Here is a 72089-nt window from a genome sequence, read left to right on the forward strand (position 1 = left end):
TTAGTCTATGGCAACAAAACGGAGGACAATAGCTTGGAAGGCTCATGAACTATTCCGAGACCTTCAGAAGACAAATTTTAAGAGTTGATCTAAACTTTCACCGTACCCCGATGACTTTAGTGAAATGTCATATGATGAGCACCACTTTGCCCTACAACTCAAACTTGACAACAAGTTTATTAGGAGAAAAAATTACAAGTCCAGATTTAACCTGGCTGTATGGAGCATGCCGCATGAAATAACGGTAAGAGCAATTAACGGCCATTTGCTTTTCGAAGAAAAAATGTGCTTACCAAGAAGAGAATATTAATTTTCTAGATGATTTTGCACACTGAAAATGTCTATAAATTGTAAAATTTATTTTCTGTATATGCTGCGCCTTTACAAGGTGTCATACCAAAGCCATGTACGTAGAGTTTTCTCAAATATAAGATTTTCGTTCGATTACCTAGGAGGCCTATTGATGTACCTAAATTAAATAGATACTTGCTCACGGCATATCTAAAGCCCTTCACATATTCTATATAACTACGTCTAGCCGTCTACTGTCGTTCAATCTCTTTTCCCTACAGGCGCCACAACATCAACCATCATTAGCTCTATGCGAGTATCACTACTTCCGAGTGTCATAATAATTTTTTTCTCACCGTCTCATTTAAATTTCATCAATATTGTAGATGCAAATATTTCTTTAGTTTTTGGAACGCAATTAAACCCGGTAATCTCTCTCCCACTCCCTGCCTCTTCTCATCCATGCTTATATCGGCGTCGGCATTAGCGTGTAGTCTTGATGCAAACTGGGCTTGACGGCATCGTAGACTGGCCGAGTGCCATCATCAGGTAATGCATAAACATCAGGTGGCACACAAAGCGACTGCAATTTCGATATGTATGAGTCGAAGGGTTCATGGTGAGCATATCCAGCTGGATGATGTACTGTATAAGGATGATGTGGTGGCATTGCACCACTGTGTGGAGGTGGTGGTGGCGGTGGTGGTCCCAACATGCCAGGATGTGTGCCAGCCAAATGATGTGGTGGCGCTGCATACATAGATACAGCACCAGTAACAACATTCGTGGGAGCAATAGAAGCTGTGGGTAGTGGACTTGGAGGTATGAGCGTGGGATGTGGTGGATGTGGCGCGCCATAGGCACTAGTTAATTGTTGATTACTCAACACTTCAGCGGTGGCAGGTAGGCCAGCAATATTAGCAGATAAACTGTTGCCGATGGTGTCGGATGGATGCCCACCTATGCTGGTACTACTCACATTGTTAACTTCATTACCACCAGTGCCACCACCTAACGGGCTTGAGTTCATACTTGCGCCACTATTGCAGCCAGGAGGTGGTAAACGGACGTGCTCTAGTAGGGTGATAACGTTATTGCGCAAACTCTCGTAATAGGAACTCGATGTGGGTGCGCCACCGCTGCTGGGTGCTGAGGTGGTAGTACTGATGCTAATGCTGGGTGGTGGTGTTAAATAGCTGCCACTGTGACTGCCTATGGTGCCGGAGAGACTGCTGGGGAGGGTGTGTGAGAGATTGGTGCTGGAGAGGTGGTTGTTGCTGCTTCCGGTACCGTTGCCGCCGATGTTGATGTTACCGTTGCTGTTGGTGCTATTGGTGCCGTTGCCGTTGCCGCTGGCGCTGCCAATGTGGTTGTTGAGCGGGGATGCGGTTGAGGCGCTGGAGGAGACGCTACCAAGAGCTGTTGCTCCTCCAGCATTGATAGTCACCGCAGAGAGATCACGCTGTTGATGAGTACTCAGCGGAGAAGCCTCCTATTAACAGCGAGCAGAAAGAGAGGGAGAGAAAGAGAGAGAGAGGAAATATATTAATTGAATGCATTGGCAAAAGAGTGTTACAATTCTATTATACTTGATCACTTAAGATTAGAGGGCCCTAGAGTAGAATATACCAATGAATCAAGAAATGAGTATGACTTATTGACCAGAAATGCTAACATTCTAGCTGATTGTGAGCTTCCTTCTAAACACTTCAATAGTGGGTTTTGTATGGCGTAAAAATTTTCGAGATAAAACTGCTATAAATAGCCGCACTTCCGTAATATATTTTATAAATTAATTTAATAGATAGATAATATAACTGTTATAAAGATGATGACTTTCGAGTGTATAGTGGCGGTAGACATGTTGCCAGCAACATGCTGTGAAAGTTAATTCAAGTAGTGGGCAACATTTTTGACAGACGAAGTAATCCTATACACAATGTGTATAGCAACATGTATGTATATGCAACATGTATATACAATATTGGTGCCGTGACTAGCTGCTTTATATTATAATTTTACAAACTGCTTAGAATAGATTAAACTAGCGTTTTTCTGTTGATACGAAACCAAAATATTCCAAAGTATTAAATCAGGTAGAATAGTTAAAAATTTTGTTTAAATATTTCTTTGATTAATTTCAGTGTTTTTTTTTTTAAGCTTTTACCAGGTTAAAGCTTTCTGGAAAGGTTTCCACATAAAGTTTTAAAACTTTGTATTTATTTGAAGGGTAATAAATATTGTACCTTCAGACCATTAACTGTAATTAGTATTCGCGTAAAATTTATTATGAATTTAAAGAAATTTTTACAAATATTAAAAAACGTGGAGCATTTTTTTCTAAGTTGGTAGGTAGCTTAGATGGCAAGAGTACACGGATACACTACAAGTAGCACAAGAGTGCCGTTTTAATACCTCAATGTAGACCACTACTTGCGAAACATTACAAAACTTAAAGGAAGAAAAAACCATCTACCGCCATTCAGTGCTCTTGAAGTAGTTGATGAGAGAAAAGTGATCTAAGCTGGCAAATATCCCGAAAAGGCACACCAAGGAATTTCAAGTGCCTAGCCGCCGTACCTGGACATTTGCAAAGAAAATGTTCAACAGTCTCCCTCTCTGTAGGTTCGCCACAACTTTTGCAATGGGGGTTGTTTGAAAGTCCAAACTTCTCCGAAGTCCCAGGTCCGATCACCCAGCATCCGTTATGATTTTTGAAATAGAATGGTGGGGAATTCCCTGCACTTTAAGCGTCTACTGTACACTGAGGCCAAGCGCTTTTGAGATAGCATGCAATAAGATAGAGCCCCACCTGTCTTGCGCTTATTTAAAAAAGAAATTGTGCAATTTCCCTTTAACAGCGTTCACGGGGACACCGATGTCTGAGATTGGGACAATTGAAATCGGTTCTGTGGATCCCTTCCTGGCAAGCTCATCGACAATTTAATTTCCCCATATGTTCCTATGCCCTGGAATCCAGATGATGAAAATGTTTGCTGCACATTCGAGGTGTATGATCTACTCCTTACAGGAGTTGACTAGAAGAAAGCTGCAAGGTGGCGATGGCAGGGCTTTGATCGCAGCTTGACTATCGGAAAAGATATTTTTGTCTCCCTCCCAACAGCGATCTCTAAGCATTTTGTATGCCTGCAGGATCCCGAAGACATCTGTTTGATAAACACTACTAGTTCTCGGCACACAAGGGAATAGACGGGAGAGTAGTAAATGGCGGAATAGTTAGAAGGCCTGGTGGTGGGACAACACTCCATAGATCAGAGCTTAGAAGTGTAAGACAAGAAGTGTTGCGCGACAAGAGCAAATCATAGGAGTTCTGCCTGAAAATAAACTGTGAATGCTCACAGGCAGACATCGAAGCTCTCGGCACAGGCTCCGGATATGGTCTAATGACTCTTGCTGAATATACAAATCATCCCCAGAGACTACGATACACTTTTTCCCGAATGCATTTGGCATGGAGAGGAATAAGTAAACATCTCGGCTTGATACGAAAGAGAGGCACAATTTCACATCTCCAATTTCTTAAAAGAACTGGGTATGGATGAGGTTATATGAAGAGTATAGGATAAAATATACCTTACGGTTAAAGTGAATACTTATATTTATCCATTTTGTCCCTTCTTTCAATGACCTCAGACAAGAATATATACAATCGCCGACATGTCTACCGACCGTGAAACCACTGAGCCACTCTAGCTTTTTCGCACCGGAACTTGTTCTTTGCTTTGGATGAATGATTCTGATCAAAACCAATTTGACCTTTGGGATATTATATTTTGGGGGTAAGTTTATGATTCATAGAAGTGTTAAAAGTAGCTAGCATAAGTTAGGTTAGGTTACGGTGGTTCCACTGTCTGTTGTAATAATTCACTCTAACTCCCACTCCTCCTCGTTCCTGCAAATGCGACAGAAGTCAACTACTTATTTCAATCTACAAAATTTGAGGGAAATCCCATACGTTTCACCAGTGATGGTACTAACCACTGTACTATGCTCATTCCTTCTAGGCCAAACCTGTCTTCTTATCTTAAAAGCGGGCGCCGTGGTCCATCTACTGTTGGCTCGCGCGATATAGACTGACCTAATTGAAAACACTTGCTCGACAATATGTGCTACATTGGATTAAGTAGGCAATTGATTAGTAAAGTCCTCTCTCGACGAACCAAACTAACACTCTATAAGGCTCTCATCATGCACATCCTAACGTAAGGCGCAGAAGCTTGGATGATTACAAAGTCGGATGAAGCGTCACTTGGACTGTTTGAGAGAAAGATTCTGCGGAAGATTTTTGGAACTTTGGCGTTGGTGAATATCGCGAGCGATGGAACAATGAGCTGGAAGAGTTTTACGACGACATAGACATAGCGCAGCGAGATCCAAGCGGCTACCATGGCTGGGCTGGGATTCAAACGCTCCGGCTCTGAAAGTATTCGATGCTGTACCAGCTTCTTTATCGTGCTAATCGGCACCAGTTGGAAACATCAAGGGAAGCCAAGATCTTCTCCCCCTAATCTTTCCCTCGTAGAGAGGTCTTCCTCTTCCTCTGCTGGTACCGCATCAAATATTTTCAGAGCAAGTCAACACTTTACCTATATATAATCGGTAAGCTCATCCAAGAAACTCGGCCAATTTCCAGCACCCTCTGCTACATCCATACATGAAAAATCTATCTAAAGGGTTTTCCAATAACAGGTGCTACAGGTGAATGGATTGCGCTATCGAGAGATGATTAACGAATTTTTGTGCCACACAAGCAACGAAACCATTGATCTTTTACGGGAAAAGTTTCCGGACCGTGGGTGATCACAATTGGCCACCGAGGTCTTGTGATTTAACGCCTTGTGACTTTTTTCTTTGGGGCCACGTGAAAGAGAAGGTCTACGCTAACAGCCCAGGGTCGATTCAAGACCTGAAAGATGGAATTCGTGAGGCTATCGAGGACATAGGGCAGCCACTTTACAATTCGGTTATGGAAAATTTCATGAAAAGGATATTGTCCTGTAAGCGCGGTCTTGGTGGTCATTTGCCTGATGTTATTTTCCACTATTAACGGCATACCTTCCTCTTTATAATGAAATAAACATCTGATCATTTATATTAAAAAATAGCATTTTTCTTGGTATATCAAAATAACACGTCTTATTTAAAAACCCTAACAACTTTAGTCGGCGTAGGATACCCAAAAACCCCAGCCTATGTCAACACGTCGCACGATGATAAATGTGGCTCCACCAATTTCAGAGAAAAAGTTTGCTCACATTACGAAAATTAGAGTGCCATCTTTGCCTAAAATTGTTAAGACTCCATATTGTTTTTGTTATAATATTTTTAGCGCGTACGGACAGACATGAGGTCGAATCCTCACATCATTCTGAGTATTTTAGTATATACGTATATGTCTACATCTAGCTCGATTCCTTTATGCTGGGCAAACAACCGGTATGTGAACAAAATTATGATATCCTTGTGCACAAGTGCGTGGGTATAAAAATCGACAGACTTACACAACCACCTATCACCTTCTAACCCAGCCACTTCACCCTATTTCACTATGACGTCCCATTCAAAGCGAATAAAAATGAATTATCCGCATTAATTAGGGGACTTCATAATTCCATGCTGTCATTATTCTTCCACATCATTTAATAAAATCATCTAATTGAATTTAATTTAATTCAATTTTGTTCGGTTCGTTGATGCGCAATAACGACCCTTCAGAAAAGTGAGGCACCTACCAATGTTCCAAATAAAACCTAGTAAGTATTCCACCCAACAGTGAGAAAAATACTAACAACAAAAATGAACGTGTACAACAACGAAGAAGGTAGACATTTTTTCTAGACCATTAAGGCAGTGCGAGCGAAATGGCAAAATAGCATTTGAAACGCGAAAAAACCCGAAGAAAATTCTAAAAAAAGTACGCTGAGAAAAAGCAAAAGCAAAGTCCAAGAAAGACATAACAACAAGCGACGTAACAAGGAAAAAATCGACCAGTTTTTTGTACACAACAATAAACACTTACATGCTCACGAATAGTCAAGTGGCGCTAGGAAAGAAAGCAAGAAAAAATTGTTCTGCGACGCCCTCTTCTGCAGTAAGTACGTTTGAGAATGTATGCAAGAGCTAGCAGGCAGTTGGTCCACAATCGTGGTATTTTATTACTACACGATGCATTGGTGGTGGCTCCAACTGGTCGCGGGGGATGGCATACCTCCAACTTGTTTATGTTAGCGGTGATGGGAGTCCTGGAACGGTACTCTTGGATACATACCGAACAGCGTGTGGAAATGTTCGTACATATAAAATGCTGTGCTGTCGTTGGCTAAGCGCCAGCGCACTCCAATCACACGGCGCCTCCTTTTATTGTTGTAATTTTTTTCTCCCTACTAGAATGCATACTCGTACAAACATGCTTGTATGTGTGTAAAATATGTATTAGACGTGAATGTCTCTTTGGAGGCCAAAAGGTTGTGCAAAAGTTGAATGATTCTCATGTGACTCCCCTTTTGGGAATGTTTTTGTATGTATGCGTGTATGCGTGTATGAGTGTATGAGTGTATATGTGAATGCGTTTAGCACTCTCGTGCGAGTGGAGCGAGAGTGAGTTGTTGGTGGTGGAGTTGTTGGTGTACTTACCGTTATGAGGGCGACTGAATAGGAGCGAATCAAAATGAAACGCGATTTGTTGATTTGTTTACGAGTGAAAAGGGACGAATGTCTACAAATATATGCAAGCTACGAGTATCAACAATAACAACAAAATAGAAAGCTTCGTAGATTTCCGAAAGCAGGTGGGGTTTATGTACACATGTCCACTTATACATATACATACACGCCCGTACATACATAGGTGACCACTGGGAATAGGATCTGTTAGTTGGCTCCAGTGCAACGCTTTACGCGCATGTACACGCAACCTTTAGGGATTTGCATTGCTGCTCTCGCTCTGTTTATATACATACATTTTACAAATACACAGTACATACATATATGTATGTATGCATGTTGGCGAGGGATGTTGGCGCACTGGAATGCCTGCAGCAGTAACAGCCCTCGCATAGAAATGCATCCAAATTGCATTAAAGCTCACTCATTGGCCAAAATCGTTGTTGGTCTCCACTTGGCAGTCATCATTTGCTGTCATCAGAACGCCATTTTGTAATATATCTAGAGGAGACTACTCGGTTGATTGCCTGCCTCATTGAAAGTGTGTTTGCATGAATTGCTAATGCAATTCATCATCATTGCATTTACGAAATTTGTTTACTTCATTTGCTATTTCTAGGTAATTTGTATTTGGGCGTGAGTTTATCCTTCAGTGATTGCGAAAAGAAACATTTTCGTATACATATTTGCATATGTATGTTTGCATGCGGTATTTGAAGATTTATTTCCAAGGGTTACCAGCATGGAAGTGTGGAAAAAAGGCGAAGAAATGAATTGTGTATAGATCGTACATATTAAAACAAATATTAGGTGGTGTAGCTGAAGATTCTGATATGTACATACTTATGTAAATATCGTTTCTAAGAAAACTTGTACTAAACTTGCTAAATTTTTGTTTTGAATAAGAATACATTTAATTAATTCGTGCCTCAAATGTAACAGCTTTATGTGAGAAAAACTTTTTTGTAAATAAAATTTCACAATTTTTTTTTAGCATTCACTATTATTGTAAAATTATTTTAATAATTGTGCATGTAAAATATTAATCCCGACGAATTTTAAATAAATTAAAAGCTAAATTTTATATGCATCGCGTGTTATCAAAAGAAAATGCTTGAAAGCGGTGGCTAAGTAAAATAAAAGCAGACTAACAAAAACTCTGTAAACTCTAATTCGCCACTACAAACAACTTAAATACGCTTAAGCTAAAATTTGTATGGAGGAAAAACAGCGACACTACAAATTTGATGGGAAAACTCGACTGAGACCTATCTAAACTATTGATTTTAAAAATATTTATACACTCATATATATACATAAACCAAAGAAGACACTTATGTAGTAGAGCTTATGTTTTTTACTTGAGTATTCTGGTGGTACTTTGCATTGCACCCTCTTCATATAAAAAAAACTTCATTAAAAGAGTACAACCCGAAGAATTATGCCGAAAACTTCCTAAAGTAGCAATGAGAGAGTTTTCTCTCAATCATCTTTGAGGTGAGCGGTGACAATTTACTAGCACATATGGATCTGCAATACAGTTCTTTGTGGTATAGTCCTAGTTATGCCTCCATTTTTCTTTAAACCCGTCTGAGGAGTTAGCGAATCGGTCTTAATATGGCATTTAAATAGCGAAATTTACAATTTTCTCGATTCTTCAATCATACAGCGAACTTTCTGTTATGAGATGAATGTATCAGTTTGGAAAACGGAAAAGAGTGAAACGTTTTTCAAAAACTGTATACATATGTATAAAAATATTGTTTTAACTTATCTGAAATCAAAAATATATGTAGCTTTGGAGATTAAGATATCTCAATCCTTACACGAGTTTTCTCTTGAATGCCCAAATGAGTGACGTTGGCTGGGTCATGTCGTCCGAATGGATACAAACGTTCCGGCTCTGAAAGTGTTCGATGCGGGGTACGGTACACTAGACAGGGCTAGTTTACAGGGCTAGCTGTACCAGCTGGGGGTAGCAGAGGAAGTGGAAGGCCTCATCTGCGTTGGACAGATCAGATGAAGAAGAACTTGGCTTCACTTGGTGTGTCCGATTGGCGCCGGTTAGCATAAGAAAGAAACGACTGGCGCGCATTGTTAAACTAGCGTAAGCGGTTATCGCGTCAATGAAGAAGAAGAAGACGATAATTGATAACCTTGAAATTATGCATACTAAGATTAAATGCCATGTAAGTACAAAGTTGCTCGTAAAGGGCTTTCAGAGGACTTGTTAAGCCAGGTTAAGTTAGGATGGTAAGTATTCCCTACTATCCGATCAACTCTTTTAGCCAGACTGTACCTAAACTTTACATATATCCAAAGAAGTGTTTCTCTAGAGGTTTGAAATGCATTAATCTAAAGGCGGGAGGCAGAGATAAATGAACTATAGCTATAGAAACTTCATTGTCTTCCAGAAACTACTTAAAACTACTTGTTCAAAATACGTCATTGGACAGGGACAGATTTAAGAGTTTTGTTGTAGCCCTATGCTTCACTATGGAGTAAAAGGAATAAATATATATATATATTCACAGAGGAAGCGTTGAATTGATTGTACCTCTTTTTTATCTCAACGGCTTCTACAAAAATCTTTATGCTCCAAACCTGGTAGTTATATGACAAAATATTCTAATTAGTTTCAACACCCTCAGTAAGGTCTGCGTTCTCTTTCCATCGGGTGTTGGTCAAGTTGAACACGAGGTGCCCAGACTAGTTCACTTACTGTTAGTAGCTGCTTCAACTTGATCTTCATTTTATGAAAATAGGCAACCCCGTAAAAGTTGCATACGATTAACTAAAGTCTGTAGACTAAGACTATATCCCGGCACATTTGTCTGTTTCCCCATTTCCCGAAACACTTGTACGTCTAGTACCCAGTTTGACGCTGTGCTATCAAAAAGATCGACATTAATGAGCATGTTTTGAATTGGGGCTATCGACCATGAACGTAGTTTGCCTATCTACAAGAGAGGGGAGTTTTGAATTAACAAAATCTGTTCTGTTTACAAGTTTTGTTGCATTTGCATTGCCTTGGAGATACACTAATTTCCTTAAAAGTCGGAGGAGGCACATCCATATTCAGGGTAGTTTAGCCACAAAGTTATTTTTAGAATAGAAGGTTTTGAGATCGGAATGAAATTTGGCACAAGGTCTATAGGAAATGGTTGTCTCCTGGTGATGTTTGTTCGAAAATGCGATATTTGTCATGGATAATCCTCCAGCCTTAAGGCCGTTCTCGCAACTAATCTCTGACGTTTTAGATCACTTTATAGCGACGGTAAACGTATTTTCGTTCTCCGAAGCACTTATGAAAATCTCGGTTCGATATATTTAAAGGTCGGTTGATATTCCGAAATTGTGTAGCCAAGTTTAAGGTGCTTGAGTTCGAATTGTAATTTTTACATAAATTACTTGCTGCGTAATTGACATATTTTAGTTGACGGATTGCTGAGAGAGCGAAGAGAGTCAAAGGACACTTTAAAGTGAGAACAAAGTTATAGACAAATTGGGCCAGCGATCCCCCGAGGTTCTTCAAAATGTATTGAAAAAAAGAAAATCTACTTCACAAAATTAAATTTTCCGCTAAATGGCATGCAAGCAGAACTCAATACTTTCCAAACAACTTGACCCAGAAGTGGGACTTTGATATATAGTACATAAGCTATTAATAACTTTACGCCAAAACTTTAATACGATGACGAATGCAAAACTTTGGTTGTTAGACTATAAACTTTTCTGCTCCAAATTTTCCAAACCGAAACAGCTCAGACACAAACTCGTGGCTAGCGCCGACGTTGGCTTTGGCGTAGGCGGCGGCGTTGGCGGCAACGGTGCGAGTACATTAACCGCAGCGACTTAGCGCGTGACTTAAGCGTGTGAAAGTGTTTAAAGCAAGACGGCAGCGCAACGTGTCGCGGAAGTTTGGAGAAAAGTGCAAGAACTTTTCATAAAAATTAATTGATAAACTTTGATAAAAGCGCAAAAGTTGAGCTAAGTAGAGAGTACCAAAGCAGCGCGTGGAGGAGACAGTGGGCGCAGAACTGGCAGTAATGGAATCTGAAAATATGAGTCATTGCCAAGCTAGACAGGAGCACAGGAATTTCCAAGCACTTTTCGGAGACCGACTGCCGCTGTGTGTCCGTTCATCTAACTGCCTGTCTGTCTATTGAGTGTGAATACGTATATGCCTTTGTACTTTGGTAATAATTTAAATAACAAAAGTTGCAAGCAAGAAAAAATTAGAACTTTATGTTTGGTGTTTGGGTTAAGCGCCGACGCCGGCATCGCAGCTGGCGTAGTTACTAGGCAAAAGCAAAAGTTAGCGGTCGCCGAGCAAAAGTTGGAAAACTCCAAGTTTTGAGTTTTGGTGTGAAAGTTGTTGCGCCTTTTGCCAGCCGCCGAGAAAGCCATATTTTTTTTTTGCTTTTATAATTTTTGCTACCTATCTCTTTTGCTCACACTGTTGTTTGCCAGTGTTTAGCGTATGGCTGTCTGTCTGTCTATTTGTCTGTCGACTTTCTATGTCCTGTTTCCGGCTTGAGTTCGTTTGTTGTAGTAGAAGCTATGCACTTTTGTTTTAGAAAATTCGGCGACGTCCTTGAAAACTGTAATAAGAAGTTTATAAACAAAGTAATACACAAATTCACAGATACAGGCAAACAAATTTAAACAAACAAATACTATGACATACTTATATGTGATTAATAAACCTATGGAAGAATGCTTATTTGGTTGGATATGGAAGCGTAAGCAATTAAAGCGTAGACACGGCATCCTAAATAGGCTTTCAGAGTAGAGCAGGGATCGATGGGTTAGAACTCATTGGGTTAGTTATTTTGCTTCTCTTCTAAAACAGTTTTCTGCTAAATTTCCTACCTTTAATTTAAACTTCTTTTAAAAAGCGATCTGTATTCGGGGCATGTATGAGGTATGGGGGTTTCGATTATGACAATAATAGAAAAAAATCGTACATACTTATAATTGTTACTTATATTTGTTTGCCTCAACGAACCTGAGTCTACGTACCCTATCGCTGGTGTTCAACTGTGATTCCATGGCATTAATGTCTGACTTGAGACGCATCATTTGTGATTCGACGCGTGCATTTTCCCGTTGCAATTCCGATATCTCCGCTTCGAGTGTGTTCAAGTCCTCGCCAACACCGCTGCCATTACCGCCATTTGTTGAGGGCACGTTGTTGTTGATATTGTTATTGTTCGCTGTGTTATTTGGATTGTTACTGTTGTTGTTGGAAGTATTGTTGCCTTGCAGACTATCTGGCAGTGTAGCTGTGCCGGCGACGGACGAAGAGACATTGCCCAGAGCAGCAGTGGAACTAACGACCGAGGCGTTGTTGTTGCTGCCGTTGCTTATATTACTAGATATGGAAGCAGAAGAGGAGACTGCGGAGCCAACACCGCCCATCATCATTTCGATGCCTAAGGGTAGAGCGGAAGTAAAAGTTTGGACATAAAATAAATAAATTTTCAACATTATTTTTTATTTAGTGTATTAGTGTAATTTGCAATTTTTAGAATGTTAGAAAAAACAATAATAATTATGTGCGCGTGTGCTAAAATCTAAGCATACCAAAGTAAAAAGTATACTTGACGGCTGAGTTTAAGCCATTTTTTGAAAGTGTTGAATTAACGTAGAGAGAAAGCAATTGAATTTGTTTATTTAGAAAAGGGACAAAATTGGTGTTATTTTTTCTTCTAAGCTGGGTTTTTCGTTGACTAATTCGCTTATCCTAATGCGTCTTAGTTTATTGTGATTTATTTATCTCTATACGCATGGAACGTTTTATACTGATCTATTTATTTATTATATATTGGGTGTGGGAATCAGTTTCCGCCCTCGTAAAAGAGGTGTCGCTGCTGATACTATTATGGAATTCGCTCTAGAAATATACTGGTGATTTTAAGGTGTATATGTGATACTCAATATTTTTTGATTTATTTATTGTACATGTAGTATTTTATTACATTAGAACTTTGCGCTAATTTTTCTAAGTAAAAGAAAAAATAATTAAAAAAAAATTTATTATAAGCGTAAAACAGGACAAATTTAACTATTATTTATTATGAACATTATTATATTTATAAAGTAATACTTTTACTAAAAATTAGTTAAATTAATATACCGAAAGGCATTGTTCTAAAAATATACTAAACTGCATTCTTCTAAAAATGCAGTGAAATTTTAAATGTATGAGTTGGTATGCAACATTTTTAGCAAAAGTATTATTTCAAAATATGCCTAAAGACGTTATTCTAAAATTGTATTGTACTAAAATTCATTGTTCTAAAAATGTACTAAAACTTGAAATTAATGACTTAGTGCAAAATTTTTAGTTAAAGTACTCCTTAAAATGAAGCCAAAAGACGTTATTCTAAAATTGTACTAAAATGCATTGTTCTAAAAATGTACTAAAACTTCAAATTAATGACTTGGCATGCAAAATTTTTAGTTAAAGTACTCTTAAAAAATATGCCAAAAGCCACTGTTCGGGAAATATATGTACTAAAATGTATTGTTCTAAAAATGTACCAAATTTTATAATTTACTAAAATTTGAAATGTATCACTTGGTATGCAACATTTTTAGTAAAAGTATTGTTTTAAAAATATTTCAAAAGGCGTTGTTCTAAAATTATACTAAAATGCATTGTTCTAAAAATGTACTAAAACTTCAAATTAATGACTTAGTATGAAAATTTTAGTTAAAGTACTTTTTTATAAAAATATGCCAAACGACATTGGTCGGAAAATATACTAAAATGTATTGCTCTAAAAATGTACTAAAATTTGAAATGTTTGACTTAGTATGAAAATATTTTAGTAAAAGTATTATTTAGCAAACATTCCAAAAGGCGTTGTTCTAAAATGCAAAATGCACCAAAATTTAAAATGTAAACAAAATGTACTAGAAATTAATTCATATGAAGTGATTGTACTAATTATCTTCTAAAATGATAATAATAATAATAAAACTACTACAAAACGCAGTTGCGCTACTACTAAACAAAATTGCATTACAAGGATAACACTAAACTGGTTTGATAAGAGGCTTATATGAGTATTCGACTATTTTGTGGTCTCAATACAATCTTTTGAAAATAGAAATTCTGATTTAAAAGTGTGCATGTTTGTGAATTTTCACCAAAATAATTTATTCGACTTTAATAGCTTTGCTCCCGCTCTTTAAAGAAAAATTATACATACAGGTATATTACTACACCATTTTTTAAGTCAGCATTTAAGCACTTGCGGCCAAGTCGAGATATGTTGTTTTGTCAATAGCGCCCATATATGAACTAAAAGTGTGGTAAATGTTTGGTTATGGTGAAAAAAAAAATATTATTTTATTAAAAAGCTCTACTGAGGGATTTAACTTAGTTTACAATCAAAATTTAAAACTCTTAATACTGTTAGTGTATTACCTAAAATACCATTGCACAATATTTTTGCTGGATTGTATTAGTTTTATGTTTAAATTTTAGTAAATAGAGAGATCAATCTGAATCGTCCTTTCCGTATTAGATTTCAGACAAATTAGAGAGTAAAAATTTTTGCATATACAATATATTATTAATTTATTGGAAGATTTATAATTTTTGCAAATGGCATGCAACAGGTTAGCTTAAAGTGATAGTTGGTTTACCGCTTTAAGAACCCATGAACAATTCACAAGCAGTATTTTAAAAATCTGTGTTTTCCATTAAAATTATTTCTTTCCTGAATTCTTTAGCATAATTAAATTCTCCCTACTTCTTTTCTCTAGAAACAGCTAAAGTCCCTACTTCGTTGTTGCTTGAACATCCAGTGATTGGACATGTGTGTGAATATGAGTGATATAAATGGGCAGAATTATGATGCCAAGCCCCCAGTGATGTGTCAGCCGTAGTTACTCTCACCATTTTCTTTGGATAGCTGAACGTGGAGATCTATCATTCTGCATGGAGTTACTGTTGTGTAACGCACTCAGGCATTTCTCTTTCAACAACAAAAAAATACAGTGCTGTGAGAACCGAAAGAGAGAGACCACAAGAGAGAAATTAATCGTTGCAATGCAAATGTCACAACCTTCGCGCTAAAGAAGCTGCGTTTGAAAAATAACTTATTTCATCTTCATCCATTTACCTATTCAAAAGTGGTTTCAGAATACTATTTCGCGTTTTAAAACACGAATAAATATTTAATGTGCATAGCTTAAAACAAAATATTTCCACAAAATTTTGTTACACTTTGTAACATAGCAAAAAAGTATGAATGTAAGCATATAAAAATAACAAAAAAATGGGGCTGCGCATAAGAGCTTACCTTGTTCTTCATGTCATTCAATCGGTGGGTAGGTGATTCAATATGGTTCGGTTTTTTTTTTCGGAAAAATGTTGTTAGATAAGGTACTGTGTGTAATATTTGTATGCAAAAGTTTTTCAAATGCAAATTTTCATTTCAGAACAGAATGTATATTTGAAAAATCTTGTGCTACGTAGCTTGTCTTTTGTTACATAGTACTATACATAGTATTAGTTTAGTTTTGCTAATCAAAATTTTCATTCTATAGCAGATATTCGGCACCGATACAAAACGTCGCATAATCTAAACACAAATTATCCACATGAAACGAAACGAATAAGAAAAAGAAAGAAAATGAGAGAATAATTAGAAATGAATATTAGAATTTTTTTTTTGTATGTTTGATTAGAACAATAGTGGAGAAGGTCATACAATAACTGGAATTGCTATGTCTGTTGTAGGCTTGTAATAACGAGTTAATTGCTTATAAGAAAATTAAAATAAAATTAAGTACATAAATAAAGTCACAACTACTTTTTACGAAGTAAAAGAAATAATTTTTTTTCATAAATTAAAATTCATAAAAACTTAAATATCTTTAAATTTGTTAGCACACGCACACATATATGAAACCGAAACTATAAAGTGATTTTATGTACTTTTTAATAGGTGTTCGAAATTAAAAAGAAATATTTACAAAAAGTTACTAAGTGTGTTTGTGGTTTGCCTACCTGTATAGCCTTTCGGATAGACCATTGTAACATCATCGAACTTCGGTTTCTTCATACTCTGACTAGCAGCACTGCCGCAACCTTTAGGTGAAATGAGAGAAACAAGCAACAACGAAAGCAAAACAAATGTCGAGGGTTAGTTCTGTGTGCCGCTGTTGTTAAGTTGGTTTGTAAGACATTACCAAAATGTTGAGCATACGCACCGTCAAACTTCATTGCAGTCGCTGCAGCGACGGCGGCTTTATGTTGTTCTACGGTGCCGCCGGCTTCGAGTACGCGCATTTTATTACGATTCGCGATGGGACAGCCAGAAGCGCTGCAAAGACATAGAGAAGATAAATAAAGAGATAAATATTATATGTATGTAAGGAAATAGTTGAAGGGGCATGACTTCTAGTAGGTTTTGTAAGTATAGTGCTTACCTTCTGTGCGACAAGAATTTGCCAGTAGAGTGACCAGAACCATCGCAGCCAGGAATGGGACATCTGAAATGGAACGCAAGTTTTGTGTTAAGACCAAGGATTATTTGGAGAACAAACACATATATAAGGCGTTCCATAATTCTAGCATAGGGATTTAATGAGAAGATTTGGCAACTTATTTGCTTCTTATTTAATTTTAATAATTTTATTCAAAGTAACTTTTATTATTAATTTCATTTTTTCAGAAAATTTAGTTTATTCTCGAAGTTTTAAACTATGTTCAAACTAAAAGAAAAAATCAAAAAAATTTAATTTTAATTTTAAAATTGCAAACTGTTCAATCAGAATTTTCACAAAAATTTAAATGTTTCGAGAGCTGTACTAAACACTGGCACGAGTGGTTGCACTTGAAGGCGATGACATCACTTTTGAGGAATAAATTTATATTTTGAGTTTTCTGAATATATTCCGCGAACCTTTTGATCATGGTGGTATTGTACGAGAATGGCTTTATACAAATGTACGATGCGCGAAAACAGCTGATAACACCGCTCCAATCACCGGATAAACTCAACAGAACAATTAAGGGAAGCTTACGCAAACATTCAATACGAAATGAAGCACAATTAAGAAATGTTCTTCAAGAAGAGTAGAATACTCGTAAAATAACGTGAGCTGTAAGTGAAAACTACGATAAATCAATACTTTAACTGCGTAAATAAGTCCAATGGTAATCCAATCAAATGGTAGGATTTTATTTTAAGAATGTTTTTTATTTGCTTTTGTAATATATTTTTAAATTTTAAGATGCAATAATTCTTTTTTTTTACTTCTGCAAATTTCTGTATTGAAGTTGGGTTTTATGTTCCTTTCGTGTGAATAAAACACCATTTTATTATAATTTGCTTACTTCAAAGCATCAATAGCGAGAGCATTACAGATAAGTGTGTACCTACTTAAGGGACTAATTGTATAAATGTATATACTGTATATACGGGTGATTTTTTAGCTATTATCTTTTTAAACAGTTGGTTTAAACAGCTGCCGCACGTTTCGTGTTTTGTTTCACTGTCAAACATCTTCAGTTTGGTCTATAATTTAACCATGAATCGTCTTACAAACGAACAACGCTTGCAAATCACTGATTTTTATTATAAAAATGCGTGTTTTGTTCAGAAAGCTTATTGCGCGCTTCTTCCATTTTATGGTTAGTTTAATCGACCCACTGAAGCGGATATTCGAGCTATTGTGACTAAATTTAGAACCAAATTTACATTATTGGACATCAAACCACCCATACGCTTACGTAGAGTGCGAACTGAAGAAAATATCGCAGCTGTATCGGCCAGTGTTAATGATGGCCATCAATTATCGATTCGTCGCCGCAGCAATTGGGTCTCTGTTACTCAACAACGTGGACAATTTTGCGAAAGGATTTAGGTGTGAAGCCTTTCAAAATACAGCTGGTGCAAGAATCGAAGCCGAACGACCTATCGCAACGCAGAATTTTTGGTGAATGGGTTCTTGGAAAGTTGGCCGAAGATCCACTTTTTTATCGAAAAATTGTGTTCAGCGACGAAGCTCATTTTTGGATCAATGGGTACGTAAATAAGCAGAATTGTCGATTTTGGTGTGAAGCAAGAAAAGGTCACAGTTTGGTGCGGTTTATGGGCTGGAGGCATCATTGGACCGTACTTCTTCAAAGATGCTGTGAATCGTAACGTAACTGTGAATGGTGAGCGCTACCGTGAAATGATATCCTACTTTTTTTTGCCCAAAATGCAAGAGATTGACTTGCATGACATGTGGTATCAGTAAGACGGTGCCACATGCCACACAGCACGCGTAACAATGGACTTGTTGAGAGGCCAGTTCAGTGAACATTTTATTTCATATTCGGGACCTGTCAATTGGCCACCCAGATCGTGCCATATAACGCCTTTAGATTATTTTTTGAGGGGCTATGCTAAAGCTCATGTCTATTCACATAAGCCTGGTTCAATTAACGCATTGGAAGATAACATTAAAGCATTTATATGTGAGATACCGGCCGAAACATTGGAGTATGCCAAAATTGGACTAAGCAGATGGACCATTTGAAGCGCAGTCGCGCTCAGCATTTGCATGATATAATCTTCAAACACTAAATTATATGGACTGTACTATCGCTTTAAATAAAAATGAATGATTCTGAATTTTACGTGTGTTTTTTTGAAACACTTTCCTATAGCTTTTAAAAAATCTCCCCTTATATATATATTGCTAAGGGGTGAAACAGGTTTTTAGAATTTATATCTGCCTATTTACTTTAGCCATTTAATTGGGTGTTTATGACTTACTGTAGCTATGGTGCAGAAGATTGAAAAACAATCTACTTAAAATTAGCTAGAATTTTCAAATATTTTTAATAGAATAAATAGAAAACTAAATACTAGAAAAAGTATGTTCATAGAACTTATAAACTTATAAAATGAAGAGTCTTTCAAAACTGACGCTTAGATATCTGTAGTGAATAATTGCTAGACGGTACCTGTTTTTATGTCATCTTTGACATTTATAAAGTAGACAGATGTACAATTTTACATGTTACAACAACCCTTTAAAGTTATTGAAACATATTATGAAAATGGTCGAATTTTAAGAGCAACGTATCGCAAAATTTGTGAATTTTTCGGACGAAATAATCGGCCGAGTGAGTCGACAAATCAAAGGTTGGTGAAAGACTTTGAAGAAACTGGCTCTGTTGAGAATAGAAAAAGGACAGGCAGACCCAAAACTAGATATTCAATATTCAAATATTGCTGCGGTAGCGCCCAGAATTGCTGAATAACCTCCATTATCGATATTTTGACATTCTCAACAATTAGGCAGTTATGAATCGACTGTTTGGCTGATTCTACCTGTAGACGTGCTCATGGTGAACCTTTATATGATTTAATTTTTCACATATATTTGTTAAGAGCCGTATTGAATAAAAATAGTGAAACCCGAAAAAATCTAAATTTGTACATATTTTATTTTATAAGAACATCTAGGCGCGCCTTTTGGAAGACCATTTATTTCTGCTTAGTTTCATTAAGATATCGCATCTTTTAGCTGAGTCATTCGTTTCACATACCGTCGGACGGACGAAATTGAAACTTTAATTACATATATCGAACTGAGCGCAGTTGTTGTTCTATTTCATTTCGACTTTGCTCATTTTCAAAGCTCATTTTCTTGTGCACCAACGGACAGACGTACTAACAGATATTCTTAAATCTATTTCATATGCCATTTTGAGCATTTTGGCATATATTTATGTGGCGCAAAAGTAATCACTCTATCGGAAGATTTATAATATTTGCAAATGGCATCGTACGTCAATTGTAATGGACAATTGCGTACTGAGCAGCTGCGGTAAACCGACAAGTAATGGAGCGCGTGAAGGTCTAAATAAATATTTCCATTACTCAAAACAATTCTTTTATTTAGTAAGTATAGAAAGTAAAAGTATAAAATAAAATTCAAAAACAATATTGATGATTCATTTTGAATACTTTTTAAATTTTTATAATTAATATTTGTGCTTTGAAGATGCAAAAAATTGTCAAAAATCAACGGCATTTGCATAACTAAAAATTCTGATTAGTAGTAGCAGTAATAGTATTTATTGCAGATAAAAGTAAAATATACAAAATTTGAAATGGTTGTCAAAAAAGTCTTGCGGTATTTCCGCAAGCTTGTCTTTGCAAGCGCGTAGTTCTAGTTGTATTCGTCGCATCGGTTCACGCTAGAGCTTTTTGGAAAGCTCTTTTCACGTGCTAACACGTGTTTGATTAATTTTTGTTTGTTTTTAGTCGTTCGTGAGTTATAGCGTCGCAAACATGGAGCAAAATAAAGAGAAAATACGGCATATTTTACAGTACTACTACGATAAAGGCAAAAATGCATCTCATGCTGCCAATAAAATTTGTGCAGTTTATGGAGCCGATACAGTTTCCATTTCCACCGCACAACGATGGTTTCAACGTTTTCGTTCTGGTGCAGAGGTGATCGAAGATGCGCCACGGTCCGGAAGGCCTGTCGTCGAAAATTGCGATAAAATCGCTGAATTGATCGAAAGAGACCGGCATAGTAGCAGCCGTAGCATCGGCCAAGAGATGGGCATGAATCATCAAACCGTTATAAGCCATTTGAAGAAGCTTGGATTCAAAAAGAAGCTCGATGTATGGGTGCCACACGACTTGACGCAAAAAAACATTTTTGCCCGTATGGATGCATGCGAATCGCTTCTGAATCGCAACAAAATCGACCCGTTTTTGAAGCGGATGGTGACTGGCGATGAAAAGTGGGTCACTTACGGCAACGTGAAGCGCAAACGGTCGGGGTCGAAAAGCGGTGAAGCTGCCCAGACGGTGGCCAAGCTTGGATTGACGGCCAGGAAGGTTCTTCTGTGTGTTTGGTGGGATTGGCAGGGAATCATCCACTATGAGATGCTCCCCTATGGCCAAACGCTCAATTCGGACCTGTACTGCCAACAACTGGACCGCTTGAATGCAGCACTCATGCAGAAGAGGCCATCTTTGATCAACAGAGGCCGAAATGTCTTCCATCAGGACAACGCCAGGCCACACACATCTTTGGTGACGCTCCGGGAGCTCGGATGGGAGGTTCTTTTGCATCCACCGTATAGTCTGGATCTCGCACCAAGTGATTACCACCTATTTCTGTCCATGGCGAACGAGCTTGGTAGTCGGAAGTTGTCCACAAGAGAGTCCTGTGAAAATTGGGTCTCCGAGTTTTTTGACAATAGGGAAGCGAGCTACTATAAGAGGGGCATTATGAAATAGGCATCTCGTTGGGAACTCGTCATCGAACAAAACGGCGCATATTTGACTTAAATCGCATTATTATAACCAATTTTATGAACAATTGAAAATTCAATAAAAATACCGCAAGACTTTTTTGACAACCTTTATTAAGAAATAAAAATATTTACAATAATTTAACGATAATGGGATGAGTCGTCTCTCGTGCAAAACAATCATTCGGTCTATGGTTTCTAAAACCAGTTAAACTCTCTTATTAAGTAATCTCTGTATCTAAAGGCTAATTAATAAAACACAAAAATTTATCTCAATGGTCATTTTCCCTATTGAGAATCTCAATCAGTTGGGAATCATTTAAATAATTTGCATAACTATTATTACTTTTTTTTTAAGTTTTAAAAAACAAGTTATATCGTTTTTGTTGTAATACAATGAGTTATATTTAAATATTCGGTCCTATTTTAATGATGGTTGTAATTTTTTTCGTCAAAGGCTTAAGAAATAGTTACCATTGACTAGACTGAGCTTTACTTTTTAAAAATATTTTTGTGTTATTTTTAAACGAAATTAGCCGCTTACAATTTGTGTCACTACAATCGAAGATTATTATTCCCTAGCCATGAATCATTAGCATTTGGTTTTAGGTACCTTTATACTTATACATCTACAGTTATATGGATCTAGCGAAATTCTGACTCATAGTTAGATACGCGTCGATTACCAAAACCTCTTCACTAAAAATAAGTTAGTTATTACGTAATTCTCACCTTAGCGGCTCCGAGTCTTGCCCATCTCGTGGCTTACTCTTTGGCTTATTGGCGCGCGGGCATCCCGATAGACTGCGATGGGATGAATAGTTACCGGTCACATGACCTGAACCGTCACAGCCTGGCGTGGGGCATTTCAGTTCTTGCGAGTGTGGCTGCAGATGATTGCGGTCGCTACGCGTGCAGCCCGTCAAACTGTTGAGAAGAGTTTAGAAATATTACAAAAAACAATCCATTTTAACTCATACAGCAGATGAAAAATAGAGCAGCAAAGCAAGCAGGCATGCAATGAAAACTGTAAACTAACCAATCCCACCGCACTTCGTGCTCTCTCGAAGGCACATAACCCAGGCACAATGACAATTGATGGGTGAAATTAATCGGTAATAGCAAATAAGTTTTCTTCTAAAGTTGAGTATTGAAAGTATGCTTTGGTTTGATAAATTTATCTAGCAAATTGCAAACTTATCATTGGCAACAGCATGAGCAGACCGCACTTGAAGAAAAGGAGAGTCAGTGTAGAAAGTAAAGCTGATAAACCCGTTTATCCAACTATCAATTCGTCAGCATACACTTGGGTGCGCACTTAAAAGTTTAAGCAAACCGACTGCCGTTCATATTGCCGCGCGCAATTCGAATAGAGACAAAAGCAACTGCAATACGAGTATGTATTGAATCATTCGAAAAGTTAACTATCAAATTGGATCTCAATTGCTATCGAACAAACGACCAATGCGGGTGGTCCGCAGCTGCCAGTAACTTTTGCTCATAATCTCTAAGTTGACTAACATCAAAACAGCTTTACCAAATCGTCAAAGCATTCAGTCGCTTTAAAGTAGTTGCGTTGCTAAAGGACTACATTTTGTCATTGGCATAATCAACTCACATATACTTGTTTCAACAAACAATCTTCTCTTGCATCTGACGTGCCCTCAGTTTTCATCTAGCGCCACCTGTCCGGCATGTGCGCGCTCGTTTGTTAGTAATTTCAATTTATTGCCACTCTGCCATTTGGGGGCCACACATCTTTATAAATATTAAAATCTACCAGAAAGGACGCAATTCACCGGCGATTCTTCATTCTCAACAGCTTCCATCATCACTCGTTTTCATTATCGTTGCCGACATTCGACAACGTCACAGCACACAATGGCCCTTTGTGAATGCAAAACTCGTCTGATAAGTGTCATTATTGCATATTTTAATATTTTCCATAATGCTCGTGTATGTAAGTTTCCATTTCAACGTCCTCCTACCCGAACGGGTGCACATACATCGTTGGCAAGGACACTTGCCTGTGCTCTTTTCATTATCTTAATAACGAGACTAGTGTCCTTTCCGGTGATCGCTGTGTCCTGTGCCAATACCAGTCGTCCAAAGGGATTGGTCGAACTATTTGCAGTGAATGGAAATCTTGCATGCAATACCACTTATACATACATAGAAGATACATATGCACACATGTGTGTGTATATTCAAAGTGTTAGTAAAAATGGTTGTAAGTAGCTGCTAAGCATAGTAGTAATAAAGTAGCTGTTAGTAGTAAAGTGATTTGACTTGCCATTCGACTAACCTATCCTTTGTCTTCTCATGTTGCGGTATGTGTTGTGGTGGAGGCATGGAGTAACACGACGCTGGGCTGGGTGAGTAGCCGCCCGACACTGGTGTCGGATATCCGCCGGGACCGACAGCAGTCGCATAAGGATTGCTACATTGATATGCGGCTGGACCGTAGCCATGATAGCCGGCTGGGGGATAATCAGACTGTACAACCATACCATAGCCAGGATGAGGTGAATAGCCTAGTTGACCAATACGTAAGTGGAGGAAGAAAAAACATCATACATTTTTGAAAGAAAATTAGTACTTAGCAAGTAAAAGGGGAGGGGGGGACGTTAACCTTACATTAAACCAAAAAGTCTTTAAATCTCTTTGATACTTACCACTAGGATCACGATAACTATCGATATAATGGGAGCCACCACTGTCCGGTGTTGACTCACGACTGTATGGCCGTGGACCGCCGATATGTCCGACCAGCCCGAAGCCAAGAGGTCGGGGTGGCCCGCTGAAATCGACTGGTTCCATTTGTGGTGAACGTGGCGCGCCGTTAGCACCTGTCGGTGGCACACCTGGGCCAAAACCTTGTGGATGTCCAACAACTAGACCGTCGGGATGTGCGCCATATTGAGGACTTGTAATAATACTGAAAAGAGAACAAAAGTTGTGAAAATTTTGGTAAGTACTTGGTTGGCCACAATATGTATTTATTTTTATGATGAAGGAAAGTGTTTTGAGGAATGTGTTTCAAGGATTGAAGCGTGTGTGTTAAGTGTTTCAGCTCCCGGCAATACAGTAGAATAAATATCAGTATTTCTAAAGCGCGAATCAAACCAATCCACCGCTCACCCAGTGTGTTTTGGAACATTCCTGGCTTGACGGAGGAGATTGTTTGGCTTTCGCTTTGAAAGTATTGGTTTCCCGAATTTCGTTTTACAGAGATAGGAGGGTAAGAAGTTAGTGTAATTTCTTGTGGAGTTTGCGGGTCAACATATCCTACTTTCAACTGCACTCACTCAAATCAGTCAAGCGCAGGCCAGTAAAGAGGTCAGCTTAGCTTTCTAATTTACGAATTGAGAATCCTCAAATTTCAATGAAAGTCCCAAATAGTGCGGAGATTTGTCAGAAATTGTCTCATTTTCCCTATTTTCTCTAACCCAAAATATATATTCGAGTATGTATGTACGCTCCCATTTACCTGTGTGGTAGACGGGTGACGCTCAGGTCCAACGTCTGTCCCTGAGGACTTGGCACTTGAGGACTGGCAATGTTTGGGCTCGCACCAGGTTGTGGACTACCGGCGCCCATACGCTGACTGTACTGGTTGTGCGATGCTGGTGAGTTGAAACCATGCGGACTGGATGAGGTAACCGAGGCTGAGGCCGACAAATCCACGACCGGTGCGCCAGGCGGCGACGGCGACCCACTCTGTTTCGGTTGCTGCTGATGTTGTTGTTGTTGCTGTTGCTGATGCTGTTGATTTTGATAGGCTGCCGCAGCTGCTGCTGCTTGAGCCGCTGCCATTTTCACCGACAAATTTATAGCTGAGAAGCCCGGTGGTAAAGGACCCATACTCGGATCGTAGTGGTACATGGGACGTGGATATATCGGACCACCATTGGCAAGCTCTTCATGCTCTGCCTTTGCCATTAACATTTGTTGTTCCTGCAAGTATTTCTGCTGCTGTACCTGCAAATCGTCCGCGGATTGCGGTAGGTAGTGATACATATTCGCTGGCGGGCCCTGACGCTGACCATTGCAGATGGGATCGTACCGTTCGAAAGCGGTGGGCATTCCCGCTACACTAGATACACTCGCGGCATCGGCGTAAGCGGCAGCGGCAGCTGCGGACGATAGTGATGTGGGCGGATTCGTGTCATAGCCGCGTGCATCAGGCGATAGGGCATTGGTAGGAGCGCCATTGGCTGTGAGCATTTCTTGCCCATAAGCGGATGTTGGGGGCTTGCTGCCAACAAGGTTGCCATCGCCACCGTTCACCATGTGTTGCGTATAGCGCATATGCTCGTAGTGCTGTTGATGTTGTTGGTGTTGCGTATCGTCATGATGTACGTCGGTGCGGTACGCATCGGCACCATTTACGGAAGTTCCATTGCCAGCGGACATCATTAACGATGATGAGCCTTCGATGAATGGTCCTCGTTGCTGGTGCAGTGTTTGTTGTTGCTGTTGATGGGGATTATGTGGACTTTGTTGTTGCGCCTGTTGTTGCTGATGTTGTTGCTGATGCTGGTCGGCCATTGTATGTGGCGGTGGTGGCTGCTGCTGCGTCGATTGTTGCTGCTGTTGCTGTTGCTGCTGTATGCTCACGTAACCGGACGCTTGAAGTGTTCCGGTCGCACTTCGGACGCCACTCAAATGCGGCGCGTGCAAATTGTCTGAATTTGTGGTGGACACTGAGCCTGTGTTTGACGCATTACCGTTGGAGGAACGGTCTGTTTGTCCAATGCCACTGCCACCAATACTACCGCCACCTCCACCGGCAGTGGTATCTGCGTTGGTCATGTATGGGTGCATGGGACTTTTATTGTATTCGGACTTGACGCTGGCGACCGGACTGAATTCCGTTTTGATAATTGGCATTGCGCTACTAGCCGTACTTGAGTTTGTCGTGGAGTTCGAGTTGAGGCTGTTGAGTGTGCTGTTATTGGCGGAAGTATTGCTGATGTTACTGCTGCCGCTATTATTATTGATGCAGCTGATGCTGTTGTTATTCAAGTATTGATTCGAGGTGATTTTCAACTTTTCCAAATGATGCAGTTCCTTCGGTTCAGACTTGAATGTGTCTACCACAGCTGTGAGTGAGAGATAGAGAGTTTGAGAGCAACAGGGTTTGGTTATTGGATATGGAAGGCGTATGCCAAAGTTTTTAAATGATTTAAAAATGGTGAGAACCATAAACAATTTTCAAGAATTTTTTTTACAAAACAAGTTCAAAACTTATTCAACTCATAGGGGTAGAGATTATTTATTGTAGATATTTTTTCACATAATTACAGTAAACGAAAGCCTTTCATAGCGGCGACAAACCTTTGGCCTCTTCTTCAAATTCCAGTCGCAAGGGTTTCAATACAGAATGCGGCTCTCTTCGTGCATTAAAGTCATCAAATTTATTGTCTACCGTAGACTGAATAAGAGAAGTAGTTGTCTTGCATATCGGCGGTTGTTTCTCCGTGCTGGCCACTTTTTTGCCGCCCACACGTTTTACAGCCTTAGGACAACCGGATAGACTGCGATGAACACTACGATGTGCCTGCACATGACCTCGTCCATTGCAACCCGGTGTGGGACACTTCAGAATTTGCTCATGTAAAGCCAACACTACGAAATGTGGTGGTGGTGGTGGAAAGAGAAGCACCAAATTGGGGGGATATTAGGAATGAAAAATAATTTTGTATTAATTGGTTGAAGATTTTTCGCAAATAATTTATAGACGATCAACAACAGCGTTTTACTACGAGCACTACCACGAATATTAGGCATTCCACACATTTCAGAGACAGATATAGCGGCAATAGTTAGCCGGCGGGTAGCGTTGGTCTAATTCTTAGTTAGTCGAGAGTGATAGTAGGCATTGGATAGTTGATTAATAATTTAATGAAGCGTTTAGAATAGAGAAAGGGATAGTCAAATAGAGAAGTAGAGTTGCTAGCGTGTTTTTTTTATTGTTTTGTGATAGTACGAGTAAGTAAAGCAAGAGGAGATATACCACCCATTAGAGTCAGTTTACATACGTTAACGGAGAGAGATTCCTGAGAGGAGAGGTTTAAAAGTAAAGCGCACACAATTACTTAATGGCATATCTCTATGTCTTTTCATTGTTTGATTAACTCTTTTTTAAATATTTGTTTTTTTTCAATTAATCATAATTTTTGGGAAATTTTTAATCTCTACCCCGTGTAAAAGAAAATAAAACAATACTAAAATATTGATCATAAAATATAATGTCCAAAATTGAAAAAAAAGGATCAAAAAATAAAAGTAAAAAAAATGTAAGATTAAAAAGAAAAAATAATATGCATATATATTGAAATGTTTGGAGGTTATTCATCATCTTCATGCAACAACAGACACATACATACATACTATATACCATGCCTCATACACATATGTACATACATAGCTCATTACAAATTTATAAATTATTTTTCAACTTACATTCCGAAGTGACTTTATCACGTTTTGGACAACCAGATAAGCTAAGGAAGGCATAAAAGGTAAATTGAATACAAATAGATATACAAGTTTTTGTTAATGGACAAAAGCGAATTCTGAATTTAAAACTAGTGATATCAGAAAGAGTTCACACATCATGAAATTGCTATGTATTTATAGGGGTGTTTCAATAGGGCCATAATCAAATTTTTGCACACCACAATAGGGGAGGCATTTGCATTTAAAGAGAACACATTTGGGTGTTACTACCAATCCGGTGTTACTATGGCCCGGTTTCGATGAATAGCCCAAATATGAAAAAGCAAATAATAGAAACAGTTTTTTTTTAACGGTTACCACTCGGTTGGCAATCAAACTCTTAAGTGACTTTCTATCATAAAAAACTGTCCATGAAAAACGTATACTCTCCACTACAACAACAGCGTATAATCTTAAGAACACCATGTCGCACACCACTAATTGTAGGATTGCTGTGGCATACTACTCAACAGGAACGTAAGCGCCAATTTTATATACGAGGTGTGTTCAAAAAGTATCGGGAATTTGGAATTTTCGCAGGTTACGTATATTCGAATTTCGATTTTTTTGTGGCGATATGTTGGTACTTATGTCTCTCACTCATGCCGACGAGTTCGGCCATTTTGAATGTTCAGTTAATTATTGACAGCTGCTTTTCTTGCACGTGTTTCGGCTCGTCTTCAATTTTTACCTATTCAAAAAGATGAATCAATGAATCTGCATCAAATTTTGTGTGAAAAACGAAATTAAGTGCGAGGATGCATTCCGTATGTTGACTGTGTCATACGGAGAAGCTACTTTGGACCAAAGCAACGTTTATCGGTGGTACAAAATGTTCTCAGAAAGCCGAGAAGATGTGAACGACGAAAAGCGTGCCGGCGTGCCGGATGCCCGAGCACTTCAACAACAGACGAAAAAGTTGATGGAGTGAAAAAATGGTATTGGCCAATCGTCGAATCACCGTTAGAGAAGTTGCTGAGGACCTAGACATATCGATTGGCTTGCGCCATTCGATTTTTTCAAACATTTGGGCATGAGACGGGTCGCCGCAAAATTCGTACCAAAATTGCTTAATTTCGACCAAAAGCAGCATCGCTTGAACATTGCTAATGAGATGTTGGACTCTGTCCACGACAACCCAAATTTGCTCCAGAGGGTCATAACTGGTGACGAATCGTGGGTTTATGGTTATGATGTGGAAACCAAAGCTCAACCATCTCAATGGAAGCTGACGCTCGAACCAAGACCAAAAAAAAGTGCGCCAAGTTCGGTCGAATGTAAAAGTTTTGCTTACCGTCTTCTTTGATTGCAGGGGCGTTGTGCATCAGGAGTTCTTGCCACAGAGTAAAACGGTCAATAGAAATATTACCTGTAAGTTATTCGCAATTTGCGTGAAGCAATCAGCCAAAAACGCCCGGATTTGTGGAAGAACAAAATTGGTTCTTGCATCACGATAACGCCCCTGCTCACACATCGTTGCTTGTGCGCGACTTTTTGACCAAAAACAACACACTAATGATACCACAGCCACCGTATTCCCCAGATCTGGTCCCCTGTGACTTTTTCTTGTTCCCGAAACTGAAGAGGCCCTTGACAGGACGACGCTATGCTACGATTGACGAGATAAAAACCGCATCGAAAGAGGAGCTGTACAAGATAAAAAAAAAAGTTTTTCGAAGTGCTTCGAAGATTGGAAAAAACGTTGGCACAAGTGCATAATATCCCATGGAGATTACTTTGAAGGGGACAAAATAGATATTAATGAATAAACAAATAATTTTTGAAAAAACTCAAAATTCGCGATACTTTTTGAACACACCTCATATGTACATATATTCGTAAATATATACCAAATGATAACTTGCCAATTTAAACATTGCGAGTTTATAGATTTCGGAAAATATTTTTGTTTTGTTTGCCAGCACAACCAAAGTTTTGTCAAATTTCTTGTTATTATTTTTGGTTTTATTGTTGTACTTGTGTTTTTGAACAACGCAAGGGGAATTTGACACTTTTGGTTCCAGAGAAACCCCAAAATCGCTCCAAAGTCGCTCCAAAATGCCATGAAAACAGTTTTCTCGCGTTCGTTTTGACCCGAACTGACACTAATTGGTCGTCTCGCACTGTGTTTATTGTTCATGACTATCTTTATTGTTGCACATCCAATATTAATAGCCTGAGCTTGCAGCGAGTGACTAAGAATATTAACTGAAGGCTGTTCGGGAAATTGAATTGCGCAACTAGTTCTAAAATTGGAAAATATCTCGGGAACGAGGGATTACAATGAAGGTGGTGAAATAGTATAGACGAGTTGCACGAGCTTAACAAGCACGTCTACATAGCTCCTCCACTCTCTAGGTTAAATAGTCCTGAAAGTATTAAATGCGGTACTATTTGGTTGTGCTAGAAGGAGAGGAAGACTTTATCTGCGTCAAAAAGACGCAGACTCCCAATTGGGAGAAGACATAAAAGGAGCGTTCTGTTGAACTTAGTCAGGACGAGCTTCCATAGTAATATTAATAGTTATTCGGACAATATACGAAGGAACCTTGTCATTCAAGGACAAAAAGAAGAGTTTTAAAACCTTAACATGATATATACAGGTAAGTAAAGTCGAAATCAAGGCCTTTGAAAGTGAATTGACTGAAATTGCACATAAAATAGAATTTTGTTTGGAAGATGACTAAATATACTCTGGATTTTTCATTCCAAATTCAAAGGCAATTCCGATAATTGTGCACTCTTCTCGTTTGTTTCAAGGGAGTCTTTACAAAGGCATGAAAAAGTGCATTTTATCTTCTTGATTAGCGCGATTTTTAGTTTCTCCCTCGTGCTAACTGGCGCCAATTGGACACACTAGCCAAGTCCTTCTTCATGTGATCTTTCTAAACCAAAGCAGGCTTTCTTACTCCCGCATTGAATAATTTCAGAGCTGCAGCGTTTGTATCCATTCGGACGACATGACTTAGTCAGCGAAGTCGCTGGATCTTTATTCGTCGCACTATGTCTAAGCCGCCGTAAAGCTCATGCAGGTCATTGTTACATCGTCGTCGCAGAATCTTGCTATCAAATACTCCAAGGGACGCTTAATCGGCACTTACTTCGTTGCTACTTAGGCGTGGAAAAAGAAATACTCTCAATAGAGATGAAATCTTGTGCTTATTGCATGTGTGCCATGCATAAACATACCTAACCACGGCAGTTTCAATGCTTTATTAAGGTTTGCTGAGAGAAAGAATCGCCTTTGTCTTCATTCAGCTTCTTCAGTGATATGCTGGTTTAAAGTACTATCAGGCATTTTTTCTCATGTTTAAGCGGTCTCGCCTCGGCTGGCAACGGCAAGCCTCCGAGTGCATTTCTGTCATAAAAAGCTCCTCATTAAAATATTTGCCGTTCGGATTCGACTTAAAACTAAAGGACCCTTTATTTGTGGAGCAACATCAAGACGCACACCATACGCACAGGAGGAGGAGCACGGGTATACGAGTATATAAGTGGCAAAGTTTAAAAAATTTGAAGCCAATGAAAGCTTTTCTTTACCGGTTGCGGAACATACAAGAGCCACCTACAAAAATAATCATAACTTGGTCAACCAGGGGTGTTTTACTTGCTGCCTTGGTTTATAAATGCAGTATTTTTGTACACAGTTTCAGAAACTCCGAAAAATTAAATTATTTTTTAAATGTTTTATAATAGCTGTAAGTCTTGCAAAAAAGAGGACATTTTTACAAATCTTAAGGGAAGCAATTGAAAATTCATATTCAATTTGACTTATGAAATGATTTTGTGTTTAGAGTTCTTTAATCCATCGTTTTGAAGTTCCAATATGATTTCATATTCGTATCGAACTTTTGTATCGTACTTCAAGCAAATAGCTTTGACAAATTTTTCACGCCAAGTTGGACTTTAAAAAAAAAATTATAATATATTTGTGGTCAACTAACTCCAAAGTGTACTTTGTCGAAAAGAAATGGCAAATTTGAAAGTAAAATTGTCGTCATATTGGTTCTGCCATTTTGAAGTTGCCATCTTTGACTACAGAATTTAACAAATCAGCAAACGTTATTAAATATTATTCAATTTGTCTAAGCTTTCTTTGAGTTTGCGGAGCAGTTAAAGAATAAAATTATATCTACTGAAAAAGAAAATTTGTTAATATAATTTTAGGCTCCTAAATAGATTTTTGTTTGAGTTTTGAAATAAAATTCAGACTCTGTGGACTCATGCTTTCTCATTTAGAATGTCCTGCTTATGTACATACCTACAAATGTACTTATACATATTCGAATGTAGGGTTTGTTTTTTTATACAATACATTAGAAAATGTTACAAATTAGTGTACTTGTAGAAAATTTAGAATAATTTCTGCCTGATTTTCTACCCCATTGAAAAACATAGCATTTATTTACACAAATATGAACTCATTTCCATACGATTTTTTTTATACCTTCGATGATGTGAGTAAAGCCCAGTTATATGTCCTTGACCGTTACAGCTTGGCGTGGGACACTTGGTGCCATCTGCAACGAATGGGTGAGGAAGAAGGTGTAAAGACTAAAAACCAAAAAAGCGACGCAAAACCATCTACATACATTGGTATATATATATATTACATATTGACAAGTATTATAAATCTAATTGAATGCCTACATCAAATAATGCGTAAATAATTAACTAAGTAAATAAGACTAAAATAAATTATGCATTCGAAATAAAAATTATTATAAATTTGCGCGCAAACATTTTATGAGAAAAGTTTCTTAAAATTGTTATGGGCTGTCTTATGAAAATTTCATGACCTATCAAAATACGTAAATGAAAGAATGTCTAAATTTGTATATTATTCGTATATGAAATGCTTTTATGCTATGCACAAATGTGAGCATACACTTATATATATGTATATATGCATGAGTTTCTATTCGTATATGCCTCTGCTGAAGTTTGCGCCAGTTGCTGCAAAGCTTCACAGTTAATTTTTGCTTTTTAATTAATTAAAAGTAAGCAAATGCTGACTTGACAAGCGTCACTGCGTATACATATTACATTATTATTCACATGTATGTGTGTGTGTGCGTATAAGTTCATATTATACATTCTTAAAAACACTTGGCATGTACATAATGAGTCTACTTCGAGCACTTTTTGGCATTTTTCCTAAATAATAAATTAAAATTTGATGGAAAACAGCTTTGCATTATTTACCCTACAAGCACACAAACAAACATTCATACACAAACTCATACATATACCAAACTCAACATTTGATACAGATACAAAAAATGTACTGGCATTGGTGGGAGAGCATACAAAAAACCTGTCTGAGACGTGCTCACATTTGCTAATGTAAAACACATGCATGTGCGTGTGTGTGTGAACGTGTGTGGATATGGAGTGAAAGGGGTGACATTTTTCAGTTGCACGAGTGCGGGTTAAAAGAGGTTATGGAAAATGTTTAGAAAATATTTTTGTCTATTACGTGCAAGGTTAAAGAACACGGAAGAATAAATTGATATACAGACGTACAAACAAGCGCGCATACATACATACATACATACATACATACATACGAACATACACAAACACTCGATAGCGCATAGACAACGCATGGCTGAGTGGCATCGAACTTGCCGTGAATTTAGAGTGAAGCTGGAGCTACCTGAGACATGCAAATGCTTAACGTCTACTAATTAGAATTTAATGAAAATAAGTAAAAATGATAGACGACACAGTTAGGGTAGTGATGGAAGAGAGCAAGGCATGGTAAAAAATGTGTACGTATCCGGCAAAGAGTTTAGTGTAAAACTTTAGCGTATACATATATACATAGTTTTGGTTGGTTAAAGTTTCTGACTACGCGCTAAATTATAAAATTTGAGAAAAAATATATGCGTACACTTAGCAGCAGAACTCTGCGTACAAAATATGAAATTAAGTATTTAATATTGAATAAACTTTATGAAGCACCATTGCAACACAAATCTAACTCTTAAATAGCAAAAGTGAAGCAGACGAATGAAAGTTATTGCATTAAAATATTCGCAATAAAGCTTTGAATCGGAACTGTTACTGGAAGCCAATTTTAGTGCCATCAGCCACCTTCATAGATGCACAGGTAAGGAACAGAGTGATTTAAGTGCGAATATATGGTATAGTCTGCGAAGTCAGAATAGCGACAGAATCAACGAGGGTTTTCCCTTGGATGCTTTCACTATTTCGAAAGCTCGCCAAATAGCGTTAACTTCAGAGGGAGGGGTGGCTAACTTCGCCTATGTCTTGAATAATATTGCCCAAAAGCAATTACCACGTGCCATACACAAAAGTGCTCTGAGTTCGTTCATATGTTGTTATTTCGATATGAACGAATGGAAAGAATTTTTTGGTTAATTGGTTCGGAATCCAATATAAAGTGTCTTTCGAAGGAGATGATTAGATGCCCTTAGTGAACATTTGTCAAGCAGACAGTTGCACAAAATGACACGTTAGAACAACGCGTAAAAGTTATTGAAACTTATTAGGATCTTTAGGAACAACATATCGTGAAATTCGTAAATTGTTTGGTGGAAATAATCATGCGAATGAGTTGAAAATTCAAAGGCTGGTGAAAAAATTTCAAGAAACTGGTTCGGTCAAGGCTAGAAAAAGGACTCCTGGACCAAAAAGTAAACTGCTGCTGTAGCGGAAAGTGTTACTGAACAACCTTCAACATCGATATCTTGATGCTCTCAACAAATAGGCATCCATGAAACGACTGTTTGGCGGATTTTACCTGTAGACGTGTTCATGGTGGGTATTTAAATATATTAAGGGGTTATATACCTTGTGTTGGACTAAAAATCGAAAATTTTTTTATGGAATATTCTAAAAGTACATCATCTTAAAAATATAAATTCAAAAAATCATAAAGATCGGAGCACTAGAACGAAAGTTACAGACCGTGGAAGTGCGCGACCTTTCTTGGAACGAGAAATGCACGCAAAACTTTAGACGCGATTATCTCGAAATCGTGTTTTTTGAAAATTACCGTCGCGGTGATCATTATTTATCAAAAACTATTTGACCGATTTGCATAAACTTTTTTTTTAATTATTCGAAGTTACAATCTCGTGAACGGTCTATTTATAAATATTTGCATAGTTCGCTGGAATTAATTTTTTTTTTAAATTTTTCATCCCCTCAAAAATCGTTTTTTTTGGTGCAAAGTGGTTTTCATATCGAGAAAAATTTGTTTTGGATAAAGAAACACTTCAGATTCATTAAAAAACATTTTTTTACAATAATCATTTAATTTTTTTGATTTCAGTTGAGCTGCTCATGCGCTACCGTGATCACCGCAAGCCTCTTCTAAAAAACGGCGTTTCGGGTGAAGGGCGATATCAACAATAAATAATAACATTTTTTTATATTAAATAAAAACACCAAAATGTATTCTACGAGAGTTACCCTTCAGTATGATATATGCCTCATTTGAATAAAAGCTGTAAAACATATTTAAAAAAAATTATGAGAATCGTCCATTTTTTCGGGCTCTCAAGGTATATAACCCCTTAAAATGATATTTTCACATTAAATTATTTGAAGAATCTGACTGCCAATCGAGATAAAAACTGCTCTTCATAAAAATGTGCTTAAAAATTAAAAACCCAAATAAAACATCAACCACAATTAAAAAGGATGACAACTCAAGAAGCGTTATAAAAGAGGAAAAGGCAAAACCTTTAGCATATTACTTCGAAAAAGTTCTGTCAAGTGACGAAGATAATCGACTACCAGAACAACTTCCATTCTGATTTCACGAAAATAAAAATGATGAATATAAACGAAATAGTAACTTGCAGCAAAAAGGAATAAGACATAAAAAAGCACCCCAATATGACATGATAACTGGAAAAGCATTAGCGGAGTTCTCAATCAGGGAACATACAACATATTTTTAGAAACCGTTTTTAATATACTGGCCTTTAAGTGATGTATATATAAGTAAATTCCTTGCCAAATTGTTAAATAGCATAAATAGCTAGAGTCATATTTTGAATAAAAATAGTGAAACCTGAAAGAGTCTAAATTTTTACATATTTTATTTTAAAAGAAAATCTCGACGCGCCTTTTGAAAGAACCTTTAGTGCTGAATATATTCGAGACACCTCCTCCGTCTGTGTTCTGGGTGACCAAATCTTTCAATATTAATTAAGTCGGGGTGGAAGGCTCTACAGGTATGTCGGTATGTCGGATTAAGCGCCATTAAGGCGTAAACCATTTTTCAAACACTATGCAAATGTTTAGAAAGTACAGAGTGCTCAGTCTAGCGTTAGCAGTTTAATTCAGTTCAGCTATAAATACTAGATGCATGAATATTTCTTTCTTTCTTTCCTTTCTGGGAAGAGCAAACTTTGAGGTTAAATGGAATATGAAATGGTTGAAATGCCGGTCTGGCACTCTTCAAGTAGCACTAATGCGCCGTTTTGATAAGCGGAATATAGTTTCGTTGAAATTACTATCACGGCCGGCTTTAAGATAGCCATTCTGTCAATCCAATTTCTTAGTATAACTTCATCAAATGAACATTTACCATGATGCTTGGACGCTTCCGGAATATTTTCCATATTAAAAAATTTTTGTAATAAGTCGAGATTTCTGTGAAAGGGATTTCATTACATTATCAAGTACCTTGCTTTGGAAATTTATTCAAGCTTTTTAGTCGAATATTTCATTGTGAGTTGCTTAGTCATAGTTCAAAGAAAGTTTAAATTGACGTTCAAAATTAATTGATGAACAACAAGCGCTGAAATCTCGTTCAAATACGCAAAAATGGGCTACTAAAAGCATTTCAAAAGAATAAAAGTAAAGAAGTCTAAATTCGTTTCGAATCGAGTTTTAGGGGCCAACACACATTTTAGAAAAATTTATTATGTTATTTTTAGAATTAAACAAACTCATATAGAATGGGAGTTGTAGATCGTAATATCAAACGGGCGGATATTAGTTAAGTCTTACTATGTAAAAAATGGGCATAATTTGTATGATTCATCATAAAACTATGCCCAAACGTGGGCAGGTGTAGTAAAAATTTGGACAAATTTATTAAATCCCACGAAAATGAACAAAACGTTGAGTAAAAATATATTAGAAATAAATGTTTTTATTTAAGATGCTTTATTTACGATACAAATTTATTGTACTCATGTTTCATACAAGCACCCGGTTTGTTTTTCATGTGGGTAGACGAGATATCTAAATTACTTAATTAATATCAGGTGAAGAAAGGCGTTTTTTTAGTTTCTTGATGGAAATGTTTTCAAAGTTATTAAAATAAACGTATTTAATTTTTCAGAAGCCGCAATATAAATCAAAGCCTCAACCTTTTGAACAAACTAAAAAGGAACGACAACAAAAATCTAGGGTCTTACGTATTTTCTTTATAGAACGCATTCGCATAATCTGTATTGGTAAAATCAAAGTTCCAATATTTTTGCAATACATACAATAAATAATCCTGCTACAAATTGTTCTCATTTAAATTTTTTTAAAAGACAATTTCAAATATTTTGTGAATTTTTTGTATATGATGAACAGTGTTTTACTATTTACGACTGAAGGCTCTCAAAATCTCAAAAAAATTATGGAAAATTTATATACCCCTCCCTGCAGGTGACGGCTATTAAAATATCGCACTCTAAAACATACACCGAAAATCGAATCGTTAAAACAATGGGCGCTTACGCGAGTTTAAATAAGGTTTGGTAGTCAAAGCAGCTGATAAGAACAACTAAGCTTTGAGAAACTTGGCAAGTATCCGACGAAGAAAGAAAAAAAAAAATTCAAACGTTTGTCAACCGCTGTCTTCGCCGAATTCTCCGTTCCTGGTGGCCCGAAAGCTAATATTAATATTACATCTCAAGTGTGGATCTAAAACCGTGCTAGAAACTCCCATATGGGCACAGGTTCAGGCAAAAGGTGAAAATCGAGATCAGCGGAAATCATTTGTTCTGGCACTGTGCGCTCAGTGATCGGCGCATTGATAGCAATTAATCATCATCATAAATCTGTCCAGTTACGAAGTGAATGTTATGGGCAGGACTTTAAAGAAGGCATACAAAAACAAAATTAAAATATAAGCAGAATATAAAAATAAATAATACAAATTTCATTGAATATTTCTGGTTGAAGTATTAGGTGTGTTATTTTCACAATGAAAAAAGTTTGCTTGTATGTAGAGTTTTTCTGATAAGTGTACTAGCATAAGTACATATATTTATATAATCGGTATTTTTATACAGCCACCCCGTTTACCGAATCCCTTATAATGCCAATTAAATAGAAGTTTTGTTTATGAATTTATGCGTAAATCTCATAATAAAAGTAGAATAAGTTAAAAATTGTGGCTGGCTGATCGCAAACCACACATCACTCATACGACACGTCCCACCTCATTGTGCTCAAACAGCACTTCACTTCAGTGTAGAACCTAATAAGCGTCAATCGTGGATTTGCCGGCAGCTATGTTCTGTGCAGCTTTAACTAATGACTTATTATTTTCATAATAGTGGAAAAGCCTGAGAAGGGGTTGATGAGGTGTATCTAATGGAAGCAGGCAGCAAATATTGACGCGTGTATGCTGTGGCAGAGAGCAAAACTATTTAAAAAGTCATTCAAATTATGGCATCAAAAAGTCTGAAAGAGCCCTACGCATACATGAATGTATAGCAAAATTCATACACATGAACAATTATGCTAATATCACAATTAGTTGTTGTTGTTGTTGCTGTATGTAGGTAGGCATAAGGCTTAGTGGCAGTTAAGCAGTTATCCTTGAAAGCATTAATGCCGACATAATGACAAAATAAATATGCGAAAGTGGTTTTCAGAGCAAAGTACATACAAACATATGTATATTCACCTACGTGCATACATAATCATACATGTATTTATAAATACATACTTCCAGCACCCACTAATAACAACAAAGGGCATCATAATAATAATTTCTAAAACGACTGCCACTTTCTGCTGCTGCTTACGTACGCTGGTAAAAAGATGAATTTTCTAAATTGTAATACAGTGAAATTAGTGACATCGGCAGTGGTGTTTGAATAGGCAGACATTCATAAATGTATGAGTGAATGTATGCACGCAAGTACATACTCGTACATAGCTGTTGAAAACAGTGAGTGTACGTGTCTAATGTACGCTAATGACAGAAGGGGTGCAGGCTGATGAGAAGGTTTTTGAGTAACAACTTTCGTGAGGTTTTCTAATACTAAGCACTAAATGAGCACACAACAATGTTATTAGCATCCAAGGGCTTCGTCTTGTAGATATTTACGCCTGCACATATATTCATATGTACTTATAATGGTACTACTTAGCCTTGTGTTAGTAAGTAAAAAGGCAACAGAATGGTGTCGGCTTAAATGCCAACAAAATGCGTAAATAATAACAATTCTTATAATTGTGATAACAATTTCTATTATTACTATACTTGAGTGTTTGTAAATATGTTTTTGCTGGCTTACACGCACTCACGTGCACTTTAGTATGGAAAGGTGAAAGGAAGTGTGATGCTGTAAGTATATTTTTACATACGTCCATTTGAGTGGCTGGTTGGCAGACAAAGTAAATATGTGGGGCTTTAAATGTCTTATTTTGTTGATTTTGTTTTGTCAAGTAAGACAATACAGGGTGGCGCAAAATTAAGCATCCAATATTGTTTTGAATTATCCTTTATACTATGTAGAGGAAATAATTTTCAGTAATGAAAGTCTTTACTTTGACCTTTACGAGCTCCACTGCTGCTTGTTTGTATACCACAGTTGTCTAGTTCACAAGTGTCAAATATGATTGACGTACGATACCATTTGCAAAAAATATAAATCGTCCGATGGGCATAACCTTAAAAAAGTTGCTATTGATTTGGAATTATAACTCTCTTTCTTAAACTTCTATAACGTTGACTGTTTTTGAACCCCTTTGAAATAAAAAAGGATTAGTTTAAAAATAAGTTTCAAATTGAGGTTTGTTGCGTTTGCCGGTAATGCTGCTTTCTCTAGGCAACCACAGTGATTTCGTTTCTCCCAAGAAATGTTGCCTTTTCATTGTCATTAATTATTTCGAGTTCGATTGTAAGATAAGTATAACTGGGACAAATTCTGTGTTCCTTTCTAAAAACTCTGCACTCAACGAAGGCAAAGGAGGGAGAATTTCTTAATTGAGGAGAGTCTCCCTGAAAAACGCGTGACTAGCTATAACGTCAATATTGAGAAAAATTAGTGCCAAACAATGGCATGGTGAAACGATGTTTAGAGATATACTACCTACCAGACCGTTATTCGGATCTGAGCGAATTTGACAGATATGCCGACGTCATTCGTTTTGTGTCTCACTAAGCCAAAGCTAAATTTTGTGAAAAACAAAACGAATAACGTAGAATCCAAAGTTAACCTCAACATTTTTTTTCACCATACCTAACGAGGAAACCTGGTATCTATTATCCATGAATACACGCAGTATACAAAATACTTTCTTTTCTGAGTAGACAAAAAATGTGCCCTTTTACAGACTTAAGTGCAACATCCAGCAATTTGTACATCGTGGAGGGCAACATTTCTTCGTGGAAACGAAATCATCATAAAAACTAAATTTTGAAGTAATGTTGGAACTTTCGATTGCCAGATTAGTAATATGCTAAAATCGGGCGAGTTTTTAGCCACATTAGAACTATCGATATCGATAACTATGACTACTATTACTAACTATTACTAACTATTTCATAGATGTCATTACTGTTCTGAATCGTATAACGCCAAAACAGCGCTTCTAAATTGTGGAAATTTACTTTGAAAAAAAAAAAAAATTCTGTTCGGGAAGTTTTAGAGCACTGGCGGCATCATCGGCGCTTATTTGTTTCGAAATGAGGAAGGACCTGCCGCTACAGTGAATGGCGAGCATTGTTGAGCCATGCTGACTGAATTTTTGTTTCCATCAACGACATTTGGTTTCAATAAGACGACGCAACTTGCCATACATCGTCTTTAACAATCGATTCATTGAAATACTCAAAGCCACCATTGACGCCAAACAGCCAGATTTATTGAAAAATGTAGCCAAAAATTGGACTAATCGAATGGACCATGTAGCTCGTAACCGCGGCGAACATATGACGGATATCATATTCAGAAAATAAAAGCCATGAAATTATTCACCAGATCGTAATAAAAAAATTCATTCCAACAATATTTCTGTCTTGTAAGACCTCAAGCTCTTAAAAAAACATTCGATGCATTAATGGGCGTGAGAGTGTTGATTTTTAGGTAGTAAATGGATTCGCTTTTTCTTCTTTAGCTGGAACTATTTTTCTTTGCGCAATTCATATAGTTTTGTGCTCTAATATTTATTATCGAATTATTACTTTTATTAAGGGGTTAGGGGTAGTCAGAATTTTCAAAAAATTGAATTTTTTTTGCATTTTATAGTATAATATCCTAAAAAGTGAATCCGAAAAATACTTTTCGAGTTATTTAACAATTAACAAAGGGCGCTCGGGCGCTCCGGAGCGTTCGTGAGCAAGTGCTAGCTTACAATGCGTTTTCTCAAAACTATGATTTTTGGACTGGTGATCACTGTAACTTAAAAACCGCGTGGTAGATTTGAATAAAATGTATACTGCTTTAGAAGAATATAAAAAACTTGTGCCTGATCGAAGGATTTTTTGTTTTTAAAAATTTCAATTTTTTCAATCCGACAATTAATTGCCGGTTTTTTTCTTGGAAATCTGAAAAATATTTTCCAAGACCGCCATATTGTTAATTTTGAAAGAAAAGCTTGAATCAGGCACAATTATGTATTAATAAAGCTAATTTCTCGTGTCCGATTGATTTTAGATGAATCTCCAAGGACTTGTGATGATCATCGCAAGGCACTTCTGGAGATATGGGCTCCACACAAACTGTGATAACTTTTACAATTATTAATTTTTTTTTTTTGAAATTTGCTAAAGTCAAGTCGAAACATGATGTATTAATGCTATATTTTTATTTTTGTTAAATAAAGGAATTGACTAGCAAAAAAAGAAATTATTAAAATCATACTTTTTTCGGGCCTCTGACTAGCCCTAACCCCTTACATTTAATTTGTGGTATCTACTGTAGAAATATCGGGAATGTTACAGAAGGTCTTTTGTATCAAGTTGTGGTACAAAAAATATTTACAAATGGTAAAAGCATTTCAAAGAGCAAAGAGAAAACTTTGTACACGCTGCTCGTCATGGGCAAACCTAATGAGTGAACCTCAACTGTTAAGTAACTGGTCAAGGAAATTAAAAGCTGGTTGCTTAAAAATCATCGATTGATAATTAAAGATCTCTTTGGCACTGTTAGCATTTCAGCAGCTATTTGGAAGCTATTTTGAAAAATACTTTGAGCCTGAAACCTAATTTGGTGCTAAAAACGCGCTATTTATCAGCTCATACGACACTGGTTCTTCGGGAGCATTTCGCTGGAAATTCAAGAAATATCTTTCCAAAACCAACGATTTGTTTGACTTAGCACTAAGTTGTTCTAGCTTTTCTATTTTAAATTCAGTAACCGCTTCGAGGATAATGTTTCGACACGATTGAGGAGATAGAAAACTAAATGTCGAGCGCTAGTAATCCATTTCTGAAATCGATTTCAGCAGTTATTCCGTAAAACTTTCGGCATAAATATAAATAGTTTATTAGTCCAGGGTGTTGAGATGATAAAGATATGACAAGATATGATAAAGCTTTTGAAAGTTGAAAGCAATTTCACTGCAATTTATTTATTGTAATAGTAAAAAATGTACACGATTATATAGAAAAAAATAAAAAAATAAAGAGTGCCAATTATTTTTGCCAAAGAATGTGTAAACTTAATTGGTTTCATCGAACTTTTTTACTTTTTTCTTTAACCCAAAACTAGTATAATAAATTTAAAACAAAAAATATATATTTTATATTTGGTCAACGTTGGCTTCGTTTCTGTCTAACATTTTGAATAGTTTCGTTAAGGTATAAGTCCAGCGACTTCCTGAAAGGCCTGCAAAAAAATTAAGATTAAATTTGTAAAATAGTTAGAAATATAAGTAGATCCTGTTGAGTGGTGAGTTTCTGACAAAATCCAAGCTGGCCTTAGCACAACTCGAACAAGTGATAACCGAAATCTGCTAAATGGAACTACGAGCTCACCAAACCGGAAGTCGGAAACCCCTAATTTATTCGCATACGTGTATGTATCTACCTGGCTACTGTTGGTGTTTTGGAGTGCTCAGTGCGTTTGGGTTGGTGATGGAGTGGAGTTTAAACTCAATGCAACAAGAAGTTAAGCACAAATATACGCCGATTCATAGCACAAAAATAACACAAAAACAAAAACATTTAAACCGAATTGTTAATAATAAAATAATAGAAGTTCAACTAAGTATTTAACTAAAACAAAAATATTCGAATAAGTTCTATGAAACTATTAGATATTTAGATTAGAAAAGGTCAGTGGCTGCAGCGCACTGCCAAGCTACTTACCACCACGATTGATGCTACCCGGCGAGTAGGTCGGCTGTGGCACATTGGACGCGGCACCATGCCCACCATGACCTGCATTGCTGGTGTTGTTGCTATTGCTGCCGACAGCTGTGACCGCCGTTACGACACCCTCACGCACAATGTCCTGCATCACCGTTGCCGCACGACTGCCCACACCAGCCGGTTGTAATATGGTGTAGTGCTTAGCATCGGTCGCCGGCGTTGCGCCAGCACTAGCACCAGCGCTAGCTAATGGGGGAGCTGCACCACCAACACCAGCCACCTCATGTGCTCTACCCACCATATCGTTGCGTTTGAGCACATCCCCACCACTGGACAATGCCGGCTTGTGTTCCGGAACCTTTCCATCATTCGCTCCTATTTGTGAGGCGATATCGAAACCATTGCTGCCGGCTGTAGTTGGCGTTGGACGCGGCGGTAGCATGGACATAGTGCTCGGATCGTGTTGAAGTGTGTGTTGCTGGTAGCTGAGATATGCGGCCGATGAGTCATTGTTGTTGTAAATTGGATAGTGTGGTGGCGGTGCGGCTGATGGCGGCATAGCTGCTGTGCCTGGCGGATATGGAATCAGTCCATTGCGTTTGACATCGGTTGGTGGCTTAAAGGCGGATGCTTGCGAGAATGCAGTGGTTACGGATCGCTTGCGTTCATCCAGCGTCTGTTCCGGAAGCTGTGAATTGATGCGCGCCTGATCATTTTCCTTTTGTCTGTGGAAACGTAAGAGATCAGTGTGAAAATGTGTTTCTTTGCTATTCTGCAGCGGCTGGGAGCCATACTTTTGTTTCTCTTCGAAGAGATTCTGAAATGGTGGCGGATTCTCATCTTGATCCTGCAGCCGATAGATGTTGTTGCGTGCCTCGGCTGGCCAACTGCCCGAAAGGCTTTTCAGTGCTGCCTGTGTTTCACGTATGAGCGTTTCGTCGTCTTGGTCATCGGCGGATGTTCTTGTGGTCGTGGTCGTGGTTGTAGTAACCGCTGAGGGGCGTTCTGGTGAATGCAATGTGGTTGTGTTCGAGACTGAGGATTGCAGCATGGCAACGTCGAGAGGTGATGTATTTGTTTTGTTAGCATTATTGTTATTATTGTTGTTGCCGCTTATAGCCCTTTTTTTCTGTGGTAGCGTTGACAACTTCTCCTCGTTTTTGTTATTGTTGTTATTATTATTTGTTGATTCATCATCGCGACTCGAACGCTTTTTACGTTTCACTGCACTTTCGTGTTCTTCGGTTTTACTGTTGTTATTGTTGTTGCTTTCAGCAAAAGCGGTCTCCTTGGAGAGTGGTCGTTTGGACAAAGCCATGACGAAATCGAATCTAAATATATTTTTGTGTTAAAATTCAATATCTGATATAAATATGTAAGGAGGTGCATATATATTTATGTATGTAGTTGCTCTGCATTCATTTTGTGTAGGAATATTTAGTTAGCATTATTCTGTTACAATAAAATACTTATATTAACAAATGGAAACGAAGGAAAAAACAGTTTTTGAATATAAAGTAAATTTAAATGCATAATTCTTTTTTAATATTTCTAAATAAATTTTCTCTTCTATTATGTTTGGTTTTTGAAATCTGGTACTGATTTGAAGCATAGCTATATCTACTATCTAAAAACTTCACGGCTTCGACGCTCTACTAAACAGTAGCACAAATTGTTCAAAAGTGGGGGTGTGGAGGAAATATTGAGCGGCTACCGAGTTATAGGGGCCGAAAATGTAGACTTTTTTAGTGTAGGTTTTTCTTCTTTGAGTTGTAGGTCAAATAATTGAAGGCCTAAGAAAATACAAAATAAATACTTTTTAGGTAAATGTTTAGTTTTTTTTTCGTACATTCCGATAAAAAGCGGTAGAAAACTAGAACAAAATTATATTTTATAATTTTTTGCATTTCGTTTTTTTAATTTTTAAAGTTTTAATTTTTTTGAATTATATTTAAATTAAAGCTTGGAACTTTTGCTTTGAAATTATGTCTAACTTTGTATAAAGAGCAAAAGTAGCTTGAATGAATTTTCATCTTGAACCTGGTGCGGCAGATGAAACTTACGTGTAGTATTGTTTTAATACTAAACTATGATCATCGATTGCACCGGGTCATGGCGGAAAAGCTTCAATATTTAAAACCATGAAAAATTATTAATTGCAAAAAAAAAATGTTTTTTAATTATACAAAGTAAGGTAAACGTCCTTTCGAAATTTTAACGAAAACTACGGAAAAAATCCTAAATAAAATATTTATTTAGTTTTCTCTTAGACAATGAATTGTTTGACATATAATTCAAAAACAAAGATCACACAAAAAATCAAAAGTTTGAACCTCTAACCACACAAATTTTCCTTCTTGAGTGCTAGGTTAGGTTAGGTTGTGGTGGCAGTCGGTCCGTATGACCAACTCACGTAGACCTTAGAGGTCCGTTGTGATACCACTGTGCGACACGGGAACCTTGTTTATTTACTTTCGTGAAATCATTTTGAGGCTCTTATGAAGCGCAGGATTGGTCTAATCCCCTCGCCAGATAGTTCTATAAGAGAATTGAAAAATTATTTACATAGACAACCTGCTCTGATTTTAGCTAAGGCTGGACAATTGCAAAGGAAGTGATCTACTATTTCTTCCTCCTCCTCATCTCTGCAGCTTCTACAATATTCATGGGAGAATACTCCTAGTCTCAAGGAATGCCTTCCAAATAGCCAGTGGCCGGTGACACAAGCCACGACCTTCGAGATATTGTCTCTTGAGAGGCTAAGCAATTCCTTTGTTCTTTTCTTGTTTATTTGCGGCCATAGTAGCCTGGCTGTTCTTGAGTGCCAATTTTACGGTTAAGGTACTAAATGATTAATACAACATGACGTTCCTAACACTGGAGCCGAATGGCGGAGTAAATTAGGGCAAAGTTTAATTAGGAAAACGAGCGGAAATTGTACTACACTGCGCTTTAAAAAAAGGCGACAATAAAATTTCACAATCGTATAGCAATTTCTGTAGAAATGTTGTACGAGTATGAGGGCAAAAAAGCAAAAGAGCGTAGTTAAGGATAGATATTCTTATGAACTTTTAGGCGTCATATCCACTGTGGATGTGCCAGTTCAATTAGAGGCACTCAATTGCATGCACTGCATTTGTTGAGCAAATGTGGCGTGAAAGCAAGTGTAAGACGTCAAATCTATACATAAACCATGTGACAGTATTTTCACCAACCTGATTAACCTCAAAAGGGAATACTGTATACCTGGAGTTCTCTCCTTGCAGTTGATGGGCTACGACTTTCACGCCTGAGTGCAAGAATTAAGTAGGTATAAAAAAATACTTCAGCTCACCAAAAGGATTGCAATGCTACTTAATATAACTGCTGGTTCTTAAGTGTATTTTTTCTATGGTCGTAACTAGGCACTTTTCTATCTATTATCGCATATAGGTTTTGCATTGTCAGCCAAAAGTAAAATACGCTTATGAAACTCCCTTGAATTCATTCAAAACATTATTAATCGTATAGTAGAAAAGTTTCAATCAAAAGGGATTGCAAATAATCCATAAGCCCCTATTTAGGATAATACGAGTACAGTGAACGATTCAGCTTTCATTTATTTATTTGTTATGAAGAAAGTGCATGTCTCGATAACTAATATTTGCTTAATTAGCGGTGGATGCATTGTTTTTCATGACGACATCGTTTCTAACGTAAATTTATTAAGCCTTGAAGCCATTATTACAAACCGGCGGAGTTACGCTGGCAAGTTGAATTTAAAGCTCATTACTAATTTACTTATTTTTAAGTTAGTTATCAAATTTATTGGTATGAGTGAAGCATGAACAAAAATTCACTATCTGCTTTTTAATACAATATTTTTGGTTGCTTTCAATTTCTACTTATCAGTGGTCGTATGTTGTTAATTCAGATTCATCGTAAATGATTTAGGACTTTTATATATGGCAATCACCTCAAGTGTACTTGCCTAGAAACTTCATCACTTCGGTTTGAATTTGGCGGAGATGCTGCTCTAATTGTATGGCATAAATTGTACCCAAGGAGGGCACTTAAAATGTGTTAATTGAGTATTGGCCGAAGAAGCTCAAAATTTCCATTATTTTGTACTAGTTTTTTTTTCAATTTTAAAAGAAATAATTGAAAGTTTATGAGAAAACTAAATAGGTACTTTCGATACTTTTTCCCATACTCTCCGATAAAATATATTATGTAAAAGAAAAATATTCGAATAATATAGTATTTTGGTACCAAACAGCTTACACACTTTTCTAATTTTTAAAATTTCGAAGTTGCTGATCTTTTTATTTAATTTACTTAAATGAAAGCTTGGCAATTTTTCTTTAATCTTGAATCCGGTGCGATAGTTAAAAGATACGAGTAAGTAGTGGCATTGCCTCAATACTAGACTGTTTGGAAAAACATTTTTATGTTCAAATATTAAAATTTTTTTTTTAATTTCGACATTTTTAAGTTGTTTAATTGTTATGGTATAATAAATAGCTTGTAATTTTCTCTTTAGAATGGAAAGAAAATTTTGAATACTAGAGTTTATGGTAAATAATTTTTTATTTAAATATTAAACATTTTTTTTTTGTAAAATTCCAACAGTTTTAATATTTTTGTTTATGTTCAAGTGAAAGTAAATAATTTTTTATTTAAATATTAACCTTTTTTTTTTGTAAAATTCCAACAGTTTTAATTTTTTTGTTTACGCTCAAGTGAAAGCGGTTAACGCACACTTTTTCTAATTTTTTCAAAGTCTGAAATTTTTTACCATTGGTCAAATGAAAGCTCCATATCAATGTGAACAATTCCCTTTATGAAAATTTCCTTTGATTTTAAGCCCGGGACGATAACTAAAATTTACGCGTAAGTAGTAGTATTGTTTTAATACTCAAATATTAAAAAAAACAACAAAAAGTTTGATATTTTCGATTTTTTTTAATTGTTACGGTATAATAATAGCTTTCTAGAATGGATAGAATGAATAGAATGGAAACAAAAAATTTCAATACTAGACTTTTTTACAAATAATTTTTTATTCTAATACGAGTATTTAAAAAAAATGTTTTTTGTGAAATTTCGACATTTTTAATTTGTTTTAATTATTATGGTAAAATAGCTTGGATTTTTTTCTGTAGAATATAAACACAAAATTTCAATACTAAACTTTTTGGTAAAGAATTGTTATTCAAATATTTAAAAAGAAAAATTGGTTTGCAGTTCGGCATTTTTGATTTTTTTCAATCGTGTTCAAGTTTGAAATTTTTCTTTACAATGGAAATACAAAATTTCATGATGAATTTTGATTCTGAGCGCACTCTTTCTCACAGGCGCGGTGCAATCGATTAAAATGTACTTACAGAAAAAACTAACTTTTATGTTGCATATATTTTATTTTGCTCTTGCGGTACTTATGATCGAGGCATTTAACCTCAAGCATTTTTGAAGCTGACGGTGACATTCACTTAATTGTGTGACGAACGCCGCACGAGCTCTCACAGCGCGGCATTTGTTGAGGTTCCCTTGAATATAAGTCTACAAATAACTTGAAGTCATTAAGGCCTTTTTTATAATAATATCATAAATATTATTACTTTTATATATTTATCAATAATACATTGGAAGTGGGAGAAGCTGATAGTAAGCACCAAAATTTACTATCTGCTTCTTATTATAAAATTGTTGTATAAGGGCAATTCGTAGTCATCAGTTGGCGCTACTAATCAGAGATTATTTATTCAGGATTCTTGGATTTTTTCATATTGTTATTTATAGATCATATTAGATTAGATAGATTATAGATCAACAAAACAGCTCACTGTCAAAAATATGTTGTATTTTTAGTTTTTTTCTTCTAAATCATTTAGACGCATTCGATAAGGGCTTTCGCAAGGACCCTAGCCTTTTATCTCTACTATTGGATAGTCGAACAATTTGGTTCAATGAAGTTATATATAAGGAAGGACTCACTTTTTTTATTTGTATGCTATGAAGTCTAAAATTTAATAACTACTTACAGCTTTAAAGTAATTGAAATTACCTCTGAGGTTTTGCTACACAATTTTCTTTCGGAAACTCACTCTCACAGAGGTTTTATTAAAAGTTTTGCTTAGCGGTACGATAAGTTTTTTAAGCCTAAACAATTTAGTCTAATAATACCTTTCTGTAAGTCTCACATTGATTTACGTAAAGTTAGGTCAAACGACTTATTTTCTTGATAGGAGTTAGCCCTGGCGGCCACAGAGGCGAATTTGGGGTCCCAAAATGCTGTGAATATTTTTACGCTTCGAAACGGAATTTCTATCGCATTCTATTTCACTTTCTGAAATTTATGAACTCATTTATTAACTAAGATCCATTTCTTCAACTAATCATTTAGAGTACTCGTATAGATCACTTTATCAGGCTGATAAACAAATTTTCGCACTCTTTCAACGGTTAGTTGTGCACTTTAAAGTATATATTTAGGTTTAAAGTTGAGTATAATTTATAAGAGTGATATTAATAAAGAACAGCTGAGTAAGAGCATTGGAAATAATTGAACAATACAGTGAACTAGCAAAATAGTTCTTGCCTGACATTTAAGAGAGCGAAACGAAGTTGAAGCGCACTTAGAAGTTAGAAATAGTTCATCGGCTCGATTAGTAAACCTCACTTTAATAGCGCGATGAGAAACTGGACTTTGTTAATCTGAGCAAATTTGTTAGGCAGTTGAGAATGCGAAAAGAGTTAAAGAGTTGAAGTGAACTTGAAAATTATGAATAGTTTCTCGGCTCGATTAGTAAAGCTCACTTTAATAGCGCCATGAGAAATGGACTGTGCTAATATGAGCAAATTTATCTTTCGTAAGGCAGTTGTGAAAATGAAATGATTTAAGAGCACTTGAAAGCTACGAATAGTTTATTGGCGCTACTAGTAAAACTCACTTTATGGGTTGGATAAGAAAACGATCCTTGTTGATCGCCCGTACCAACCTTAAAAATAATTGAAGGAGTAAATTAACTTTGTTAGGCAGTTGAGAAAACGAAAAACAGTTAAAAATACTTTAGGGGCTTGGTCAGTGAAACGCACTTCATTGGTTGTACATATGAGAACAGGGTGCTAAAAGTGTCAAACATTTCAGCTTTTAATTTTTCTGTTATATTTCACGCGTCATAAATTTTTTTTTATTGTTAGTGTACTATTACTTTTTGGCACTTAAAATGTATTCATACCCGCAAATTTTTTATTTCAATTTAATCTTTCATTATTCGAAAAACTCTACTACCTGTAAAAGAATGCCTATAAAAGGTTGTTATAAAACTTTTATTTCAATAAAATTTGTAGCATAAAAGATTGTTGCTAATTAAATAAAAATCTTTGTAAATAATTAAAAGAGAATTAGTTATGTAAAATCTTAAGAATTTTTCTTCAACACAAAATAAAATATATATTTTAGATTCTTGTTGCATTGAATTTTCAAAGCATCATAACGATTGCTTCTATTTTTGCGTTGTTTTGTAGGCTGGTGAACATTGAGAGGATTAGAAAAAATTCAAAAATATTTTTTTTGTAGTGAAATTGAAATTTCTTTACCTAATGGCTTTTGTTGTTGGAAAATGCTGTTTTGGAAAATTTGAGTTTGTAAATGTTTTCGTTCATTTGCCAAACATGATGGCACACTTTATGATATAAACACTTCACTTGGTATTTGAAAGCTGATACTCGTATTACTAAGTTGATGGTATTTCCTTAATTCTTCCGAAACACATATACACACATAGCTCAAATGCACAATTTCACTTCCACATTTTTGTTTTCAACACTTTATTATCATTTTCTAGTTAGCGAAACTATGCCGTCGCAAACTTTGTTAGCCAAAAACAAAACAAAAAAAACTCAAAACACAAACTTTGTTCGGTTGAACTTTAAAAAGTTGGCTGAAAAGTTTTCCAAGTACAAGACACGTTGCCGCGGACGAAACTTTTCCAAACTCACAAAACGCGCAAACGACGCCAACGGAAAGTTTTTCGCGCCGCTTTGTAAAATTACGCGCTCAGATTTTCGCTTTTTAATCAACTTTTACGGCTTATCATTCGACTAGATGCAGATCAATTATACTACGTGGCGGCGCACCGATTTTTAGTACTTCCTGAGCTGCTACGCACACAAATACAACAACTTTTTATGTGCAGCAATTTTCAAATATTTTTTACTACCGCGACGTTGAGGTCACCAAAGTTTGATTATTATTTGGCTGTGCTTGTTTTGTTGTCTGCGAGTTAAGTTTTTTTATAACTTTGTGATTTGTTTTTTTTTTTGTTTTGGTTCAACCGTATAGACTATTCATGAAGACAGTGGCGGGGTAGTAAATTTTTTTTATTGCAAAACTTCACTTTTGCCGATTGTGGGTTCAATGCGGCTTATGCGGCTGACTGAAGGTTTGCGTTTTGTGAAATTCAACCTGAGCGGCTAAAATTCACTTAAGTATTGCACGATGTTGGATCACTAATCGACCATCCCTTCAGATGCACTACCACTACAATGCACTATGCACATTTACGCGTTTACATATGTATACACTGGTGCATAAGTATTCGTTTGTAGTATCTGTATATGTTTGGCTTGTTGTATTCACTAATATTCAGTTTTTCAGCTTCAATTTCAATTTCAGTTTAGTTTAGTGAAAATTTCACCGCGAAGGAAACTCCAAAAGCGCGCGCGTCTCTACCTGTTCTAAGTTCGCAGCTAACTGGCATCAAACTACCCGAGCAGAGTTTTCCAAAGTTGTCGAACTTTGGAAACGCAATGAAAACTGCAGCCAAAATTGCTGTTGGTGTTGAAGAGCAGCGCAGTTATCCCCCTAGTTGCGTCCTTTTGCCCAAATTCTCTGGCATTTCCCCAGTCGGTTTTGTTGGTTGACTTCGTTTGTTTGTTGCTACCCCCCAACATCAATCGTTCGTTGTTGGTGGTTATGTGTTGTTGCAACTGTTTTTGTTGTTGTAGGCTTAAGAGTCGTTGTCGTGTACGTAACTGGTGTGCAAGTCGTGTTGTTGTCGTCGTGTGCCCTCTTCGATTCCATTGCCTTCGTTGTTTGTTAGCGTTGGTATTTCGTTCGTTTGTCTCAGTTGCCATTTGGTGGTGAGTGCCGTTTGGCAGCAACTAAGTGCTTACTGTGGCAGTGGTAGGAGCTAAGTGGGGTATTTACCTAAAAGTATGCTACGAGTAGCAAGCAGTAAGCAGAGTCGCATCGTCAGCTGTGTTGAACTTATGTTTCTCTTTCTCTCATTCGCGCACTTGCCGTAACGTTTTTTTCTGAGATTGTTGCATATTTGTTGGCCAAATGTAAACAAAAGATTTTTTCTGGATATTGAAATGGAGAAATTCGGAATTCGGAGTGAAACCGTCAGTTTGGAATCCATTTATTTTATGTATTTATTGGTGCTGTTTTGCTTTGTAACGGGCAGTTCATTCACAGAGAGACAAGTAAAACTGTTCAGAAAACGTTTGACAGATGCCAGTATTTGACACAGTTAACAATTTGACTAAATATTGGTTTATATTTATGATGGAAGGATGGCAAGGTAAGCCTAAGGTAAGCGAAATAATAAAATAAAACTTTTAAATAAGATTCGCGCCTATCGGGGCTGAAACTTAAGAGCAGATAGCCCAATGTATTTGCTATTTGTAAAATTAAAGAATTCGAAAAATAGCAGATACTTTCAACGAAACCGGTTAAATTGAGAAGTGGCGCAAAATTAATCATCCAATTTTCTTTTTCAATAACTTTTTTACTAAAAACAAAAAAAAAAAAAAAAGATTTTGAGTTATGTACAATAAATTTTATTTTTAATTACTTTTGCCCTTTTGTCATTACTTGTCTATTTGTATACCACAGCTCTGTAGTTCACAAGTGTCAAATATGTGTGACGGCATTTGCAAAAATTATAAATTTTCCGATAAGGTCGTCAATTTTGAGCCACTCTGTAAACGTTTAGTTTTGACGAAACTGAAGGATGAGATATACAACTTAATTACTTTTTACTTGATATATCATCTGTTTGAGGCCTTATTTTCTATCTAGGAACCACGACTGTTTTGATTGGTTTACGGACTCTGTGTTATAAATTATTATGATCCATCTTTTTTCTTTAATACAAGACCGTTTTTTGGTACGTCTTGGAAAACCGCATGAAAATAAAGTAAATGTATGCATGCTTGCATTGTCCCGTACTATGCAGAAATATATAGGGTGGGCCATGTAAAATTTGCTTTTTAAATCGGCTATAAAAAAACTAATCAATATTTTTTCAAACATTTTTTTTTATTTTGAAGATTGAACATTGCCATTTATGAAAGAAAAATAATATCGTTCAAATGACTCTCGCGACTGGCTTTACAGTAGGCCATTCGATCAACCCAATTTTTATGCACATTTTCGATTATTTGGGCTCCAATTTCATGAATGGCAACTTCGATTTCGTGTTTTAAAGCATCAATCGTCTCTGGATGGTTCGCATAGCATTTGTCCTTAACGGCTCCCCACAAAAAATAGTCCATTTAGTCCAGAAGAAGACTCACCACTTTGGAAATAGGTTTTCAATATTTCACAATTTTGTTCAAGCGTATAGCGTCCCATTTCGTAAATATCAAACCTTCAAGTAAGTTATGAACACATTTGACATGTCATTTGTGTTACCATTCTCAAAAAAATAGCTGGTTCAAAAAGCAAACGCTATATGGCCCATCCTGTATTTTTTATTAAATAACAAAACGGTGAAACTGAAAAGAATAATGAATAAAAATAAGAGGGAAAAGAGACTGGGAAGTGAAAAAAATTTGCGAAACTAATGCAAATTTGTTTCGTATTATACCAAAATTCAATGGGCTATACAATTTTTCTAAAAATTCTGATTATAAAGTTTGAAAAATTTATCGAAGTTTGTTCAATTTTGGTAAATTTGTAACTTCGATTGAGATGGGGTTTTTTTAAGATAATAAACTCTATTCTCCCAAAAAAAAAAAAACAATAATTAATTTCCTAGAGCTATTCATAGAAGAATATTTACGTACTTGACAATCTTATTTACAAATATGTCTGTATTAAAGCTTTCTCTATTTTTTCTCTTCATTCTTCGAGTCATGACTTGTGATTTTAGCATCATACAAAAATTCCATTCCAAAATATTTAAAATATTCCGTTGTTTCCAGCATGCTCTGGACTCTATGCTATAGCTTCCTAAATATTTCATATTTTACTCTATCATTTTTAACGTTTGCCTTGCTACTGTTCCGAAAGATGTTAAGTCCATACACTACGTACTCTACATCCACAATTTTTCCTTTAAATTCTTTAATAATATTCAAAACGTTTATTTAATTTAGTTTTTCTTTTGACTTGATTAACTGCATACCTAATTTCCCCTTTATAATCAGCTGTTGGTGGTTTTGCCTTAACACTTCCATATTAGCCCATACACACACGCATACAAACTAACGCACCAGTGAGTTCCGAATCTCCCCAGCAAGTAGAGGAAAGTCAGTGCTGCAGTATGCACGCACACACAGCGATTTAATAATATGGAGCACGTGCTGGCTGTTGGCAATCTCCAGTTGCCGTTGAAATACCTTCACATTTTCATACAGTGCTAATGCCAGTTAGGGGTAGCATTTCCCCAGTTTTCTCATTGCTCTAACTGTTATACGAAGCATTTCGCTTACTGCTTTGTTTTCATACTTTCACATCACATTTTGATGCAAACCAAGTCATCAGCCCTCCAGCACCACTCCCACCCAAAAACAATGCGTGCTAGTGCGGCGTGATTTCTGTTGTTTATTTCTTGTTCTGTTTTTTGTGATTTCACGCCGTTATCCTCGCACTATCTCAGCTATCCGCTGATGCAATGCCGCATTCGCATAACCTTCTAATTGCAAATTCCCAGCAGCGCTGCGACATTCATTTTGCGCATTTCTAATTTTTCGGCTTTTTCGGTTGTCAGTTTAACTCATTGTTGTTGTTGTTGTTGTTGATTTTTTTATCATTTTTGGTTTTTCATTTCCAAAATTTCGCCACCATCCGTTTTGTTTTCGCGTTTAGAAGTTTTTGGGGCTGTGCAGTTACCCTTCACTGCCGATACTCTACAACTACATGGATTAGCTGGCAAATGTTCGTTGTTGCTTTTGTTATTGTATGTGCGTTCTATGCGACGCATCCGTTATTTTGGCTTTTGCTTTTTAGTTTTTGCCATTCATCGTTGGTCTCCGGTCGACGTTTTGTTAGTTTCGCCAAAAAGCAAAGGAAGATTCCAACCGCTGAAGCAAAAAAGGAGTTCTTCTCCATCGTTGCTTGTGCTGTTGTTGTTGTGGATTATAGTTCGTTTTGGTGTTGTTACTGTGTTGTTGGTCGCTGCAATGCCGATTGTTAGTGTTACTAAATTCACCTGCCTGCAGTATTTGTGTAGTTCGTCTTGATTTATTCGAGTGCCACCACTGATTGCCGCTTTCATAGCAGGGTGTCGTGACTTTTTTTGAGGACTGAAAAAAATGCAGAATTTGTTGGCGCTTAGAATTCTGCACTGATTGCATTAAATATTTTTGGACCTTTGACTCTGAACGCTCGAGCACGTTTATTTACATAGCGTAGCGTGGTACTGATGCAGTGATGTTTGCCGTGCTTTTACCTGGAAAATTGGCACCAGGCTCGTTTGTGTGAGAGGATATCGAAAAATGTGGAATGTAATTTGAGCGGTTCGGATTTTGCAATACATACATACACACTTAGTGTTGACGAACATATACAGATGGGAACTATTTGCGGAAGCATATGTACATACGTATTGATATATATGTATATAGTAAGAGTGCCGAATTCACTCGGTCCAAATATCATACATTGCATTAGTTGCTCAATCTGATGTATTTATTTTTTATTTACACAGACCTTCATTAGTGGATTAAAAGTTATGTTTTGGGAAATCAAAAAATCAAAGTGACAAACTTTATTCGAACTCATTCCCAAAAGAGAAAAAATCGTACGCAACAAACTTATGAAATCGGTAGAGTTAGGGAGATCGTCAATCAAATGCATCATTCGCGCACTGTGACTGCAACATGCCTGGTAACGCACTTATATACTTTAAAAAATAAATAATTGGCGTGTACACTTCTGATATGTGTTTAGCAGAGCTTCTTCTCCCATTTGTGGTGTGCGTCTTGATGTTGTTCCATAAATGGAGGAGGGACCTACCGTTTTAAGCCGACTTCGACCGGTAGATATTTTTTATGAGGAGCTTTTTCATGGCAGAAATACACTCGGAGGTTTGCTATTGCCTGCTGAGGGGCAACCGCTATTAGAAAAAACTTTTTCTATTATTTGATGTTTCACGGAGATTCGAACCTACATTCTTCGAATTCTGAATGGTAGTCACGCACCAACCATTCGGCTACGGCGGCCGCTTATACGACTATATAAGTACATATATTAGGTGAAGTAAAAAGTTAAGAATTTATCCCTTTAGATATCCTTACTGAGCCATATCTTACGATGCATGCAATTTAAAAGTGACATTAGACTTCAAAACATTTATCTGACGGTTTGATGTCTGATGAAGCCAGTGATGTGCTACAGCGGTCCAAAATGGAGACAAGAAAAGAGATACTTCGATGTACTCTTCAGGATTAATACGTGCTAAAAGTCAGAGCGAAGAGTGAGAAGGCGGCCAAGAAATGTTTTCCCTGCTTATGGAACTGTTGCAGTATTGAATACATACAACAGCAAGGCGGTGATTCTTATGATTCAGCTTTGGTAAGCAAATCGTCTTTGCTCGGAAATTGAAGATTAGCCATAAATCTGCTTGGAAACGAAAATGAAGAAAGAACTTTTTACTTCACCTAATACGGTGGCGTACACTTAATTAGCAACGCGATATTTTGACCAGGTTTGACTACTTTGCTTTTGTTGTTTTAATTTTCATTATTTTTTCATAAAAATATAGCGCATTCTGCAACAAAAATTATGTAGTCCAAAGTTTCAAACTTTGCATAAAATTTATAAAAATTCGACAAAGTTTCACATTTTTTAATCAGATTAAAAAAAAATTTGGTAAGCAGTTTTTTTTATAGCTCATTAAATTTTAAGGCAATAAGGAGAAATTTTTAAAAGATTTGTGATAGGTTAGGTTAGGTTTGGCAGCCGCATCGCACATAGAGACAACGATGCCACTTAGACCACGAAATGGGTCCGTTGTGAGCCGCGGGGGCTGGGCTACATTTCCCTCTCCATATTGAACCATCCAGAGCTTTTGACAAAGCGTAAAAGGTTGTAGATACCTAAAGTGTATAGATTATCTATATTCGTTAAGAAGTAGGATTTTAAAAATCGGTTCCTACTTCTGGCTAGAGCCGGACATGTGCAAAAAAGGTGTTGAATTGTTTTCAATTCCTCCTCATTTCTGCAGCTACGACAAAAATCATGCGTGTAAACGCCTAATCTCCTTGCATGATTTCCTATGAGACAATGTCCTGTGAGGGCCCCTACTAAGGTCGTACTCAGTTTTATAATACTCTTGGACAGACGTAAGTTTAGCCTTGGCCATGTTTGCTTAGCAATTTCACAGGTGTTAGCGCTAATCCATCTTTGATTTGCAGAATTGATTAGTGCGCCCTTACAAGTTGCGAGAGGTATCTCCATAAAATTACTTATGTGTGGCATACAGGTACCTTCTCTTGCAAGTTGGTCTGTTCTACAGTTCCCTGGTATATCTCTGTGGCCTGGGACCTAGCATAAGATTATACGATATTGCTTGGCCAACTCATTTAGAGATTGGCGACAACGTAAGACACTCCTTGATGCTGCTTGGAATGCATCCAGGGCTCGTAGGGCAGCTTGACTGTCTGATAGAATGCAGATATCCGTTGATGATATTCTGTTTATCTTTAGCCATTTTGAGGCTTCATGAATACCGTTTATTTCCGCTTGAAAAACACTACAGTTATTCCGTAGTTTAAAGGATTCACTAATAGAAAGCTCTTCGCAAAATAACCCTGATCCTACACCGGTGTCCATTTTAGACCCGTCCGGGTAGATCTTAACGGGTGTGTTAGGTGTTGGATCTTCTTCAAACCATTCCAGTCTAGAAGGGATTTTCATTAGGAAATTCCTTTCGAAGCAGAGAATGGGAGGGTGATAATCACGGTCACTGGGTATATCCGTGTAGGAGTCTAAAATGGTTGAATGTCCATGTGTGACAGTCTTCCATTGTGAGCCCGCTTTGAGCCTTAAAGCGGAGTAAACCGCTGAGTATTTGCAGAAGAGATCTGGGGTGGCAGATGTAGCATGATGTCCAAAGCCATGGATGGCGTGGTTTTCATGACGCCACATATTGCTAATTCCGCTGATCTCTAAGATTTGTGATAAGTTTTTTGGATTTGTAATAAGTTTTTTCCCTGACGGTGTTGCGCATTTGCTCCATATAAAAAAAAAGTATGCTTAATGTACAGAGTGGCGCAAAATTTATCACCTTGTATTATGAAAATTCTAATGTATATAAGCCTTATGAAAAAGTAATGCTTGTGCTTGTCTCGTATTATTTCGAAGGCACCTAACAAATTTGTCACTGATATCCTCAAATTAACGCTCCGTAATGGAAAGGAGACAAATAAATTGGTCTGGTTGAATCATTCAAATATCCACTGCGGCTTGGCATTCGAGAAATAAAATTTTCAAGGACTCTGCGCCTCATAGATTACGCTGAATTTGACTTGGGTTATGTTGACTTTGAGACCATCGATCGATTGGGATTTATTGTCGTAGACACTTGACTTCGTGGAGTTTTCCACAAAAAAAAATCCAATCGCAAGATCTCGCTGGTCAATTATCGTCACCTACAGGAGATTATCAAAAGCACAAATCGCACGTGCTGCTCAATCGTGTAACTTGTCATGGCGATTAAGAGAATATAGCGATTTTCTGTTGAATAATGCGCTTGTCCAAATTACATTGCCTTAAATTTTTTTGAATATTATATTAGTTGATTTGTAGGCTTGAATGTAACAAGAAGTAGCTGAAACAATTTTGGAAAAATACCGTGCATTTGCTTATGGGCGACGTTCATTAGTGCAATATTTTGCATTGATTTTTCACTGATTCGTATTTGAAAATAATTCGAAAAGTTGAGAAAGTCTCACTATGAAACATTCAGGAATTACTGTCTCAGCTATTAAAGAAAAATTAAGGAAAACAATCAGAGGGTAGGTGCTTCTCAGAAATAGCAAAAAAAAGTAATTTTTTTCAGAAAACAAAACAAATGATGGAAAGTATATTTATCATAAAAAAATAATAAAAATTATAAAATAAAGACGGAATATATTTGATTTAAAAAAATGTCATGCCAAAAGCTTCAATACGGAATAAATCTTGACACTAATAAATTTTTTTGAAAATTTGTTCAATTCAGTTCTTCTTTTTTTCTTTATTATTGCATCTAATCTCTACGAGTATGACCTGTGACTGATCGTAGTGTTGCAGTTGTACTCGTATCTGCTTGGGTTTCAACGGCAGTGAATACAGGTCGAACGCATGTCTTATAAATTCGGACTTTGCGTTTCAAGCTCAGATGCTTATTTCGCTATATTCCATCGCGTGAGCATTCCGAGATTCGTGTTGCCTTATTCCTGTGGTTAAATACTTCAGTTGTTAATTCATTCGATGATGTAATTGTGGTAGCCAAGTAGCAGAGTTCCATAACCTGTTCGATACTTTTCCATACACTCCGTGCTTACACCTGAGCTGCTGCTTAGATATTGTCATGCTATTCGTCTCGACTACCGATATCGGTATATTAAATGCAGCAGCAGTTTTCTTAAAGGCATATGATATCCCCTGAAATTTGCCTTCGTTGTCCCACATTAAAACTGCGTTATCAACACCGAACATTATCTTGGTTTCATCTCCCAGCAAATGCCCTCTTGCCCGTGTAGGATTTACAGCAGATATTATCTCGTCCATAATAAGATTGAATAAAATAGGACTCAAGCTGTCGCCTTGTCTTATCTTTGTTGCTATCGTTATTGGGGTTGATATTTCATTATTAGTCTTGACGAAAGTGGTGTTTTTGGTGTCGAAATTTCTAATTACTTCTAGAACATTATTGTTAATATTGCGTTTTTTGAGAACTCCAATTACATCTTTAAGCAAAACCTTATCAAAGGCTTTGGTTAGGTTGATAAAATATAAAAAGCTGTTTTTTTTATATTCAATAGCCATTTTGACAAGTTGGCGCAAGGTAAAGTAGGCATATAATGTCGATACGTTCTATCTGGACCCTTGTTACTCTTCTGCAATGAAAGTTTCTGCAATATAGTCAGCTAATATTCTAGTAAAAGGTTTTAGCACGGAGCCAAGGAAGTTGATTTCCCTGTAGTTTTCTAATTGTTTCTTTTCGCCTTTTTGGAAGATAGGAATCGTTTAGGTATGCTTCTATTCATAGTGGTAGTGCTATCTGAGCTTCTGGCAGAGCTCGTTTACGCTATTTGAGAGCTTGATGGTTCTTAAAGTTTGTTAGAGTACACCTAAAAAGGTAATAATAAAGCATGACTACCCACAAATCCTAAAAAAGGATCTTTACGCTTCAAACGAATGTCAACTACTGCGATCGAGATCTCACATAATCATTTCACTTCAAGTCAGCAGAGACAAAAATATGTAGTATCAGCAGCGACAACTCTTTTACGAGAGCGGAAACTTATTCCCATATCCAATATATAAGAAATTCTAGTACCTTTATAATATGTAAGTAGATCCCTTTCAAATACTTTACAGTCATAAAGACATTTGAGCCCGTTAAAATCTTAAGAATTGAAAATTCTCCTTCAGCATAACTTATCAAAGCGCGTCTAGAAGTACACATGTCACAAATGTCAACTGAAAATTCTAAAAATTGTACAAACGTCAACTTTTCAAGCGCTGTAAAATAATTAAAATAATTAAAATCCATAGCAAACAAGACAAATCATACAAAGTAAGTTGATCTCAGAATGGAAAAGTCGTCAGTGCCAAAAACAAGTTTACAAATCTATGCACATTTGATTTTGCCTAAATGCAAACATATTTTCATACGCATTTACATATACACATATGACACTTGCATGTAGATGAGTAAGAGAAAATAAATTAAATGAATGTAAGCTCATACATACGTACCTTTAGAGTCGTAAGTGTACATCCACATGTATGTGGAGCAAATTAAGAGAAATACAAATGAAAATTTTTAACCACAACAGCCGCAGGATATACTTGTATTAAGCATTGGGTGAGTGACGGCAGCATAAGATGATGTGGACGCTGCTGATGAACCGTCAACAACGACGGCAAAATGAAGCAACGATGGAATGGAAATTCATGTATATACATATCGTACCCATACATATACATATGTGTGTGTATTTCTGTGAGCTTTACAACCGGATGTTGTTGTTACACTACGAGAATGAGACTTTTTAAAAGGAAATGATGTTTTTAGGCGAAAAAACCCCAAAGAATTTCTCGCTTTTCTTAAAATTACCACAAATACTCATATAACGATGAAAGCACACACGCACGCGCTTGCAGCCCTGGTGGAAATTGAGTAGTTGATGATTGGAAAAGAGAAGTTTTGAGCTTATCAGTGGCAGCTGAATGCTCTTTTCTGAAAACTCACGGCCAGCGATTATACACCGGAACTATGAAGGGAACATTTCTGAACGCTGTTACAAGGTGGTGCTCTATTTTTTAGATGGAGGGCCCACACTCAAATTTAGATATGAAGTTCACATTCTATTACTCGCCCAAGGTGGAGGAGAATACGAATAGTGTGGCTCAGAAAGACCCGGGTCCAAGCAGCCAATTGTAGACCGGCTTAGCTGTTTAGGGTTGGTGGCGATGAGTTGGTGAAACGCATAGACCAGCTACTAAGGATGAATGAATACCTGTTCATTTATTGGAATCTATGTATACTTTGCCCAATTTGGGTCATGTTTATACCGATTATCGTATATACATATCGTATTATAGGTATACATATAACTGGTGTAGCTCCTCCTCCTATTTGTGGTGTGCGTCTTGGTATTGTTCTGCAAATGGAGGGATCTGCAGTTTCAAGCCGACTTCGAAGGGCAAATGATTTTTTATAAGAACATTTTTCATGGCAGAAATACACTCGGAGCTTTGCCACTGTCTGCCGAGGGGCGACTGCTGTTAGAAAAAAACTTTTATATTTTGGTGTCTGATGCACGGAGATTCGAATCTACGCACTTCCGGATGGCAGTCAGGTACCAACTCAATCGACTATGGCGGTCGCCATCTATCGGGGAAAATATCGTCTAAATATCACTTTAAAGGGTTATCAATGGTATTGGATGTTAAACTGAAGACCGGCATCCATCAACTGGCAAATTCTGGTAAGTCTCATGTCAGGGAAAAACTCGTGACAGATTGAAACTCAACACCTTAAAAAAGGTTTTGATTGAACGAAAAGAAGCCATGCCTAAATTTAATATACTTGCGAAACTCGCGCGGTTAGGCTGAATGAGCTCTCCGAATTTAACCATATTTTAGATAAGGCGACTCAATTTCTTTAGACTTAATCAATTCTTAATCATGTCAGAAAGCGTAATATAACAAAAGATATGGTGCTACTGGCGTAAACAGATGATACTGGCAGTTTACTCCTCTACACCAAGACATTGAGTGCGGTTTTCGTTAGCGAAAGACAAGAAGACAAAAGAGGCTGGTTAGGGGTGAAAAACACGTAAATAGGTCTTATAGAAACGTACGTTACTGTGAGAATTTAAAATATGGGAGTACTGAAGGACTCTGTCTATTTAGGAACCAGCATAAACACCATCAACAATGGCAGCTTCGGGGTTATTTTCTAGGATCGATACCCTATTTAAAAGCAAAGAGTTCGCTCCTGATGAACAAACATCACTCTTTGGAAAATTCTTATCATATTAACCTTTTTATTTGACACAGAAGCTTGGCCGATATGCACAAATATAGCAAGAAGAGTTGAGAGATTTTTTTAATGTAAGATATATGGCCCCGTTTGCGCAGATGATGAAAGATGACAAGAAGAACGAATGCTGAGCTGCATGAAGGTTGTAATGACATGGGTATTACAAAATGTTCAAAAACAAAACGATTCACCTGCGAACGAAGTCAAATATGATGAAAGCAAAGACTGGACGAGTTCACAAGAACACTCCTGCATTATCTCTAAACAACTGGCGCAAAGGGGGAAAAAGTGCAACGAAGTTTGTATTTGTCTAGCTTAAAACCGAAAAGAAGAAGCAGAGAAATGTTGCCTCCTTCAAGCAAAAATCAACTACAATTTTTATCGTTTCAGTCAGAATATTTTTTTCGATTACTTAAATACTTTAAATTTTTCCTAGCAGAGGTAATTCTTAGGATATACGCATATACGAGTACATCACATGGTCTACAAGCCATGACCGGCGTTCTGCCTCAGTCACAGATCTATTTAGTGCATGTTACAAATAATGCCAATTCTGGCCTATGTATTTGTAACTAGTATTTCGCTCCCGATCCTATTGACCAACAGTTTTGCCTTTTTGCGACTTTATACCACTTCCGAGTACTTACTCCATTCTGGGTTTATATATTATATATACATAATTGGCGCGTACACCCTTTTTTGGGTGTTTGCCCGAGCTTCTCCTCCTATTTGGGATCTCCAGTTTCAAGCCGTTTTTCATGAGGAGCTTTTTCATGGCAGAAATACACTCGGAGGTTTAACATTGCCTGGTAACGGGCGACCGTTATTAGACAATTTTTTTTCTTCATATTGGTGTTTCACCGAGATCCGAGAGAGAACGTAAGCTCTCTGAATTCCAAATGGTAGTCGCGCACCAACTCATTAGGCTACGTCGGCCGAATAGGTTTATCCACACAATTATTCGACCTCGGGCTAGATAATCCCACATACATTTTTTTGATCTTATTGAGGAAGTTGTTTATGCTTCTCTCGCCAGCTCTGCGGAGATCTTTTCGCTATTGATTCCACAGTTCCTAGAAGCTGAACGCGCTCGGGCCACGCCGCAATCACAATGGTTTGATTGAAGAGGGCCTTGATGACCGTTTAGATATCTAAAAAAATACAATAAATGCGCAGCTTAACTTCAAAGGAAATATGCAGCTTATCTACGGCGATTGGAAGTTCAGTGTCAGGACCATATACTCATATAAATCCCTGCATCGCCTCCTTTGACTGACCTCCACGCTAGTTCACATGTCTGGAATCAAAGTCTAAAGACTTTCACACTAAAAATATTCGTTTGCTGTTGTTTGTTAGTTCCATTCAGTTGTGAGTTATAGGGTCATGAAAACAATCTTCATCATGGAAGAGAAAATAAACAAACAGAAAATTCTGTACATTTTACAGTTTTTCTTTGATAAAGGCGAAAATGCAAGCCAGGCCGGGGAAATTGTGAATGGTGTTTATGGTGCCGATACTGCCACAGATAATTATAATACGAGTAATTTTGGTTTCGTCGGCTCCGCTCGGGCATTTTGGATGTCAAAGAAAATGTCGATAAAATCACAGAAATAATCAAAGATGACCAGTATTCGAATTCATTCTGACATTTCCTTATGGTAAATCCAGTTCACCAATCGTCAACCATATTGAATTGTCTGCGCTTTCAACATGAAAACCCTTTCATTAAAAATACTAAGATTATAAATAGTTTGAAGAAAACATTTCCAAAATAATGCTAAAGTGCTAGCACAGCAACTCTTCGCAAAATTCGTCGTTAGTCAAACTCACAAAAAAGTAATCGAATGATTTGTATATAAAAAGTGTATTTTAGTGAGCTGCGTTCCCTATAAGGAAACGCTACATACATGCATATGCTGTTGCTGTGTATGAAATATCGCTCTCAAATGAAGAATACCACTTGGATTGATGATAAAAACCAAAACACTGCACTTTGAGTTGCTAAAATTTAATGGGTTCCATAGCTGCAAGCCAAGAGTGCTACGGCTGTGAAGAAAAGGTCGGGCCATAAGATGGAAAGGACGGATAAGAAAAGAAGAGGGCTGGGTAAACATTTGGGATAAATGGAAAATCCATGCCAAATGAAAAGCTCCTCAGGAAAAGTCATTTTGCATGTACGCACAAAAACAAAAGAAAAAAACAAAAATCGTATAATGATAAACAAAAATTCAAATGGTAAGTGGTTGAGGAAAATGAGAAGCAAAAATTGAAAAACCATCAACAAAGCACAAGCGCAGCGCAGAGGAGCGGAGTGAGGCAGGACGATTAATGAGTGGCAGTAGCGCGTAGAGAAAATGTGGCAGAAAACGGGCGGCCAATGTCTTCCAAAGACAGAAGGCGCGAGCGTCGGCTGGCACAACGCAATGATTGACAGCACATAATTAAATTAATTGAGTAATCCTTTGGCAGCGTTGAGCACAACAACTAATACAACAACGAAAACAGCAACAGCATTTGAAACAAAAACAAGAACAACAACGTAAACGACAAAAACAACGCGCGAGTAGCGATTTTGGCGAATAGATGAATGGGTTAAATTCCCAACGGCGGCTGTGGGGCTGGCTTGGCAGACTGGTTCGCGTGCTTTGACAGACTTTGCATGGCCTAAGCTATGTATATATGTCGGTAGCAAGGAAGCGTATAACGGCACACTGCACATGGTGTGAGGCCTTTCATTTAAAACCACGAAAATTCGAATGAGCGACGGTTGCGGTGGCATCAGTGGTGGCGTAGGTAGTAGGTGATGGAAATTTAGGTGGTGGGTGCCGGTAATCGGGATCACCACGTCCTCTTATAACTTACCGCTCAAGTCGTGCGCTTAAGTAAAAGAAAAACCCGCCTGACAATGTGTCTTGAGTAAAAATGGATTTTTGACAATTCTGCTGCTACGCGCGAAAAGGGGAGTGTGGGTAAGGCGGCAGGATATTGCACAGTGTAAGGTAAATGGAGGCTGCGGTTTCTGCGCCAACGCCGCGTTGTCTGTCAGTAGCAGGAACCGCAAGACAAGGGCCTTAAGTGTAGGGCACGAAAGCAATACTTTTTAAAAGGAAATATGTAGAGAAAATAAAAGAAAAGAAGAAGCATTGGAAAGTTGCGCCAAAGGTAGTGAATAAAAAAGGGTGAGCGTGTTTGGCCTTGGTTTTAGTATGCAAAAATGAGGTTGAAGGCACGAATGAGTGCTTTGAATGAAAATTTAAATTAGTAAATAGCGGCGAAGGAAATGTGAGTCGGTTACATTGGCCTGCGGAATCAGCGACAAAAGGGTTAGTTGCATGAGGCAGAGCAAATGGTTGGAGAGTTACACGCAATAATCGTTGTACGATGCTCACGTTGACAACAGCAACAAATCGCTTCAAGTACGCGCTTCAATTTCTGAGCTTCACACTTACGTGCTTAATGCAACAACAACAATAAAAGTGCGATGGCAACCTCAGTTCGCTATCAAAGCGCAAAGACAAAGGATTAAATTCACAACATCGGATTTTTGGTGTTAAGTGCTTTCATTTTAGGCGAATACAACAGTGACAATAACAACGCCAGCAGCAGCAACAACCATAACAATAGCAATAATAAAAAACACCAACAACAGCAAAAGTATAAATAGCAGTAACAATAGGAGGAGAGATAACAACAACAATGGCATCAGCAGCGACAGCAACAGCAGCAGCAGTCCCAGCAACAAAAGTTTTTGCAGTGACAATTCAACACACGTTTTGATAGCAACGATTACAGCAACAATGTTTAGTTGTTGTAGAGCTTCTTTTAAAAAAGGCAAGGACAGCGGGCAACAAGGCGACAGTTGAGTGTTGATTGTTGAGGGTTCGCCACAATGAAGTGGCGCATTACGGCAATGCTCAAGGATACTTGAAAAGCACGGAACTGTTGCGGAAATAAGAAGGAAATCTTAAAGAAATTTAAGTAGGAAAATTTTGATTGGCTTAATTTGAATTAGAATAATTGTATGATACAACTAAGGTTTTTTATATTTGATCAAATATTATTTTTTAGTTTAATTTCCTTCAGAAATATCTAACGATAAAATATTAAGCTCATAAATTAGTGAAAATTAAATCACTGCGTAAAGATATAACTATTTATCCAGGGATAGAAACGTATATTAAAACCTATAGTGCAGTGTTCGCTTTGTTTTAGGAACCTACCTCCTCTCAACTGTTTTAGAATATAATTATTGGTGCTTTGGAAGTGGCTATCTTATGTCCTTTCTTAAACAGGACTAATTCGGTTTTGGATGGATTAGCAACTAGACCGTTCCTACAGTTTTTCGTATCTCATTGACTGTTAAGATGAGTCCTCTTAACGACTATATTGGTTCATACATCCTGCCTCTAAGGGAGTCCTACTTCAATGACTTCATTGATATCGCGAAATAGTGCAAGCAAGAAGTGACCTCTGACTCATATTCAAATATACGAGTATATGGTGTTAAGATAACAAATGGCCTTGTGATAGCCATCGTTAGAGCATCGATAGTTTCATATCTCTAGTTGCGAAGACCCATGACCGGGGTTACCTAAGCTTCCTTATTATTTGTCCACTGGTGTTATTACGACATATTGCGCTGGTGGCACCCTGGTGGCACCCTGGTGACACCCTGGTGGCAACTTTGTCTTTTTGAAAGCAGTCCTGAAACCCATTTTAGTATTAGTTACGACCGTTTCTTTAGCATCGAATCAGTAATCGTTGCATTTTGATACCTAAGGATGCCTCAATCTCATGCTATGGGACATGACGCACTTGGTCAATAAATTCCCGTACATCATCGATATTTTCTGGCACAACAATTGACTTTGGCCGCTCTTTCTCGAATTTATCGGCGCTAAAATCCACTGCACCAGTTTATTATTGTGCTGAGGGATGATGATTGCTCGCGTATACTGATTTTAGTTTATGGTTGGTTGCATTCTTGTCTTATTATTGTTCATTCTATTTTATTTGCTGAGAAGAATGGCTGATGAGCGACTGCAGTCGGAAGTACATAGATTCGAGTCATCGAGCATGAAACAGCAAAAAGATAGAAAAAGTTTTTTATAAAAGGTTGCACCCCGGCTGTCAATGGCAAACCTCGTTTCAAACGTCTACATTTTCAAAAAATCGTTATAAATACTTATACTCAGTCTAAGATACTAGGGGTGCCTTTTATATGTCGGGATTTGGCAACCCTGGTGTTGCAATCTGGCAACTGACAGCAGTATCGCAAAGTCTGACATTTTTTGGCGTTTACGTACTCAGAACGTTTTGAAATACCAGCGCTATTTGTGTTGTTTACAGTAACTTAAAAGATTCATCTCGGTCCAAAAATGGAATTAAATCGTGAATATTTTCGTGCGATTATTTTTTACAACTTTCGACGTGGATTAACTCAGCAACATTGCATGGATGAACTTAATTCATTTTTTGGCGATGAAGCTCCATCAAGGCCCAGTGTTTATCGTTGGTATGGTAAATTCAATCGTGGTCGTAGTTCACTCCAAGACGAATTTCGTGAAAGTCGTCCAAAATCAGTTATTGTTCCGAAAACCATTGATGCTGTGCGCGAACTGATATTGCAAGATCGTCATGTGACCTATCGTGAGATTGAGACAATCTTAGGCATTAGTGGGACCAGCATACATTCAATATTGCATAAACATTTGACTGTCAAAAAAATTTGTTCGCGTTGGATCCCACACAATTTGTTAATCGCTCAAAAAAAGGCTCGTGTCGATTGGTCGAAGGAAATGCTCAAAATCGATCGATACGATCGCGGGGCTTCGAAACACGTCTATGACATCGTGACAGGTGATGAATCATGGATTTACGCGTATGAGCCCGAAAGTAAACAACAGTCGACTGTATGGGTGTTTCAAGATGAGCCAAATCCAACAAAAGTGGTTCGCGCACGAAGCACTTCCAAGCAAATGGTTGCCTGTTTTTTCGGAAAAACTGGACATGTCGCAACCGTACCACAAGAACAACGCAGAACAGTAAATTCTGAGTGGTACACAACCATTTGTTTGCCAGTTGTCTTCCAAGAAATTAGGAAAACCAATCGCCAAAGACGGATCACTCTTCACCAGGACAATGTGAGCTCTCACACATCGGCTCAAACAACTGCATTTTTGAGCACCCAAAACATCGAATTAATGGGTCATCCGCCGTATAGTCCTGACTTGGCACCCAATGACTTCTTTTTATTCCCGTACGTAAAAAACAAACTGAGAGGACAACGTTTTTCGACACCTGAAGAAGCGGTTGCGGCATTCAGAATGCTTGTTTTGGAGGTACCTCATTCAGAGTGGCAAAAGTGCTTCGACAATTGGGTCAAACGCATGCAAAAGTGTATAGATCTTCATGGAGAATATTTTGAAAAACAATAAAGTGATTTTCGATGATTAAAATTTGTTTTTGTTCTCTAATCCCGACATATAAAAGGCACCCCTCGTATCATGATAGTATGGATATCAGGCGAAATAAGGTATATCTATTAAACAAAAATCTCCATCCTTGAACTTCGGTGAGCCCGAAAATCAGTTGGTACGACGAGGAATGTCAAGCTGCCGCTGAAAGAAAGGATGCTGCCTATAGATCGCTACCAGGAGCTAAAAAAAGAAGAGAGTCTTATTATCAGAAAGAAAGAAGAAACGAGAAGCCGAAATATGTGAGTGCGAAGAGCTTGAGATGTTGGTCAATAGGAACAACGCCCGAAAATTCTACTTTTTATAGAAGGTTGCAAGACCGACGCGTTTTCCTGTAAAAATAAAGACAGCGATTTGGTGACTGCGCATTTCACATAGAATGTGAAGATCCCGATACCTCAATTCGTGACGACGGAAGTGTCGTTCCGTTACCCGATCATGACGAGGTGAGAATTTCGACAACAATGCCGCGGCTACCGACGGACTGCCGGCTGAGCCATTCAAACATGGCGGCGAGGAGCTGGTAAGGTGCATGCAACAGCTTCTATGCACAATATAGTCGGATGAAAGCATGCCTGCCGAATATAATTTAAGTGTGCTCTGCCCAATCCATAAGAAGGGTAACACTGCAATCTGTGCCAATTACTCCACGATTAGTCGCCTATAAAGTTCTAGCGAGCGTATTGTGTAAAAGGCTGAATCCCACCATCAACCAACTGATTGGACCTTATTAGTGTGGCTTTAGACCTGGAAAGTTCACTATCGAGTAGATTTTCACAAAACGTTAAGTCTTGGAAAATGCCCATGTAAGGAGAATCGACACGTATAACCTTTTCGACGACCTTAAAGCCGTATTCGACAACACGATTATATTCTGCCTTCTCCAAACTGGATAAAGAGGCAAAGCGAATGGGTCTGGTGGTGAAAGAGGACTAAACGAAGTACCTCCTGTCATCAAACAAACAGTCGGCGCACTCGCGTATCGGCACCCACGTCACTGTTGACAGTTATAATTTCGAGGTTGTAAAGGACGTCATTTATTTAGAAACCACCATTAACACGGATAGTAATGCCAGCCTAGAAATCCAACGTAGAATCTCTCTAGCCAACAAGTGCTACTTTGGACTAAGTAGGCAATTGAGCAGTAAAGTCCTCTCTCGACGAACAAAACTAACACTCTACAAGACTCTCATCATGCCCGTCCTAACGTATGGCGCAGAAGCTTGGACGATGACAACATCCGATGAAGCGACGCTTGGAGTGTTCGAGAGAAAGATTCTGCGTAAGATTTTTGGACCTTTGCACGTTGGCGACAACGAATATCGCAGACTATGGAACAATGAGCTGAATGAACTTTCCGACGACATAGACATAGCGCAGCGAATAAATATCCAGCGGCTACGTTGGCTGGGTCATGTCGTCCGAATGGATCCAAACGCTCCGGCTCTGAAAGTATTTGATGCGGTACCAGCTGGTGGTAGTAGAGGAAGAGGGCGGCCTCCTCTGCGTTGGAAAGATCAGGTGGACCAGAACTTGGCTTCACTTGGTGTGTCCAACTGGTGCCGGTTAGCACGAGAAAGAAACGACTGGCGCGTTTGCTAACTCGGCCAAAATCGCGTAAGCGGTTATCGCGCCAGATAACACACAAAACAAACAAAGATTTCCGTCACTCAAAATCATTTTTTTTTGTATTTTGTAAAGAACTTATTCAAAAATAAAATTGAATGATTAGTTTTGCACCCCCTTGTATAAAAGCTATAGTCTTACGTGCATATGAAATCTTTCCTGGATAGCAAAAAGAGTTGATTTTCGTCACCCTGTGTAATCTAAATTATCTTAAATGTTTTGTTTTAAATCTTCTTTAAGAGTTTCTTTAAGTTAATTAACTGATTTCATAGAATTTGGTGAAATATTCACCAGAAAATATTTGTATGGGGCCCATGTTGTTCCTCTTGCTCTTATTTATCTTGCCATATACTACTTAATAATAACATAACTAGAATAAAATCCATTTGTGGAGCAACATAAGGACGCACAACGCAAATAGGAGGAGCAACTCGACCAACCACCAAAAAAAGAGTGTTCGCGCCAGTTAGGAAAAAATCTGATTTTTATTGTCTTAGAAAAGGGCTAAATATTTATAAATCGCACTCTCGCAACTGAATTTAGATATTCAGTGCGCATTTCTAGTTAGTCTATTTTTAGGCGTACCATATAAGTATTTTACTCGTATATAAGCACGTGTGTAAATAACGTTCACAGTATGCATAGTATGAGCATTAAAAGCTTTTAGTTGTTTGGCTAGTGCACACAAACCTACACTG

At 37.3% G+C, this 72089-nt stretch overlaps 1 protein-coding gene across 1 annotated transcript; it reads right to left on the minus strand.

Moving 5' to 3' along the window:
* Positions 1–651: 651 nt before the first annotated feature.
* On the minus strand, positions 652–44631 carry LOC128856603 (uncharacterized). The gene is made up of 13 exons (XM_054091913.1): positions 44108–44631; positions 43311–44038; positions 32226–32298; positions 27743–27783; positions 24765–26379; positions 23950–24212; positions 23580–23808; positions 22007–22201; positions 16429–16491; positions 16210–16322; positions 16007–16087; positions 12001–12413; positions 652–1783 (listed from the first exon to the last, which is right to left on the minus strand). Exons 1-13 carry the CDS (start codon positions 44629–44631, stop codon positions 758–760), a joined length of 5364 nt encoding a protein of 1787 aa, XP_053947888.1. The 3' UTR covers positions 652–757.
* Positions 44632–72089: the final 27458 nt, after the last annotated feature.

Source organism: Anastrepha ludens, chromosome 3, assembly GCF_028408465.1.
Source record: "Anastrepha ludens isolate Willacy chromosome 3, idAnaLude1.1, whole genome shotgun sequence".
Classification (NCBI taxonomy): domain Eukaryota; kingdom Metazoa; phylum Arthropoda; class Insecta; order Diptera; family Tephritidae; genus Anastrepha; species Anastrepha ludens.

What these genes read in the sequence shown, in the direction of transcription:
- LOC128856603 (XM_054091913.1), bottom strand. Translation starts at nt 44,631, where the DNA reads ATGGCTTTGTCCAAACGACCACTCTCCAAGGAGACCGCTTTTGCTGAA. An exon ending in CTCTTCGAAGAGAAACAAAA is followed by an intron (nt 44,039 to 44,107) that starts GTATGGCTCCCA and finishes ACGTTTCCACAG; the next exon opens with ACAAAAGGAAAATGATCAGG. An exon ending in AGTTGAACACCAGCGATAGG is followed by an intron (nt 1,784 to 12,000) that starts GTACGTAGACTC and finishes CGCTGTTAATAG; the next exon opens with GAGGCTTCTCCGCTGAGTAC.